A 71,184-nucleotide genomic window follows, 5' to 3' on the forward strand; every position below is an offset into this window, starting at 1 on the left:
CCCCCACCAGAGTGGTACATATGTTACAATTGATGGACCTACATTGGCACATCATTATCACCCAAAGTCTATGGTTTACACTGGAGTTCACTCTTGGTGTACACCCTATGAAGACCCCCCTTTTTACAGGTTTGTTGTGAGAATTGGACTCTCTATCTGAAATTCCCTGGACTTAATTTGTGGCAGTTGTTAAACAATGCTCACTCCCCTCCCGGTGTTCCTTGGAATCTCCCAATAGCAACCTAATTGAATAGGAAGTTTGATCCCATTAAAGAATTGACTCAGCTTAGGGCTGGCATTGTCCAACTTGTGTCACTACTCTGAGAAATGGCCTTGTCTCCAGACCAGAACTCACCATAATGTGATCCTGAGGTGGGTCAGTCCATCCCCCATCCTTTGTCTCCTGTTTCAGTCTAAACAATGGAGAAGAAGCCCTGCTGTCTGCCCAGGGAACTCATGATAATTGGTGTACTATACCTAAGTGTTTGCCACATGGTTGCAAACACCACTGTTTCTTCAGGTGGAACACTGTTCTATAAGTTACAGCACTGAGGGATTCCACCAGTGTGGTTGGCAAGGGCTGGGCTTTAGTTTGAAGTTCATGGTGCCTCCTCTGTTATGCAAAGAACTTGGCCAGGGTCCTGAAGTGGGAAACAAGAAGGCCACAGGTCCAGGAGTTTTCTTTTTTGAGACGGAGTCTCGCTGTGTCACCCAGGCTGGAGTGCAGTGGTGTGATCTCCGCTCACTGCAACCTCCGCCTCCCGGGTTCAAGTGATTCTCTTGCCTCAGCCTCCTGAGTAACTGGGATTACAGGCATGTGCCACCATGCCCAGCTAATTTTTGTATTTTTAGTAGAGACGGGGTTTCATCATGTTGGTCAGGCTGGTCTCGAACTCCTGACCTCGTGATCCACCCGCCTTGGCCTCCCAAAGTGCTGGGATTACAGGTATGAACCCCTGCCCCCAGCCAGGTCCAAGAGTGTTCTAATCATCAGGAGACCAAATGGGGCAGACACTGCCAGCTGTGCACCAAAACCCATTTCATCCTTCTCCCATAGCAGGGCTACAATTCCCAGCCTTCCTGTGGAGAGCTGTGGCCATATGACCAAGTCCTAACCAACTGTATGGAAGGAAGTTGTGGGTGTCACTTCCAGGCATGGCTCAGGAGACATTGCTCAGTGCTTCTCCCTTGAGCTTCTTTCTCCTTTGGACTGACTGGAGCCAGGCCTTGATGGCCCATCTTTGACCATGCAGATGATGATAATGACCTGTATATGGCAAAACCATCTGCTATCATAGATGACTCTATGGAGTAGAGCCCACCTATCCATCTTGGACTGATTTGTGGGAGAGAAATAAACTCCCTTGTTTGAGTCCTTGCATTTTATAATGCTAACATTAATGAGATATCATTTACACATGGTGAAATACACAAATCTTAAGTGTACAGTTTGGTGGATTTTAGCAAAATTATACACCCCTATAACCACCAGCCTAAACACTACATAAAATACTCCCATCTTCCCTGTAAGTTCTCTCATTACCCTTTCTAGGCCATCCCTACCTCTGTCCCTACCCCCCAGGTAAACACTGTTCTGATTTCCCTCAACTTAGTTTTGCCTATTTTTGAACTTCATATAAATGGAACCATACAGTATGAACTCTTCTGTATCTGGCTTCTCTCATTCAACATAATGTTTTTGAGACTGATCCATGTTGTTAAATGTTGTCAGGAATTTTCTTGTTTATTGCTGAATAAAATTCCCATGTACGAATATACCAAAAATTGTTTATCCATTCTTTGATGGACATTTGGATTGTTTCTACTTCTTGGGTATTATGAATAAAGTGGCTACAAGCAGGCTTTAAACAATTCTTTTTGTAGACATTTTTTTTCTTTTTTTTTGAAAAGGAGTCTTGCTCTGTCACCCAGGCTGGAGTGCAGTGGTGTGATCTTGGCTCACTGCAACCTCCGCCTCCTGGGTTCAAGTGATTCTCCTGCCTTAGCCTCCCGAGTAGCTGGGACTACAGCGCCCGCCACCATGCCCAGCTAATTTTTGTATTTTCAGAAGAGACGGGGTTTCACCATATTGGCCGGGCTAGTCTTGAACTCCTGACCTTGTGATTCGCCCATCTTGGCCTCCCAAAGTGCCGGGATTACAGGCGTGAGCCACCGCGCCTAGTCTGACTTACCTTTTTTTTAAATCTCTCTTGGATAGATACCTGAGAGTAGAACTGTTGGGTCACAGCTGAGAAGCATATTAAGCTTAATTAGAAACTGTGATACAGTTTTCCAAACATTCCTGTCAGCATGTGCGGGTGTGTCATTTGCTCCACATCCTTGCTAACACAAATCCTTTTCAATTTTAGCCATTCAATGCAGTGGCAGAGAGCCATCGCATTTTGCATTTTTAGGACTTTTTTTTTTTTTTTTGAGACAGTGTCTCACTCTGTCAACCGGTGTGAAGTCCAGTGATCATGGCTCACTGTAATCTTGAACTTCTGGGCTCAAGAGATCCTCCTGTCTCAGCCTCCAGAGCTGCTAAGACTGCAGGCACATGCCACTGCACCCAGCTAACTTAATTTTTTTTTTTTTTTTTTTGTAGAGACGGAGTCTTGACATGTCACCCAGGCTGGTCTTGAGCTCCTGGCCTCAAGCAATTCTCTTGCCTTGACCTCCCGAAGTGCTGGGATTACAGGCATGATTCACCACACCTGGCCCATCTTTAGGACTTTGTTTTTAACAGCAGTTTCACTGTTATCCTAACACGTGCAAGGTAGACATGGGAAGAAGGAGGAATGGTATGTGCTTGAAGGTCAGTGGTCATGTTTGTTCCTATGCAGCCTGGCTGTGGGCCTCATGAGGAGGCCTTGGCAGGTAATACTGGTTAATTATCTAATAAAGCAGAGGCAGATGGGGTCAGACAGACCTCAGTATAAATTCCAGATCTCCCAAGCCACTACAGACCGTGACAAGTCACCTATCCCCCTGTGTTGGGTTCCCGCCATGTAAAAGGAAGATAATAATGAACGTGCCTCGTGGTGTTACTCCAAGGCTTTAGTAACATGCTGCACAGGGGCACTTGGCATGCTGGAGGCTGGGCGCCAGTCACAGCTCGGATTCTAGGGCAGGACTCCTGCTCCTGGAGGATGAGCAAGGGAGATGCAGAGCCCCAACCTCTGGACCCTCATTCTTGATCTTTTAGTGGGTTTGGATTAAGAGAATCCTGTCCACCAGCACAGCACTGCATCCTTGGGACTGACTTTTCATACAAAGCTGGTGGAAGTTCATGAGGTGAGTTGGAAGTTGACCCAACATGAGCTATGGCACCAGAAGTTCTGATACAAGTGAGGTTGGGAGTGACCAAAAGAAGTCCCCATTGAAGTTGGGCTGGTGGCAGGGAGCAAAGGGGATCACCCATGAAGGAGGCCCAGGAATCCAGGTAGGAGACAGCCAGTGGTTTACTTGGGTGGTCTGGTGATGTTGCTTTAGGGAACACCATGCTTTTTGGAGACATGGGAAGGATCTAGATGTCTAACACTAGGAATTTGCTTAAGTAAGTGATTTGTGTGTGGGTGTATTACTTTGAAGTCACGAAAATGACTTCAAATGAAGTTGGGTGTTAATGTATTGGGAAAGATAATCACCATTTTTTTTACACCATTAAGGGATAAAGATATATACTTTATATACCTTTATACCGTAGCAATTTGCTTTGTTCCTTGACAAGGGGTGGTCCTTTTTTAATTAAAACTCAGATACACACCACACACAAACACACACACACACACACACACACACACAAATGGCTGGAAGAATATATTCCAGGGCTCCTGTGGCTATCTCTGGGTAATAAGATAATATAAATGATCTTGCTTTTTCTTTCTTCGTGATTATCTGTATTTTCTCAATTCTAACATGCATGAATTTTGTAATTAGAAATTCGAGTTGGCATTTCACACTCCAGGGTATTTAGACCTGATCATGGCAAAGGAGGCAGTTTTTAAAGGAAAGGAAATGCAATAGTGAAATGGAATTATGCACCCAAATCATTTCTCTTCATTATTAGAGGTGAATGTGTTTGTCACTGCTAAGCTGTTAAAGATGACACTCACTTCAGACTGCGAAGAACATGGATGAATAACCTGGAAGTGATCCAGGCATCCCTCCTCACAGGACGGTGTGAGGTTGGAGCTCGGTAAGGCTTAGGCAGGCCCAGAGTAGACGTCAGGGCCTTACATGCCAGCTTCCACGTGATGGTGATGTCTGTGGGGTTCGTTGTCCATTTTCTCTTCATGTGAGGGTTCTGTGGCTGAAAGGATGGGGCCGATTCTCAGATAGCCCCAGAGCACAGGAGAGGCCGGAAGGCTCGCAGGCAGGCACAAAGGTGGTGCATGTAATGCCTTCCAGGATGCCTATGTACCCAGGAGCAGCTCCGGGGGAATATCAGAGCTGAAAATTGGGTCAATAAGTGCTTGCTTTTGTTTTAAATCAAGGCAAGTGGATTTTGTATACTCTGTGTACAAAGAGATTGCTTTTGGTAAAGAAATTAGAAAATGTTGATAAGTTACTGTTTTAGAGATGAAGAGTCATGGAACCTTTGCATTGAAAGGAACCTAGGAGAGCATCTAGCCCAACACTCCCGTTTCACAGAAGACTCACCCGAGGCTCAGAGATGTTAAGAGATTTCTCAAGGTCATGTGTAGTTGGTGGTAGATCAGGGCTAGAATCCAATTCCATCACTTCAAGTTTGTCATTCCTCCTGGCTTCCCCACTGGTATCAGCTAAGAAGTTTAAAACACAAACTATGTTAATGAGAAAAGTGACGTTCCTAGCCCAACTGAATGTCCACAGGACGGTGGCCCCTAAGTGTTGTAAGACGGCAGCTCAGCGAGACCACTGAGGTCCCGGGTTCGTTCACCCTCTCACTGTGCCTTAGTTTCATCCTCAGGCTAGTCCCCCGCATGGTCACACGTGCATCGCGGACTTCCTCTTCCGCCTCCATTTAGGTCACGTGCTTACCCCTAGACCAATAACGGCTACCAGGGAAGACCAAGCTCTGATGCACTTACCCTGACCAGCTCCCACCTCCTGAGCTGGGGCTGGGTCTGCAGGGGAGCAGATACCTGAACAAAATTGGAGTTTTGATAACAACAAAGAAAATACAATTTTACTTAAAGTGATCCGAGGGGACACTGAATCAGCCATTCATGAAGCTGAACATCATTTCAAGGGTCGCTGGCTCCGGTATCATGGTGAACGCCAAGGTGAAGAGCAGCCGCATGAGATCCCAAAGGAAAGCCCGGGAGTCACACAAGTGGAGAACAGCAGCAAACCCCCTCCACCGCCTGCCCTTGGCTTTGGTCTTGCCAGGGAACAGCTGATGCCGACTAGATGATGCAACCGGGAAATGAATATCCTGTCTGCTCCTTGTTCTGTGCTGTCTGTGTGTCCTAGCTTGCCACCCCAAATCCAGGCATCCCTTGGAAGCCCCTGGGTCCAAGCATCCAGATGCTCAGTGAACGCAGTGCTCTAACTGCATCTTCCACTTTGCATTAAGAAGTCAGTGACTCTAATTCAATACAACTCCATCTTCCACTAACCCCTAAAAGGAATTTACATTCTGCCCATTTCACTTCCCATTATATTGTATTAATTTTCCCATCATTAAACCTTTTAAACCCAATATTTTCAATGTTTCAATATATTCCATTGAGTTAATAATAGATCTCTACTCTTTCAAAAAGCATTTCTACATTTCAGGGCATTTATTTAGACTGTTTCCAAACTTTCCTTTTCATAAACAAATGCTGCGACTAATATTCTTATATCTAAATTTTTGTCCTATATCTCTGATATCATTGAGCTATATTTCTAGAAGTGTCTTTCTAGTATGAAGTATAGGAACATTTTCATAAATATTGTTAAATTTCTTTCCATATTTTGGAAGACCATCATTAGAAGGATACCTGTTACACTGCACACTTGTCAACATTGTAAACCATTGGTCTTTGATCATTGATGCTTTCATGGGTCCCAAATTCTTTTTTCCAAAATGCCATTTTAGTGAAAGCTCTTAGAATTGGCTTATGCCTTTTGTTTCGTTATTCCAAGTGATACATGATACTCTCAGAAGTCTCTCTCCTTTGATTTTCCAACACCATTTCCCTTCCTCTTGTAAACACACCCTGTTTAGGCTGCAAGTGGTGGAATCCCTGGAAGCCTACACTCAGAAATCAGCCCAGCACATTTCTAGGGAGCGAGTTTTTCTGACAACAGTAATTCCAGCAAGCTGAAACTTATTGAGCATCCTCCGCCTGAGGAAGACACAGTTATCCAGTTGAGTTGGTGTCCTGGGGCCCACACACCTGGGAGGCAGGTAGGTGCCCATGGCGGGACTGCAGGAGGCCAGGACAAGCAGTGCTGGGAGATGCTTAGTGTGATAGATGATTACAAAGACCAGGGAAGTGAAGGTCAAAGGCAGGAATATGGGCATGAATGAAGCCAGGAAGCTACTTCCCAGAACAATTAGGTTGTTGCTGAGAATGATAATAATAATGCAATAATTATGATTTACTGTTTACTATTTGCCAGGCATTTTATGTATGTTATTCTGCTTCTTTCCTACAGCAACTCCAGGGGATTTATACTATTTATGTCCCCGTTTTGCAGAGATGTGAAATAATGTTCCTAATGCCACCCAGCAAGTTAGGGGCAGAGGGAAGTTTGAGCCTTGGCAGCCTGGGCCTGTCGTTCCCACTGTGCGCCTCCCAAGGTGGGACCCCAGGCAGATGGCTGAATGAGCTGTGGTGAGTGGCAGACACAGAGGCCACCATCAGGGTTTCTCTGTGACAAGTGTGTGGGGCTGAGCCCTCCCACAGAATGCTTCAGGGTGGACCTGGACCATGTGGGGTTTACAAGGATCAAGTTCTGCTAATTAACATCTGTCATGTGAAGCTGCTGTACCCCACACCAGGCTGGGTGCAAAACATGGGCCTTGTCCTCTGCGGAGTTTACTATCTAATAGGGAAGAGGGGAAAGTCCACAGACACCTAGAGGCACCAAAAGACTCTTGGAGATTTGCGAAGAAAGTGTTAAGACGAGTCGGGCGCAGTGGCTCACGCCTGTAATCCCAGCACTTTGGGAGGCTGAGGTGGGTGGATCACGAGGTCAGGAGTTTGAGACCAGCCTGACCAGTACGGTGAAACCCCATCTCTACTAAAAATACAAAAATTAGCCAGGCGTGGTGGTGCATGCCTGTAATCCCAGCTACTCAGGAGGCTGAGGCAGGAGAATCGCTTGAACCCGGGAGGCGGAGGTTGCAGTGAGCCGAGATCACGCCACTGTACTCCAGCATTGGTGACAGAGTGAGACTCCATCTCAAAAAAAGAAAAGAAAAGTAAAGAAAGTGCTAAGACGGGCGTCACAGGGAGTCAGGGAGGTCCTGAAAGAAGGTGGCATTTGAGAAAGTGAAGAAGAGCTGGGGAGGTTTCGATGGGCAGAAAAGGTGGTGAAGACATGCCTATCAGCTTATCTGTGGCCTGGGAAGGCTACCAGGAAAGCCAGCAACCCTTAATTGCTCCAGGACTAAGTGCTGAAGGGGCCTTTTAAAGCCTGGATCTGAGAGATCACTCTTTGAGTCTCCAGCTGGGAACAGTGACTAGTTAAGCTATCAGTCAAGAAGCTGCCAGCACTTCACTTGGACTGAAAAGCAATTCCCAGTGGAGCCCTTGTGGGCCCAGGGAGATGGGCTTCACAAAATCTCTCCCACCTGTGGGTCACCAGGCTGGCTCTGTTCCCATGCAATAGGTTGTTGGGAAAATGGTCCTTGCCAGAGTGGCGGATGGCCCTTTTATCAGGACTAGTACTTCAGCTGCCAGACTGATTTCTTTTTAAGGTTTATTTTTATTAAAAGCTAAGTGAAGCAGTCTGAGGCAGCGCTGTGCAATAGAACTTTCTGTGATGGTGGAAATGTTCTATGCTGTGTTCAGTGTGGCAGTCACTAGTCACATGGAGCTATGCAGCAGCTGAAATGTGACATATGCCACCGAGATAATGAATTTTTCATTTCACTTAATTTCAATTCATGTATGCGAGTGGCTACTGTATTGGACAGTGTAGGGCTGAGGGATCTTTGGATGAAACGAAGAATCATACAAATTTGCCAACAAATTTGCAGAAACAGCTTCTCTAGTCACGTGTGACGTTTACAGGGTCCTGGTCATACAGAGTGGGAGAATCTTACACAATGTTTCGAAAGGGGACATGCAAACATGTATTCCCCTGTCTAATTAATAGGTGTGCTATTCTGTAGACCCTGTATGCTAGTAATCAGATGCAGGGGTGACCAGCCAACTTGGGTGTGCAAAGTATAGAACAGAAAAGAAAAGAAATGCTTTGAGATCTGTAACTAAAAATTTCAAGATGTTGCTTTTAATAATTGTGTTGTTGTTGTTACTGTCCTAAAGACAGCTATATTTTCCCCCTTTGATCACAGACCATCGAGTTTCATCTTTCTTCTTTGGGGGGCAGGGGAATAAAGAATTCCTTTTTTTCTTTTTTTCTTTTTTTTGGAATACAGGGTCTTGCTCTGTCACCCAGGCTGGACTGTGGTGGTGTGATCTTGGCTCACTGCAACCTCTGCCTTCTGGATTCAAGAGATTCTCCTGTCTCAGCCTCTCAAGTAGCTGGGATTACAGGTGCATGCTACCACACTTGGCTAATTTTTGTATTTTTAGTAGAGATGGGGTTTTGCCTGTTGGTCATGCTGGTCTCGAACTCCTGACCTCAGGTAATCCACCCACCTCAGCGTCCCAAAGTGCTGGGATTACAGGCATGAGCCACTGTGCCCAGCCAAGAATTCCTTTCTTAGTGGGCATAATAATAGCTAGTCTTCACTGAGTGCCTACTGTGTGCCACGTGCCCTACATATGTTATCTTTTATACTCACATAAACACCCCACGATGGGTATTACTGAGACCATTTGCATTTGAGAAAACTGAAGCCAAGAGGAGGTAAGCAATCATGAGTGCTAAAGTTCCAAATAATGTATTCTTTATGTTGAGTCCATCTTTTAGAGCACAAGAAAGTAACCCCCCTGTAAGCCAGAGGTGGTAAAATCCTTGGCAGCCTGCACTCAGAAATCAGCCCAGCTTATTTCTAGGGAGCTAGTTTTTCTGAGAATTCCAGCCAGCCAATTCTGGAATCTCCGACACCTTAAATTTCCAAATACAAAAAGTAGCTTGACCTGCACTTCACATAGTAATCACAGGACTGTAAATGATCAGAGCAGGATGGGAACTTGGAGATCTTCTTGTCAAAATACTTATTTTACAGATGAGACTCTGAAGCCAGTGTTTACTATTTGCAAGGCCCTGACTAGCACCACTGACCAGCAAGTTAGCCTCAGGGGAAGGGGACGGGGCGGGCCAGTTACTTGTAATAACTTATGTTGAATCTACTATTTGGTTGAGTTCCAGAGTGGAGTCACAGTTAACTGTGCAACCCAAAGTAGTTTCAAAACTCTTGGGAAAACTCCCCCATTACCTCCAAATCTTCCTAATTCTATTCTTATTCTCTTTCTCCCTCATTCCACAAGATTTTTATTATATACATTGACATAATTTCTTCCCTAATTCCCCCATCTCTCTAATTTGTTCCTTTTTGCCCTTTACAAAAAACCAAGAAAACCATATTGTCTGGGCAGATTCTTTCTTTGAAGAGCTTGGGGTCAGGAGAAGGGGAGAGAATGAAAACTCTGGCTGGCAAAGCTAGAGTCCTCTGGATCACTCAGGGTGTGGGCCCAGGCTGAGAACATTCACATGAGCAATTTCCATCCCATCTCAGTATAAAACAAAAATGTGACATGACTAGGGAAGACCAAGAAGTCAGCTATACCTTGCTGTGGTCAGCAGTTAGCGGCCAACCCAAGAAGCCATTCCTTCACACCTTTTTCTTGCTAATAAAACCCTGATTTGATTTGAGTAACAGTGACAGATTCAGATGATGAAACATTACTAGTCTAAGCTAATCATGACTAGCTTGCTCCCTTTCACCAGCTAGTTGATTTACCAGGCTCCCTTGCAGCTGGTGGTGGCAATGAGGTCTGGTTTGGCCCAGGACACTGGCAGACAAAATAATGGCATCCCCGGGATGTCTGCATCCTCATCTTCAGAACCTAAGACTATGTTAGTTACATAGCAAGGAGGAATTAAGGTTGTAGATGGAATTAAGTTTGCTAATCAGCCGAAAGGAAAATAGGGAGATTATCCTGGTGGGCCCAGTATAATCACAAAGGTCCTGAAATATTGAAGACAGAGGCCGAAGAGATGGTGTCAGAGAGATGCAGCATGGGAAAGGCTCAACCAGCCATTGATGGCTTCGGAGATGGAAGGGGTCATGAGCCAAGGAATGCAGGAAGCCTCTAAAAGCTAGAAAAGGAGGCTGGGCCTGGTGGCTCACACCTTGTAATCCTAGCACTTTGGGAGGCTGAGGCAGGCGGATCACAAGGTCAGAAGTTCAAGACCAGCCTGGCCAATATGGTGAAACCCCGTCTCTACTAAAAATACAAAAAAATTAGCTGGGTGTGGTGGCACGCACCTGTAATCCCAGCTACTCAGAAGGCTGAGGCAGGAGAATTGCTTGAACCTGGGAGGCAGAGGTTGCAGTGAGCCGAGATCGCACCATTGCACTCCAGCCCAGGCGACAGTGACAGACTCCATCTCAAAAAAAAAAGCTGGAAAAGGCAAGCAAATGGATTCTCCTCCCTAGAGCCTCTAGAAGGAACATCATCAGCTGACACCTTGATATTAGCCCTGTAAAACCCGTTTGGGATGTTGTCCTCCAGAACTAGAAGATAATACATTTGGGTTGTTTTGAGCCAATAAGTTTGTCACAATTTGTTACAGCAGCAGTAAGAAACTAAGACAAATAAGGGAAATTCTGCAGGAGGCCTCTCTAAGCCTTGCTTTTCTGTTAAAAGGAGAAAACGTGGCTGGTGCCTCCCTTTCCTTTATTCTTCCTGACTTGAAAATGGACGTGATGACAGGGGCTGTGGCAGCCCTCTTGCAACTACTAAGCCACAAGCATGAGGATGAAAAACTGCATATCAAGGATAGTTGAGAGGAAAGAAAGAAAAAACCTGAGAACTTCATTACACTGTTGAGTTACTAAAATCATCCTAGAACTGTGGACTTCCAGGCTCCTTGTTATGTTAGAACAGTAAGTCCTGCGAGTTTAAGTCCTGTGAATTGGATCTTATGTTACTCGCACAGTTTATCAGGGTTCTTACTGTATAGAAAATGGGCATGAGCCAAAAAAAGAAAAAGAAGGAAATTGTGTGGCTTAACTTGCAGGGCACAAAAGGGGGTGGGGGCCATGGGACCATAAACGGCTCGCATTCCTAAGGCCTTAGGCAAATCTAGACTGACTCGAGTTCTCAGCCCCTCCTCGAAAAGCCTAATTTCTTCATCTGGGGTCTGCAGAGGAAGTGGGGCTTCCAGCAACTCTCATACCTGAGGAGGCAGCCAGACTTCCCCGGGCAGGTCCTGAAAGGTGGACTCCTGCCACCTGACCACAACTTGAGGCTGGAGACTGAGTTATAAGGGATCCTCTAATCCCCCCTGAAAATTCAGAGCAACAGGACTAGCACGTCTCCCTGCAGCTTCTCCAAAGGCTGCAGTGCAGGGAGGGAAGGCAGTGTCTTCCTCTCTCCAGTCGGGGCAGGGAGCTGCCAGCATATTCTCTGAGACAGTGAAGCCCAAGATCCTGTTGTTGAACAAGATAAGTTTCTTTACCTTGCGCCAGGCAACGCTCTGCATCCCAGACACTGATGACCTTTGCAATGCTCTTCATCCCAGACACTGATGACCTTCCTCTGCAGAGGAGTGTGCAGTGAAGGGAGCTGGGGGGTGGTGAGGTCTGTGGGGAATGGCAGCATTAAGGGGCCTTGAGGGGAGCCCCAAGAACCGGCTTCAGATGTTTCTCAGAATTTTATTTACCTCTCTCAGCCCTGGGACCCTCAGATCCTGCTGGAACTCCAGATAAAGAGGAGCTGGTGCTCAAGCCAGGGATCTGAAATAACAACAGCTGAGGAAGATCCATGCTGAGTGCCCGATGGAGGGTCTCTAGTCAGTTTCCCCACCCTCAGCCACTGCATATAACCTAGGGTGCAGAGGAAGGTGGCAGAGGACCTGAATTTGATGTCCTGAGTTCCTCCCTCCTGTCTGGGTGGCCTTAACCCACAGAGCTCATTCTTCATCTGTACTCCTCATCCAGGACGTGCCATTCTTGTAGCAAAAGCAAAGGAGCAATGACTGAACCACGTGCCGGTAACTGTGAGCTTCTGTGATTTCTTCACTCTGGATGAGCCGAAGCAAAGCGCATAGCCAGATCTGATGTCCACAGTGAGGGACGTGTACGTCTCCCACAGAGTGGGGCCCTGAATAGTTGGGAACAATATCATTTCCCATAGAAACTAATACATTTTTAAAATATGATGATCCAATAAAATGCATCTGTGGACTCAGTCAGACCTGCAGGAAGCCACCAGGTACTGCTGGTATGGAAGTTAGGACTTGGAGTCAGAACTACACTCAAATCCCAGCTCTGCTGCCCACTAGCTTCGTGAACCAGGGTGGCCTCACAAACTTCCTGGACCTCAGTCTCCCCTCTCTTTTTATTTTTTTGAGACAGAGTCTCACTCTGTCACCCAGGCTAGAGTGCAGTTGCATGATCTGGCTCACTGCAACCTCCACCTCCTGGGTTCAAGCGATTCTCCTGCCTCAGCCTCCTGAGTAGCTGATATTACAGGTGCCTGTCACCACACCCAGCTAATTTTTGTATTTTTAGTAGAGACAGCGTTTCACCATGTTGGCCAGACTGGTCTTGAACTCAAGAACCTCAAATGATCTCCCTGCCTCAGCCTCCCAAAGTGCTGGGATTATAGGCATGAGCCACCACACCTGTTCTCCTCTCTCTTTTAAAGGGGCTGTGAGAATACTTACCCCCTGGATGATGGGCACAGAGCACCAGGCACAGCACCAGCCCTGTGTAGAGTCTCAAGACAAGGAAGTTCCTCTTGATGTGGACATGGGCTCAGGGGCTGGAGCAGGATCCTTAAATTCACAGAATGCAAAGAGCAGACCCATGTAGAAAACAGATGGTGATTTCTCAAAAAGTTACACCTGGAGTTACTGTGTGATCCAGCAGTTCCATCTGGTTATACACCCAAAATAATGAAAGCAAGATCTCCAACAGATATTTGGACGTCCATGTTCATGGCAGTATTATCCACAATAGCCAAAAGGTGGAAGCAATCCAAATGGCTATCAATGGATGAATGGATAAACAAAATGTGGTATATCCATATCATGGAATATTATTCATTCTTAAAAAGGGAAGAAATTCTGACACATGCTCACCAAGGATGAACCCTAAGGACATTATGCTAAGTGAAATAGGCCAGTCACAGAAGGACAAATACTGTATGTTTTACTCATATGAGGCACCTAGAGTAGTTAAGTTCATACAGACAGAAAGTGGAATGTGGTTATGAGCAGGTGGGGGAAAAGGAAGGTGGAGTTATTGTTTAATGGGTATGGTTTTAGTTTGGGAAGATGAAAAAGTTTTGGAGATGGATGGTGGTGATGGTTGCACATTAGTGTGAATGTACTTAATGCCACTGAACTGTACACTTAAAAATTGTTAAAATGGTAAATTTATGTTATGTATATGTTACCACAATTTTTTTAAAACACAGAACCGCACGTTTTAGGTACACGCCAGTCTCCGGATGGAAGCTGCCCAGTGCTGTCCAGTGCCTCCAGGCTTATGGGAGTTCGTGGCCACATCTCTCCCGTGGGATCCTGTGGGCTCCTGCAGGAAGCTACCTCTGGCAAATGTGGAAAACAGAGGTATAGAGGAGAGGTACTGGATGCAGAATTATGATGCCAAATGTGTCCTCCAACTTCCTCCAACTTGCTATGTTGCAATTCAGCAGCAAGCTTCTTTCCCGGCACTTCTCTCACACTTGTCCATTCATTCATTTATAAACAAATATTTACTGAGAGTGTACTAAAATGCCATACTCTGTTCTAGGCTTTATAGTCAATTTAAAAAAAAAAAACCGAAAGGAAAATAATTCCTCCCCTCATTGAGTTTACATTGTAGTGGAAGAGAGAAACAAGAAACATAAAAGAATAGTTTGTTAAAAAGTAAGTGGCATAGCTTATGTTAGTGTTATTGGGAAGAAATAGTGCAGTCACACTGGACTGAGAAGGCTGGGTGAGGAAGGCGCTTGCCATCTAAATAGAGTGGTGAGGGCAAATCCAACAAGATGGCTTTTGCAGGGTGGGTGGGGGATGTAATAGTTTTATTGGGATATAATTCACATATGTGATGATTAATTTTATATGTCAACTTGACTGGGCAAAGGGTATCTGGACGGCTGTTAAAGCATTATTTCTGGTGTGTCAGTGAGGGTGTTTCTGAAAGAGATTAGCATTTGAATAGGTAGATCCAGTAAAGAAGATCACCCTTACCGATCCCAGTGGGCATCATCCCATCTTTTGAAGGCCTGGAAAGAACAAAAAGGTGGAGAAAAGGAACACTTTCTTCCGGTTTGAGCTGAGACATCATATTCTCTGGCCCTGAGACATCAGAGATCTTGCTTCTCAGGTTTTTGGACTCATGCCAGGACTCATACACATTATTAGCTCCCTAATTCACAGCCCTTCAGATTTAGACTGAATTACACCATCAGCGTTTCTGGGTCTTTCGCTATTAATAGCAGACAGCAGATCATGGGACTTCTTGGACTCCATAATTGAGTAGTCAATTCCTATAATAAATCTCTTCATATATGTATGCATATATATTCTATTGATTTTTGAGCCCTAGAGAACTCTGACTAATACTAAACTGTCTTAGTCCACTTTCTGCTGCTATCAGAGAGTACCATGGACTGGGTAATTTATAAAGAAAAGAGACTTATTTGACTTGTAGTTCTGGAGGCTGAAACATCCAAGAGCATGGTGCTGACCTCTGGTGAGAAGCTCCATGCAGCAGTATTCCATGCTGCAGTACCACATGGTGTGCACGTGTGCATGCAGGACAGAAAAAATGGGGGCTAAACCTATCCTTTTACCAGAAGCTGGCTCCTTGGAACCCTAACCCAGTCTTGCAATAACAGCATTAATTCATTCATGAAGGCGGGGCCCTCATGATCTAATCACCTCTCAAAGCTCCCACCCACCTCTTAATACCATCACAATGGCAATTACATTTTAAATTTCGAAATAAGTTTTGGAGGGGATATTTAAGCCATAGCATACACCATTCACCTGTTTAAAGTATACAACTAAATGTTTTTTAGTATACCCATAGATTTATGCAACCATTACCTCAATCAATTGTAGAACATTCTCATCACCCTGAAAAAAACTCTGTACCCATTAGCTGTCGCTCCCCATTCCTCCCTCCCTCCAACCCTAGGCAACCACTGATCCATTGTCTGTGTCTCTAGATCTGTCAATTCTGGACATTTTATTTAAATGGAATCCTGCAATATGTGGTCCTTTGTGTCTGGCTTCTGTAAGTTAACATAATGTTTTCAACGTTCATGCATGTTGTAGTATGCATCAGGATTTCATTCCTTTATATGGCCAGATAGCAATTCATCATATGGATAGACCACATTTTGTGTATCCATTCACCTGTTGATGGACACTTGAGTTGCTTCCACCTTTTGGCCCTTGTGAACAGTGCTGCTGTGAACATGCATTGTCAAGATTATGTGGAGAGGGTGATTTTCATGCAAAGATGTGAAGAAAGAGATGGAACCAACTATGTACTGAAGTGTAAGGAATCAAAGTCGGGAGCCTGTGTAGTGTGTTTGAGGAAAAGCGAGGAATCTTCTGCAGCCCCAGTGTTGAGAGTGAGGTGGAGGATGGAAGAGGACTGAGAGGAGTGGGTGACCAGGTCACAGAAGGCCCTGGGAGCCACTGGGAGGATTTGGGCTTTTACTGGGGTAACATGAGAGCCATTGAAGGGTTTTGAGCAGGGAAATGACATAATCTGACTCATGTCCCATCTTCTTTTTTTCTTTTTTGAGATGGAGTCTCACTCTGTCCCCTCCAGCTGGAGTGTAGTGGCATGATCTTGGCCCACTGCAACCTCTGCCTCCTGGGTTCAAGTGATCCTCCCACCTCAGCCTCCCAAGTAACTGGGATTGCAAGTGTGTACCACCACACCCAGCTAATTTTTGTATTTTTAGTAGAGACAGGGTTTCACCATGTTGGCCAGGCTGGTCTTGAACTCCTGACCTCAAGTGATCCACCTACCTTGGCCTCCCAAAGTGCTGGGATTACAGGTGTGAGCCACCACAACTGGCCCCAGTCTTCTATTTTACCTCAAACAGTTCTCAGAGGTGACAGGAAAGATGAGAAAACATTGCACAGGATGGAGAAAGGGGAGAAAAGTGCAGAAAGCCCCTAAGAGGCCAAGAGCACCCAAAGGGCAAAGGAGAGGGCAAGTTGAGGGGCCACACCACCTGAAGCCCGTGAGGCTCGGCATGGCGAGTGCTGGGAGGAGCAGAAGGCAAGACTGGGCAGGTGCGAGTGGGACAGGCTTCCACACACCTGTCCTCCTCCCGCAAACACTGGCTTGTATTTATCCAGAACTCCCCTGAGAAACACATCCTTGTGACACCCCAAGGAAGGCAGGTGTTGCTGTGCTCTCAGGAGCTCCACCACTCGTCATCTGCCCTCCATCCCTCCAACTCCCTCAGCTCACTGTCATTGGGCTTTCACCCCAGTAATGCTACTGAAACAGCTCTTTTGATTACCAAAGATGTTCTAAACTGCCTAAATGCCCCCCTCTTCAGCCTACATAATCTCCCTATTTATGCCCCCAAGGGCTTTGCTACTGAAATGAGGACCAGGCACCAGCAGCATCAGCCTCAACAAGGGATCAGCCCCAGCCTCAAGGAATCAATCTGCATCTTGGTGAGATGTCCCAGCTTCGCAGGTACAGTTTTATCTACCCAGCTTTAGGGGAATGGCTCCTTCCTCCACTTTGTCAAATTAAGGAGTAAGGGCCGCTGTCCTTTTACATGATCCCAGGCCTCAGTGACTGTCAAGCAATGTATGCTGTAGGCGTTCAGTCAGGATGGTGGAGAAAATTATAAAATAAAACACAGAAGTTTCTTGGAAGGCCAAAAGATTTTTGCATAGCTTTAGATAGTTTGGCTGAAGGCAGCCTAATCCTCTTTAAGCTATAGCAAGGGTAATTAACATAGGAATGTAGAGGAGTTTATCTAAATAGCCGGTTTACTCATGTGGTTCTAAAACTAACCTCTGATCATTTGCAGGCAGGATGGCACTCTTGGGGAGAAGGCAACCAGATTGATTACCCTCTGATGGTGTTTACTTGAGACGTTTGTCATCTAATGTGTGCTGAATAAATGCCAGGTGGGCCAGTGAGTCAGGGGCCACGACTGACAGCAGTCTCCTTAGAGTCTGTAAGTGGCTGGAACTCTCAGCCAGACTGACAAGCATAATATCTGTGTCACTGTACATTATTCATCTGTCACTGAGTCAGGGTCTGCAGGACAGACCCCCACAGCACACGATTGCTCGACCCTGAATTTTTCTCCTCTGGTCTTCAGGCTGCCGAGGCCAGGTCCTAATGGCTGGGGAAGTCAGGTGGAAGTGTGTCCCTAAGGCTGGTCTATCAGTCAGCATTTCTTGGTTGCATGCAGCCTTGTTATTTCCAGCCAAAGAGAATTTATTTGAAGGATGTCAGATTTTCAGAGAAATGATGGAAGTCTGAAGAGCCAAGCTTAGGAACAGGTGGGAATCCAGGACACTTTAAGGCCTAAGATGCAAGATAGATAAGAATAATCACATAGTGGAACAGTTTATGCAGACAGAATACTGAGAGGCAGGATGCTACCCTTCTGTCTTTGTCATTTCATTCTGTTCAAGATTCAAGTTGTAGAGACCCTGTTAGATTGGCCCAGCTGGAGGCACAAGCCTGATCCTTAGTTAGGGATGGGCCCCACCTGACTGCATCTCTCAGGGAAGAGTAAATGCCTCAAAAGGAAAACTGCATGCTGTTGAGAGGGGGACATCAACATTGGAAGGCTGCAAAACAAGTGCCACTTCAGCCATGATCACTATTCCACACTGGTTGAATTTCAAGCCAATAAATCCACTTGACATTGACATTGTTTTCACTCCCTTACAATCAAAGAGACCTGACTAATGCCTTGACCCTTCCTCAGTATCAGGAATAGAGCACTCGGTTTTTCCCTTCTCCTTTGTCAACCACAACTACTTTGCCTCCTTCCTTGATTCTTCTTTCCTTCCTGAGAACTTATGCTTGTGAATGTCTCATGGTTTTCTTTTCAAGCCCTTTTCTTCTTTTATTTTACACCCTCTCCTTTTAAATATCAGTTATTTCCATGACTTTGTTGCTCATCTCCAATCTACCTCCCTCTTTTGCTGGAGACTTGTGTTTCCAAATATCTAATGGATGCTGGCACACAGGTGACCTGACACATACCTCAATTTCAACATATTTACAACTGAATTCATCATTTTTTCTCATAAACATCCTCTTCTTTTCATATTTCCAATTTTGAGTCCTGTATTTTCTCTGTTTATATCACCATCTTCCTCAACACGAGCTTTTGCAATTTAAAATCTCCTTGGGCTTTTTCTTCACACCTAGTTCCCATTTTCAACCTATTACTAGGTATTATTGATTCTGCCTCCAGAATTTCTTTGAAATCTTTTATTCTGTACTACTCCTGCTCTTGTTAAGGTCTCTATTTCTTCTTGCCAAGAGGTCTTTTTCACCTGAGTTTCCCCACATTGTTGCCAGAATAATCAGCCATGTGAGATATTCTCAAAACCAGCCAACGGCTCCCCACTGCCTGCAGAATAAAGTACAGATTTCTGGGTGTGCATTAAGCGCTGGCCTTCCCTGACTTTCCATCCTTGCCTTTCATTTTAACCCCCACCCTCACCAAGTAAAATCACATCAGATATCGCAGCCTCCCTGATTCTGACAGTGGCCTCTACCATCCCACGCCGGGCCTGTCATCACACAGGGGCCTTCACTGGCATTTCACCCCCTACCTTCCCACCCATTATCTCCCATCTCCATCTTTGGAAGTCCTATTCACTGTCTGTGCTGAACCTGGTCCTTTAAGTCAGGAGGATCATTCCATGTGCCCTACACCAGGTGGCCCGTGAAACTGAGGAAAAAATGCAGGCCGTGGATCCATGGGTCAACCTAGAAGCTTTGGATGTTCCCGAGCTGTTTGTAGGTGGGCTCCACTCTCACATGGTCCAAGCTCTAGACTCAGGGACGCTGACTGCAATCTCTGGCCCCTGCTCTCCCGGCTGTTGATCTGCTTGTGCTTCTGCAGCACTTTCCTCCTGTGGCTTCTTTTGACTCACAGCTTCCTAGACCCAACTTCTTCCCATGATCTCAAATAGGAATCCTCTGCCCTGGCCTTGGCTCAGATGAGTCTGTCACCACCATTGGCATCTGTATAGGCCACTTGGGTCCTCTGATTTGAAGCCTTCCCTGGTTTCTCTAGTGTTGATTAATCTCTTCCGTACACACTTAGCAATTGGCATAAGCCTCTGCTTTGGCTCTTACCATGTGTTGCTTTTTGAGACCCTCTGCCTCATCCATTGCGCTCCAAGATCTTCCTGGGCAGGGCCTTTGCCTTTTAAAACCCTGACACTAAGCACCCATCAGTGTAGGAGCTCCACGGGTATTTGCACGGCATCCTAGTATCCCTGCTTTGACTCCAGCAGGTTCCTTGGAGTGGCCAGACTCCCCCTAAAAAGTGCCAGCTGTATTTCACAAGCTTCATTTGTCCCACCAAGAGACAGGCACAGTGGGAGGCCGAGGTCCTATGTTCCAGAGCCTGCTTCCACACAGCTAAATTTAAACAAGCACATTCTCTGGAAAATAGAAAATATTCCTTATTGCAAAACCTTGCCTGGTACCCTTCTAGAACATTCATTTGGAATAAGAAAACATCCTTCCATTTAGACTTTTTCAAAGCACTTTCATGTATGTCAGATCCCAACCACCTTCAAAGGAGGTGGAACAGATCATGTCTCATGTGAGAGCTGACATAACCAAAGTTCAGAGAGGTGTAGTGACTTCCCAAGGCCATACAGCTGTTCATGGCAGAGATAGAACTAGAGCCCTATCTATCTTCCATGTCTTATCTGTCTGGGAATCCTTACTAAGAATTGTTACTTAGGAATATTGCTTCCTCCCCTTTGGAGCTGACTTTCTCCAGATCCACACTGGGCACCCTGGATTCTGACACGAGCCCTTCAGCTCCTTGACAGTCAGACATCCAGAGCCAAGTGCAGCCTTTGGAGAGGCCACAGCTCCCTTTCCCAGCTCCCTCCCCGTGAAAGAAGGTAGGCTGGGCTGTAAATGCTGTATGGACTACTGAGTCCCTACTTGTTCTACTTCTGAGCATCTGGGAGGATGTTAGCATTGGCATCCACAAGCTCCAGAGAGTAGGGCTTGGGTCTCTCTGTGCCTAAATGACTCAGCCATGTGTAAGTACTACCATCTTGGGTGGCGGGGGGGTGACAGGGGGGTGGGGAGGGAGGGGGCGGGGAATGCAGCTGGATTACAAAGCACTACTCTTGGTGCTAGACTCAGCAGGATGCTGGAATCAGAACGCCTTCCCTCTAAGAAAGATGAAGGCACATCTCTGGTAGTGGTGAAATCTGGCCCAGAAGTCCAGGTGCTTGGAAATGACTGGGGCCTGCCTTGCTTGATGTGGCCCTGGCATTTCCAGTTTGCAGTTCTGGGGCTCGGGCCCAGCTCCCCTACTTCCCCACTGTCTTTGGCACTTAGTAAGCATGAGGGGCTCCACCCACTCCCTCCCCCACACACCCCTATGGGCTCTGGATCTTCTTTCCAAGCCAAGGTTGGCGGCTGTCATTTTCAAACTCTTCTTCCGGTCTTTCTTCTTCCTTTTGAGTTCAGGCTCTTCCCTTCTTGGGTTTCCCTTCCTCCCTGTCTGTCGGCTTGTGCTGGAGGGAGCAGCTGAAAGCAAGGATGAAGCCTGATTTTTCCAGGCTGACCTTCCTGGGTGAAGATGAGGCCAGGATTCAAGTGCTTTGAATCGTGTGTATGTGTGTGTGTGTGTGTGTGTGAGAGAGAGAGACACAGTGTGTGTGTGTGTGTGTGTGTGTGTGTGTGTGTGTGTGTGTTTATTCCACAAGGAACATCCCCTGAGCTGAACGGATAACTCTCTGCAGACAGGGTCATGGTCTCCTATGACTCCAACACCCACCCAGTATTCCAGGCACACACAGTAAGTATTCAACAACAATTTTCAAGGATTATGAAATACAGAATGATGGAAAGAGAACTGACCTGGGAAATTAAGACACTTGGGTTCTAACCCCAATTCCACTTGTAGCTTGTTTCACAAGTCCTTTAGCCTCCCGAGACATCCACTTTAAACAATTCCATCCTTACCTCCCATAGGACCAATTAGAGAATGGATTAGATATTTTCTTCTGAGGACCAGAGAGCAGAACGAGGTGGGTAGAAGTTACAAGTCTAAAGGAAAATTAAAAGATCTCAGGACTCCCATGCTCCTTGTGCAAAAAGAGGTTAAGCAGGCAGAACCCCCTTCCAAGTAGCTGTTACCAGCATCTTGCATTAGCCAGATCCCCACAGAAGGGTAAGGCCTCAGGCATCTACAAAGGACCACTCCCACAAATCATTCATAAGTAAATTATTTTTTTGCTGGCCTCCCATAAACAAGGACATGTCAAATGTAACTTTAGGTCTACAATCTAAGTCTAGCTCCTAAAACGAAAGTCTGTTTCATTCCAGGCTGATAATGTCAATTACAAGCATACATTCCCAGGTGCAGAACCAAGAGAGCAGTCATTCCTCCCCTACCCAGAGATGTCTGTATAATTGATTCTTCTTTTACTCATTTTTTTCTCTGGAAGCATTCCCCTTATCTTATGTAAAATGTAGATTTTCTAGGCATTAACTAAAGGCTCACAAGAATGTAACCATTCCCTTTACCACCAACCTGGCTGTCTTCCTGCATGCCTACCCCCTTGAAGGAAATGTATAAATACTAAACCTCCTGAAAACCTGTTCAGAAAAATAACCATAGGTGTGTATGCAACTCACGTTTTTCCCAGACACACGCCAAATCTGGCTTAGTAAACTTGATTGATTGAGACTTTTGCTCAGTCACTCATTTCGATTATCACAAGGAAGCAGATTTCAGATCAAAATCAGGAAGACATTTGACACAGTTTGGATATTTGTCTCCACCCAAATCTCATGTTAAAATGTAATCACTATTGCTGGAGGTGGGGCCAGGTCGGGGGTGTTTGGCCCATGGGGACGAATCCCTGTGGCTTGGTGCTGTCTTCACCAGAGTGAGTGAGCTCTTACTAGAGCTGATTATTTAAAAGTGTGTGGCACCTCCCACCCCAGTCACGTGTGCTCCTGCTTTCGCCATGTGACATACCAGCTCCCCCTTTGCCTTCTGCCATGATTGTAAGCTTCCTGAGGCCTTAATAGAAGCTGAGCAGATGCCAGCACCATGCTTCTTGTACAGCCTGCAGTACTGTGAGTGAATTGTTCATTTTCTTTATAAATTCCCCAGTCTCAGGTATTTATTTATAGCGATATAAGAACGGCCTAATACAACATTCCTACTAACCAAAGTCCATTCTACAGACTTCCTAATCAAGCAGAGAGCCTTCTGTTCTGAAAACTACTCCAACCAGACTGATTGATCATCTGACAAGTAGTCTTGCATGAGAGGGAGTGCCTTCTAGACCATGAGACAGGAGTCTACATTTTGGTGTACGTAGAGGTCCCTAGGGAGATCTGTATGAGGCTGTAAGTAGGCTGGCCTTTCTGTACATTTTCCAGAAGCCTGTTCAGGCCCAGGGGCAGGAGATGGGTACTGAAATCTAGGGGAAAGCAAACTGACAACCTGGGCTCTGGCATCACAGAATGGCCTTGCCATCTCCAGCAGCACCTTGAGTCAAGAGCTTCTGTGTCTTCCCAGTGGGCAGACTCCAATGGGAATGACGTCTCACAGTGTGAGAGGCTCTGGCTGTGCCCAGTGCTCCAAAGGGAAGAGGATGATGGACAGACTGGCCACTCACAAAGCTGCAAGTGCCTGGGCAGAGAGGACTACTGCCTTCAACCATGAAATCTGACCCTGCAAAGTCTGTGTAAGTGGAGCCTCCTCTCTACCTCCCCTGGGAGATGAGCCAGTTCTGCCTACCTGGTGATTCTTAGCTATGGACTCTGGTCAAGGGAAACATTTCCTTCCACATCTTTCAAAGACCCATCAGCTCTAAGACTAAGAATCAGAGCCTCCCCTTTCAGTCCCTGATGGCTCTACCCTGGTTACCGACCACAGGGTCTTAGGCTCCCACACAATAGAAATTAACATGAGGTCAAGCAAGTTTTCCAGACAAGGCTTTATTAAGACCTATGGCTAGAGAGATTGGACATAAGGGAGACAATGCAGGAGGAAGGGTTGTCTAGCTAGCTCCCCAAGGGGAGTGCATTACGCCATCTTAAGGATAGTCACGTGCGTAATTCACGAGGTGGGTGAGCATCATTCCATGTGCTGGGTGGAGTGCAAGATGCACAGATGCAGTAAGGAATCATGCTAACACATGCATCACATGATCAGAAAGTGGTGGATAAAAACCCCTTCCTGGGCAGAGATTTTAGAATTAGAAAGAGGCTAGGGATTAGAATCGGTCACTCTCCTGGCCTGTGCACATGTGGGTGATTGAGTTAACTCCCTTGAGTAAGATTTATGGTGGAATATTGCTTATCTTAGTTTCCTCAGACACTTTGCAAGCTCTGGTCAGCGGGTACAGTGCCGGTGGGGGTGGTGAACAAGGCCTGGTGGTCAGCAGGCATGTGTGGAAAAATACTTTAGTGGGGGTTGGCCGAGTCCCGTCCCTACTCTGTCTCACCCTCGCTCGTCCTTTGGTGGGATTCTGCTGCATCCCACAAGAATATACTAAGTGTGTCTGGGGACTTTTGTGCAGCAGCTGCTGCTGCCCCTGCATGGTCAATCCCCTGTTCTTCTGCCTGCTACCCACTCCCGTCAGTATCTGCTCTCCTGTCTCCATTCCTGGAAGTTCTTCTTCCGTAGCCTCAGGAAGATACAAGATTTTTGGTAGAGAAAAGACCAGAGGAGATGAAGAGGAGACCAGACATCTCCTTTTTTGGTTGGTCCTGTGAACTCGTTTAGAGTCCAATTTGGAGGTGGGAGGTAGGGAGGGAGGACAAGGGTCGAAGCTGAAGGAGGCTATTCAAGAAACTTTGAGCACAAGTATAGCTTCTTTGGGGCTCAAGAGAAGGTAGTGGCTCAGGGAAGACTCTCCCCTACCCCTCTACTTGGAAGCCACCTCCCCTCTGGTGCCCTGACAACTGGACATGTGGGGAACATGAGACAGATGTTGATGTGCCCATGGTGGACACCAGCAAGGATAAGAGGGAGGGGCTAGGACAAGGAGGAAGAGCTGAGATGCTAGGCATCCTGATGAGTGCAACTGACAGACAGGACACATGGGAGGCATGTCCTTAGACACCCCTGGAAATGGCCAGGCACGGTGGCTCACACTTGTAACCCCAGCACTTCGGGAGGCTGAGGCAGGAGGATCACTTGAAGCTGGCAGTTCAAGAACAGCCTAGGCAACATAGTGAGAATGCACCCCTACAAAAGAAACATAAAAATTAGCCTGGGAGTGGTGGCAGGATACAACTGTAGTCTCAGCTACTCTGGAGGGTGAGTTAGGAGGATCTCTTGAGGCTAGGAGTTCAAGACTGCATTGAGCTATGATTGCACCACTATACTCCAGCCTAGATAACAGAGCAAGATTCTATCTCTAAAAAAATACAGAGAGAGAGACCCTGGAAACAGCTGGGGACGCAGTGAGAGCTGAAATCATAGTAATACATGGGTGGGAGCATTTAAGCCAGGAGATAATTGGGTTCCATCAGCAAATATTCATTCTGGGCTTGATATGTCAGATAAAAATTATTAAAACATTATCCTAGGCCTAGAAGAATAAGACGCACATAATAATAATAGCTAACACTCATTGTGCTGGGATAACTATGTATAGGGACTGTTCAGAGTGCTTCTACAGGCATGAAAACACTTAATTTTCACACCAAATCCATTATTCCCATAGTATTTGTTAGGGTTCTCCAGAGAAACATAACCAATAGGATGTATATATATATAGAGGAAGATATTTATTATAAGGAACTGGCTCACACGGTTACAGAAGCTGGCAAGTCCCGAGACCTGCTGAATGAGTCGACAAGCTGAGACCCAGGAGAGCTCATGGTTTAGTTCCAGTCCAAGTCCGAAGGCCTGAAAACCAGGAGAAAAAGTGATACAGTTCCAGTTTGGAGGCCGGCAAGCCTGAGACGCAGGAAGAGCCAATATTTCAGTTCAAGTCCAAAAGCAAGGAATAAAGCTAATGTCCAAGGTTGTCAGGCAGGAAGCATTCTTACTTGGGAGGTCACTCTTTTTGTTCTATTCAGGCCTTTGGCCAATTGAATGAGGCCCTCACACATTAGGGAGAGCAATCTGTTTTATTCAGTCTACTGGTTTAAGTGTTCATCTCATCCAGAAACATCCAGAATAATATTTGCCCAACTATCTGGGCACTCCATGGATCAGCCAAGTTGACACATTAAAATTAACCATCACAGGCCGGGTTCAGTGGCTCACACCTGTAATCCCAGCACTTTGGGAGGCTGAGATGGGTGGATATCTTGAGCTCAGGAGTTTGACCAGCCTGGGTAATATGGTGAAACTTCGTCTCTACCAAAAATACAAAAAATTAGCCAGGTGTGGTGGCACACGCCTGTAGTCCTAGCTGTTTGGGGGGTGCTGAGGTAAGAGGATTGCTTGAGCCAGGTGGTGGAAGTTGCAGTGAGCTCAGGTCAAGTCACTATACTCCAGCCTGGGTGACAGAGCAAGACCTTGCCTCAAAAATAAAATAAAATAACCATCACAAATTGGTTCTGGGGCAATTTCAGAGCCCAGGCAAAAAGAAGGGAGTGGTATCTTCTACCTTAGAGGTAGAGAGAGGTAAACCAGAGAACATCAAATAAAAACGTCATGCGGAAGTTGCCGTTTGAGCTGAGCATTTCGACAGATAGAGACAGGAGGAAAGGACAGGATAATTGGAGGGGACGGTGTGAACCAAGAAATCGAGGAAGGAAAGAATGCAGCAGGGGGATTCCTCAAGTGAGGCAAATAGGGTGATGTGGGTAGTGTCCTGGGCTGTGTCCTTGAGAAGTGGACTGTGATGGAGATGAATGTGCAGGGAGTCTGTTGAGTGCTCCCAGGGGTAACATCTGGGGAAGGGGAGCAAAGGAGAGGGGAAGAGAAGGGAAAGGGGCAGGACTGGGCAGGAGAAGTTGAGCTGGGATGCAGTGTCCACCAAGGCCTCAGCTGACCTCTGAGGAGCTTTGGAGTTGCAACTCCTCAGAGATTTCCTGAGTTAGGGCACGGGGCTCAAGAATTTACACTCCCACACTGATGCCACGGAATGCAGACTGCTCTGGGAAAGGGTGTGATGTTGGACAAAGTGAATCCCTTCAGCTGAGACTATTCCCAAAGAGGGCTGATAGCTCAGGGTGGTCTGCCAAGAGCACGCCCAGCAACGGGGGGAATAACTGCTGCAGAGGGATCTAGGGGGCCCCTCTCTGCATCCACTGCAGGTGGATGTTCAAGAGCCAAACCTAGCATATCCCGGGATCCAGCACTGGAGATCCCTGTGAGCCAGTGCTGGGGACAGAGGGTTTCCTGCTGAGGGAGACAGGGAACCACCAACAACTGTTGAAAAAGGGAATGACAACTCAGGACTCTTCATGCTTTATGAAGATTAATCGGGAAGACTCATGTAGTTCCTAGACATGGATGAGAAAGCCCAGGCGAATGTGTGATAAGAACCACAAGGACAGAGACCTGGGCACACATTGCAGGAACGGGTGGAGGAAGAGTGAGGGAAAGTGATGGAGAAGGAGCAGACAAGAGGTGGGGAAAGGAAAACTCTAGACTGAGGGTAAAGTCCACAATGCTGAAGGGAGGCCAAGCAGGATGGGCACTGAGGGGGATACCATGTAACAGGTCATTAGAAGGCTCTTGGCCAGGCGTAGTGGCTCATGCCTGTAATCCCAGCACTTTGGGAGGCTGAGGTGGGCAGATCACGAGGTCAGGAGATTGAGACCATCCTGGCCGACATGGTGAAACCCCATCTCTACTAAAAATACAAAAAAAAAAAAAAAAAATTAGCCGGGCATGGTGGCATGCACCTGTAGTCCCAGCTACTCAGGAGGCCGAGGCAGGAGAATTGCTTGAACCTGGGAGGCGGAGCTTGCAGTGAGCTGAGATCGCGCTACTGCACTCCAGCCTGGCGAGAGAGTGAGACTCCATCTTAAAAAAAAAAAAAAAAAAAAAGGCTCTTGGTGACCTTGCAGGAACAATTTCAAGAGAGCAACAGGGCAAAATTCAGACAGCATTGGATCGAAATAACTAAAGCAGCCGCTCCAATTACTCAACACCCACCATGTGCCACACACTGTGTTGGGAGTTTTGTGTGTGGAATTTCATTAAATTTTCCCAACTCTACAAAGAAAGTATGATTATTTTCATTTTATGGATGAATACACTGAGAGGCTCAGAGAGGTTAAGTCACTTGCCCAACCTTACACAGCAAGTTACAGAAAGAGATTGGGACCCATTGAGAGGTAAGAAAGGGGAGGCAAAAAGTGCAGGTTACTCTGACAAGAGGCGTTTCAGGTAGAGAAGGAGAGTCACCAGGGAGGAACGCGCATTTGATGTAGCTGGTTTTTTTCTTTTATGTGGGAGAGACATAAACATGTTTACAAGCTGAGGAGGAGGAACTTGTAGAAAGGAGGATGTTGACTAATTAGGAGAGGGGAGATAATTTATAGAGCAAAGACATGGCAGGGAGGGAAGAGATCAGGATGCAGGAAAAGAGGTTTTCCTTAAACAGGAGACAGGAAGGCAAGGTCAGGAAGAACAGTGAGGCCCATCCAGCGGCCCTTATTCCTCCTGTGAAATCTAAGGAGAAGGTAGAGAGAGAAGGTCCCTCACAGCCCCCTCTGTGGGGCTTGAGAAGCAAGGAAGGCTTGGGGTGGCTGCTAGGGACCTGGGGGTAATGCAGGGCAGATGAGCCCCTAAGTTGGGGCTTAACTCAGGAGGGTTCTTGGTTTCATCCAGGAAATAATTCTAGGGTGAGCCAGTGGTGTTAGACAGCAACTTTGATTGAAGCAGCAGTGTGCAGCAGCAGGAGAGCAGGGCTACCCCTAGGCAGGGCAGTGCACCCAGAATGGCAGCTCGGAGGCAGTTCTGCAGTCATGTGTATACCCACTTTTAATAATATGCAAATTAAGGGAAAGATTATGCAGAAATTTCTAGAAAAAGAGTGGTAACTTTTGGGTTGTCAGGTCATTGCCACGGAAGGGGTGGTAACTTCCTGGTGTAGCCATGGCAATGATAAACTGACATGGCATGCCGGTGGATGTGTCTTATGGAGAGGTGCTTTTGCCTCCTCCCTGTTTTAGCTAGTCCTCAATCTGGTCCAGTGTCTGAGCCGAGCCTCCAGAGTCAAGTCTTGCCTCCTACCTCAGGGAAACCTGGGGCCATAAAAATGTGCTAATACCACTGGGCCATGTTGTGAGCCTTGTCTGGGAATAGGGAGTGGGGACTTCTGGGGAAATTACCTGAGAATCATCAGGTGGGACTGATGAGTTTGGACATTCACTACCTCAGGAGGGCTGGTTTGAAAACCCAAGAGGCCCACCTCTGGCTCTGTTCCTGACCCTGCAATGATAGGATGTTAGGCAAACCTAAAAACTCTTGGGATTTCCACTATCTGACTGGTAGAGCCAGGGACACATTAGCCTGGATTAGGAGTTGATGAAGTTGGAGAAAGTTGGCTAGAGACTCCCTGTTGCTCATGGAAAAAGCAGTGTATGTTACTAATGGCACCACCCACTGCCTGTAAGAGCAGATATTCATGGTAAAGCAAATTCCCTAAGGTCCATACGATTGTTTCCATGGGGTGCAGTGTCCAGTGGGAAATGATGAGGCTCTGTGTCCAGGATACCAGGAGCCCAGCCTGACGCTGCCTCTAAAAGCCTCTGTGGGGCTTTGGCTAGGTCATTGCATCTTCTGGCCTCAGTTTCCTCTTCTTGGTTTATGACAAAACAGACACTTCTCAGGGGGTCAATTTCTGGCCAGTTGGAATAGAGGACAGCTTCACATTGTCTAGTGAGAGAGCTGCTCTTTTCCAAATAGGAGGGAGAAGAGAATCAAGAGTGAGTCTCTTGGCCAGGCACGGTGGCTCAAGTCTGTAATCCCAGCACTTTGAGAGGCCAAGGTGGGTGAATCACTTGAGATCAGGAGTTCAAGACCAGCCTGGCCAACATGGTGAAATCCCATCTCTACCAAAAAATGCAAAAATTAGCCAAATGTGGTGTCCCGCGCCTATAGTCCCAGCTACTTAGGAAGCTGAGGCATGAGAATAGCTTGAACCAAGGAAGCAGAGGTTGCAATGAGTCAAGATCGCACCAATGCACTCCAGCCTGGGTGACAGAGTGAGACCCTGTCTTAAAAAAAAAGAGTTGAGTTTCTCATCTCTTCTCCCCAACCCAACAGTAAGCACAAATATCACACAGATTTTCAGAGAGGGATCTGTGTGAACTTGTCAGCCTAGTGCCTAAGGCTTAGCTTGGGGTCCTGCAGCTGTGCATGGGCACCCATCATCAGACACAGCCTTCTGATCACTTGATATGGTTTGGCTGTGTCCCCACCCAAATCTCATCTTTAGCTCCCATAATTCCCACATTTTGTAGGAGGGACCCAGTGAGAGATAAATGAATCATGGGCGTGGTTTCCCCCATACTGTTCTCTTGGTAGTGAATAAGTCTCACGAGATCTGATGGTTTTATAAGGGGAAACCCCTTTCACTTGGTTCTCATTCTCACTTTGCCTGCCACCATGTAATACCTGCCTTTGTTCTTCCCTTGCCTTCCGCCATGATTGTGAGGCCTCCCCAGCCATGTGGAACTATGAGTCCATTAAACCTCTTTTTCTTTATAAATTACCCAGTCTCGAGGATGTCTTATCAGCAGCATGAAAATGGACTAATACATCACCTCTTGTCACATGCTCCAGCCTCTGCACAAGGCTCTATTGTTTCTGTTCTCAATCCCAGTCCCCAGTTAGCCCTGAAGCTAAGAGCTGGACACAGGCTGTTGCAGTGACTGAACCAGAACAGAACCAGAGCTGCTGGCTCACTGGCTGCAGGTAGCTTGTTCTCTGCCCTCTACAAGGATCTGGGATTTATTTAGCCTGTTTCCCTGGCAGCGCTGGTTACAGTGGCAGCATCTGCTTCCCCATGAGGCTGAGTGAGTCACAGCCACCTACGCTAACCCTTGGCACAGCACAACTCTGTTCTGCTGGGGACCACTGATAATAAGCCAGCAAGAAGATGCTGGAACACAGGCTCGATACAGACAGTGCACTGGGCATGGGGTCCTGGGAAGGGCTTACCTACCTCCTGGTGCAAAAGAGGTTAAGGCTGGAGGCTGAGTTAACCCTGGCACTCTCTCCCTACAAGAGCTGTTAAGTCTGCTTAACAACTTAACAAAGTGGCTCACCTTGGCTGCTGCCAGCAGCTACAAGGTCTCATGGGAGAGACCTGCAGGATTTTGGACTCCAAGTCCAGGCCCTCTTTTCAATATGCAAGGATAAGCCCTCAAACTTGTCTTTCCACGGCCACCTCTGCACCCATATTGGCCCCCGGTTCCTTCTGGCTCTCAACCCCAGGGCCTTCTTTTAAGACATCGTCAGTCCTTCCTCTGGGCAGCAGTCCTCAAAACTGTATTCTTTCCCAGGCCCACCCCTTCCTGAAACTTTTCTTTCCTCCATCTTCTCTCCCCTTCTCTGGGTAATCTGAAAAAAATTAGTTGATCCCATGTTGTTAATGACTAATAACAGGTTACAGCGCTAGTCTCACAGGTGTTGCATTTACTCTTGACTTTGAAAGGCAGAGAGAGCATCAGTCTTAGGCAATGGTTTCTCAAAATACAGTCCCTGGGTTTGTAGCATCAGCTTCATCGGGGAGTTTATTAGAAATGCACATTCCCAGTCCCCACTCCAAACAAATTACATCACAGATTCTGGGGTGGGCACTGACAATCTGTTTGAATGAGCTCTCCAGGGCACTCAGATGCAAGCCAGGGTCTGAGGACCCCTGGTCTAAGGAAAGAGATCTATAGTAGTATATTCCCCACCCTGTGGGGAATGGAGAATTTTTGTCCGTACTTGTCTGGACTCACACCACAGCTGCAAATATCTCTGTTTCGTGCAAGTCACACTGAAGAGGCTTGAGTAGGCAAAGGCCCCATTTGCTCCAACTCTGGGGGTTTTCGTATGTCCTTCCTCCAGATTGTTTGAGTCGCATGGAAAGAAACTGGTGTTTTTTTCATGTGTGGAAAAGGGCAGCATTGCCTCACCTGCCACAGAGAGAGCTTTAGGGGTAAAAGGAAACCCACCCATTGGAAATGAACAATCTAGCCATCCTGTTTCCTAAGAGCTGAGGAATTCAAGCAGAGAGAAAAGAGACTGATAATATTTATTAATCAATGTGAATTACTCTTTCTTCTATCAATTCTTTTTGAACATTTACAGATTGCTCCTATGCTGAGCCCCATGGCCCCACCCTCAAAGAGCTTACAGGAGAGTGAGACCATCAGTCAGAATGGGTTGGGCTATGCCATGGTAACAAACAACCCCACAGTCTTGGGGCCTTAACATAACAAAGGCTCATCTTGCAAATGCTTCATACCCAGTGAGGGTCTGCTCCGCTCCACAAAATCACTCAGGGGCTCAGGGAATCCACTATCTTGCAGCTGCCCTAGTCATTGCAGCAGGGGAAGAAACAGCTGGAGGTGGTCAGGTGCTCATCCAGAAGTAAATTCCAACACTTCTGCTTATATCTCACTGGGCAGAATCAGTCACATGGCTTTACTAACTCCAAGGAGCCAGCAGGTGTATGCCAAAAGAGAGAAACATGGATATAGTTGGATATTAAAAGACTTTACCACACTAAGACCACTCATTTATTCATTCACTTATTCTTGAATAAATATTTACAGAATGCTTACCGCATATCAAGCATTGGGCCAGACCCTGGGGATGTAGCATCCCCAGAGCTGCTGCCTTTGCACATTAGAGAGAGCCATTAATATTACATTCATGCAAATAGTGTCCCCTGCAGGTGTGCAACACAGGAGCCCTGCTTTTACTTTTCCTGTTTATGTTATGTTTTATCATTACTATCTATCTTCTCCACCAGAAAGCAAAGTCAGAGAGCTGAGATTTTGTCTGAGTTGCTCGCTGCTATATTTCTGGAATTTAACACAGTGCCTAGAGACCTCAATAAATATTTAAGTAAATGACTGAAAATGAAAAATTATTGACTATGTTCCCCATCAGTCCCTGCCTTCATGGAGCTTATAATCTGCTGAGTCGGAAGTTGTGTAAACAATTAGCTGAAGTATTGAGAAAAATCACACACTAGACAGAGTGAAATACAGGTCAAGTAAAAACCTGGGCCACGTGCCTTAGGAGCATGAAAAAGCCGGGGATCATTTTTGACCATGGGTAGGATCAGGGAGATTAACCTTGTTTTACAGGTGAAAAATGAAGATCCAGAGAGACTCCCAGTGGGCCTGCCCACCAAGGGGTGAGCAGCAAGGCAGGCAGAAGAATCCTGCCCTACCTCTTGTTTTGGTATTTTTTCTTCTCCCTACACTAATAACTAACAAAGCTTTGTATAGTCAGCCTTCCCTACCTGCTGGTTCCGCATCCATGGACTCAACCAATTGCAGAGCGAAAATATTAAAAAACAACAACAACAACAAAAATAATACAGTTTTAAAAACCAATACAATGTAACGGCCATTTGTATAGCACTTACATTTTATTAGGTTTTAAAAGTAATCTAGAGATGATTTAAAGTATATGGGAGGATGTGTGTAGGTTACATGCAAATACTACACCATTTTATATTGCGGACTTGAGCATCCTTGGATTTTGGTGTCCTGGGGTGAGGGGATCCTGGAATCAATCCCCCTCAGATATCGAATAATGACTGTATTTGTACAGCACTTTACCATTTTCCAACAGCTTTCATATACTACATATCTATAACTACTCTTTAAGGACTAAAAGCCTTAAAAGTCTCTCTCTAGTCCCCACCCCACCATCCTACACCCAGCCTCAGAATTTGGTCTTCTTTTGATGTCTCTTTGCCTCTGGGAGGAGATGTGGGATGTGTTTCGTTGTGAGGATGGAATATCCAGTTCTCCCCGCTCTGCCCTACCTCCGAGCACTTGTCCCCATGCCTGCTCCCCAGCTACCCAGAAGCACCGCATAGAAGAGGCAGCTTTTCCGAAGGGCATCTGCAAAGCACATAGGAGGGCTCTGTCCCAGCCGTGGTGGACAGAGAAAGGTGGAGGATGTCTGAACCAAAACCTTCTTCCCCTGAAGGCAAGAAAAGGGCTCAGTATTTTCACTTGAGCTCGCAAGTAAAAACAATTACATAAGCTTCCCATCTGGCTTCCAAAGCACTTGTGAAACAATTCCATTGCAAGTCCTTTCATTTTATGGGGGCTCTAAAGACAGGGCACAGTTAGAGTTTATCATTGGGAATCTTTGTCCCAATGGTGGCCTTTGTCCCCTCCTGCTGCCTCACTCCTGTCTCTCTGTCCTTTCCTCTCTCACATGTCTTCCTTCCCTTTCCGCAAATCTCTCCTCCATGAGAGTTCAGCCAAGACTCTATTCAGTCTAACAAGCACTTCCTTAGAGCCCACTCTCCACCAGGCCCCTGCTTGGTGCTGGAGATTCCAGGATGGGCAGGACAAAGCCAGAGGCTCACGGAGCTTAAAAGGGGTGAGGCCCATTCATGACACCCTCCGGAGATGCCTGCTTTCATCCTATTCCACCTTCTACACTCGCCCTTTCACTCGCCCTTTCACAAAACATCTGTCTTCCTGAGATTCTACCATGAGTCAAGTAGTGAGCTAACGGTTGACATGCATTCTTTTTTTTTTTTTTTTTTTTTTTAGACAGTCTCACTCTGTCGCCTAGGCTGGAGTGCAATGGCACAATCTTGGCTCACTGCAACTGCCACCGCAGTTCAAGAATTCAATTCAAGAATTGAATTGGAGCATTCAAGCAATTCTCCTGCATCAGCCTCCGAGTAGCTGGGACTACAGGTAGGTGCCACCACACCTGGCTAATTTTTGTATTTTTAGTAGAGACATGGTTTCACCATGTTGGCCAGGCTGGCCTCGAACTCCTGGCCTCAGGTGATCCACCTGCCTCGGCCTCCCAAAGTGCTGGGATTACAGGCGCGAGCCACTGTGCCCAGCCAACATGCATTCTTTCATTTCATTTTTCACAACAGTTATTCTTATTCTCTTATTATGCCCATTTTTAGATAAAGAGACTATGGCTCAAGAGGTTATGTAAGTTGCCCAAGGTCACACAGCTAGGAAAGGGCCCAGCCAGCATCCCCGCTACACAGCCTGCCTACCGGCCCCATCCTCCTCCTGGGCCACGCTGCCTCAACCAAAATGCTCAGAATAAAAAGAACAAAGAACAAAGAACTGGACAGAGCATTAACACCATCTCTACCACTCCTCTCTTTTGAGAGTTGGCTTTTTCTTCTTTAAATTGGCAAGTAAAGATTGTATATATTTATGGTATAAAACATGATGTTTATATATATATACACACACACACATTGTAGAATGGCTAAATCAAGCTATTTAACATATGCATTACCTCACACACTTATTTTTTGTAGTGAGAACACTTAAGATCTACTCTCTTAGCAATTTTCAAATATACAACATATTGTTATCAACTATGAGAGTTTGCTTTAAAAAAAAAGTCTAGTGATTCTTTCTAAAAACCAAGGACTTGTGTACCTTAGAGATCATTGTCTCCTCATGTCCCTGAAGTTTTAAAAACCAGATGTTTTGATCACTCCTTTTTTTTTGTTTTTCTGTTTTGTTTTGTTTTTGTTTTTTGAGACAAGGTCTTCCTTTGTCACCCAGACTGGCGTGCGGTGGCTCAGTGGAGCAATCGCAGCTCACTGCAGCCTCCACCTCCCTGGCTCAAGCAATTCTCCCATCTCAGCCTCCAGAGTAGCTGGGACTACAGGTGTGCACCACCATGCCGGCCTAATTTTTGTATTTTTTGTAGAGATGGGTGTCCCACTGTGTTGCCCAGGCTGATCTCAAACTCCTGGGCTCAGGGGATTTTGTATTTTTTGTAGAGATGGGGATCCCACTGTGTTGCCCAGGCTTATCTCAAACTCCTGGGCTCAGGGGATCTGCCTGCCTCAGCCTCCCAATGTGTTGAGTTACAGGTGTGAGCCATTGCACCCAGTCTTGATGACTTCTTTACTCCCTAGAGAGCAGAGAAACCTTTCCTGCCTAGCCTGTGGCCTCGGTCTTAGAAGTCATCTCTTGAGTCCAGCAAGCCTCACAGATGCTGGGCTAGCTTTTCACATCCTTTGAAGTGGTTTTGATGATCTAAGTAAGAAGAGGCACACACTGCCAGTTTACTGCCAAGCTTCACTCTTAGCCCTCCTTTACCCTACAATGCTCTGGGGAGGGGAGGAGATGGCAAAGACCCTCCCCAGGGAGATTTCTGAAGGGTCACATCCAGCACTGGAAAGCGCTGGAGGGCGATGTGTTGGACTGAGTGTAACCTGCATTTGCGTGTGGGTTTCAAGCATCCTCCTAAACAAGCCAAATGTCCAGTAATGGATAGAACCCACAGTAAGATTTTGTGATTTTGGTGTCTAAAGCTGTCTTCCTTTTTTCTTTATTCTACCTCGTCCACCCACTCCAGCCAGCTGAAATTCCCTGTGCCAAAAGTATGGAGAGAAGATGTCAGGAACGTGTGAGAACTCCCCCAGATGGTCTTTTGGAGTCACCCTGCCCTCCCAGACAATTTTGGTGCTGGCTGCCTCCAGGAACCTGACTCTCTCAGTCTCTTACTGTTTCGCTCCGTGGGTCAAGTCTCTGCAAAGCCTTCACGCTGAGCCTTGCCTTGCAGGCAGCCTTTGTGACGCAGTCATCGTGGCTCAGCTAACTGCAGCAGGAAGAGGCAGATATGGAGCTAAAAGCACAGCAGCCGGGATTCCAGGAAAGCGGGAAGTTCTGCAGTTAGCATCAGGTTAGTCTACCAGCGAGAGTGGAGCTGGGTCATAGGCCCAGGTTGAGGGTAAGGACCCTGAGATGGTTTCGCTGTGTCCCCACCTGAATCTCATTTTGAATTGTAGCTCTCATAAGCCCCACGTGTTGTGGGAGGGACCTGGTGAGAGACCATTGAATCGTGCGGGCGATTTCCCCCATACTGTTCTTATGCTGGTGAATGAGTCTCATGAGATCTGATGGTTTTATAAGGAGTTTCCCCTTTTGCTTGGCTCTCATTCTCTCTTGCCTGCTGCCAGGTAAGATGTGCGTTTCGCCTTTGATTGTGAGGCCTCCTCAGCCGTGTGGAACTGTGAGTTCATTAAACCTATTTTTCTTTATAAGTTACCCAGTCTCAGGTATGTGTTTATCAGCAGCATTAGAACAGACTCATACAAACCGCCATCTCTGAGAAGTCCAGTCCTAGAAGGACCGAGTTACTGGGGCAAGACTCATATGGCGCAGGGTGAAGAACAATACCTTGCTGCAACAATCCAGGTGGGCATTTGATTGTCTCATCCATGGTGTTTTTTTTTTTTTTTTTAGAACTGGGACTTCATGTCAGAGTTGTAGAAGCAACAAGAGTAACTCAATGCCAAATACTGGAAAATTAAAGCTGAGCTACAGAAATGTCTCTAGCTAAAGTCAGGCATACTGGACACCGTTTTTCTAGGACTAACTCCCCAGTTAGAACACACCCCTCACAGTTACTTTCCCCACATGTTCCCACCCCAGTAGCTCCCATGGCTACTACAGAACCATCAGCTATTTTGGGACCAAGGTGATTGGCCCAAGGGTGACTTGCGAAGAAAGATAGGCCAAACCAGGGCCCTTTCCAGAGATGTTTAGACTTGGGGCTCAAGTCTTTGAGACAGCTTCTCCCTGGTGACTGTAGCAGACCCTGTCAATGTCCAACACCTGTCCTCTCATCATTGCTGACTCAATGTGACATCCATCTGTTCTGATGTCACATGATACAGTCCCTTTAATGGATTCTCTGCACACTCTATGGACCAACACGTTCTTCAAATAGTTAATGTGCCATTAATAATCTGATATTCCTGCTTCCTTTCCACTTACATTTTGCTCTGTTAAATGCCAAAAGATCAAGAATAATTTAGTCATTTTTTTTCCACTGGGTTTCACACAGCTTCTTTCAGAGCAGTCAAAAAATTCTTACTTAATTTTGAAGCAAAAGAATCCCTGAAACTCTATAGCCCCTCCCCAGTATCTAGAACCTTTCCTGGGATTTGGAGCTTCTGAGTGGCCCTTTTTAGTACCAGACACCTGAGCCAAACCTTAGTTAGTTTCAGTAAAAGCTCCTCAAGCTTGAAGTTAGGTGAACTTCAAATAAGCTGTCTTCCTAAAGAAACAGATTTAGCTATTTTTGTGCTACGCACTTGCTTCATCTAGTAGATTATAAACTTTTGGAGGAGAAGAAATGAGTGTTAGCTATCTTTGTATTCCTTGGCTCAGTACCTTACACTGAGTAAATATTTAATAAGTACAACTTTGCTACATAAATGAATCATTCAATCACATTCCCTATGTTAAGTATAAAATTAATGACTTAAGCATCATGCATCAAATAGATAACCCCACTAGGATATATCTTAAGTTGTGCTGTTATAGACCTAATGGGTGGTTTTATAATGGACCCCCAATATTAATAAAATTCAGCAAAACTAATTGGCACTTTACTTTTGCATATAGCACACCCAACTGCTAACAGCCAAATTTCCAAGTATGTATCCTACATAGGGAAAACCTTTTGCCTTCCCCATCAAAGAGTGTTTAACTCATTGTTGGGTGAATAGGGAAGTCTCTCCGGCTAAGCAGAAATGGAACCTGCCCAAGGGCATGGAGGAGACACTTTGAATGATCAGGAAGTATTTGGTTAGTCTGGCATAGGCCAGTGTTCAATTAGAAACAAGAGAGAGCCCTTCCTACCGCCTCAATCCAGAAAGCAGGGGTCATGGCACCCCTGAAAGATGCTCTGGGGAGAACCCATAGGAAGTGGATACAGAGAGGTCCTGCTGGGTGGCAGATCCAACAGGACATGAGTAGAGACGGAATAACCCCATGAGCCCATGGAGAGAAGCAACAGCTCTAGGGACAATGTGGGTTTCCAAAGGCCTGGGACCCAGGGTTACTCCAGCTTCCCACTTCCTGCTGCACGCAGACTCCCACCCACAGCAGGCCAGGCCCCCCATGTGAAGTCTTCATCCAGCCCTCAGATTTTTGTGAAGGGAGAGAAGGCAGTCCACTCTCAGAGGAACACAGGGACAGGGGTACAGAAATTCCCACCCCTTGTGGGCCAAGAGAGGAAATTAGAGGGCCTGAGGCAGAGAAACACTGTGCTATGCACCTCCATGTTGACTCTACTTCCAGGTGGGCAACCTGGGTGAGAGGTACACACACACATAGATGAACATGCAGGATGCTGGGGTGGCTCAGTGGAAGCACAGAGCTGGGGAGAAGCCTCTGCTCCCCTTGGCCTCTCTGGGCTTCAAGGCTTCCCAGCTCTATCTGGTACTGGGATAGGTCCCGCTGCTGGAGGCCATCCATGGTTCCCCCAGTGTCCACTCCACCATCCAATGGTAACGGCAACCTGGTTTTCCTCTGGGGACCCAGCTTTCCTCCACGCTCAGTCCTCGTGACCTCGTCTTCCTGCTCTAGAAATAGACACACATGCCCTGTGCTGGCCAAACGGTAGGTTCCATCTCCCTGGCCACTGCACTGATTTAAGGGGAGGACATGTGACCAAAACTCAAATGGTCAGCCCAGGGTTCATGGCTGGAATGGAGGAAAGAGGCACCCTTTTTCCATGGGGTGAGGCCAGAGATTTGGGTTGGGGGTGGGGAAGTGAAGGGCATTGTGTGGGGAGTGGGTGCCCGAGAATGAAACCAAACAGAGAGGTCAAGGGAAACAGCACAGCCTTGGCTCAATCCACTACGTCAGCCAAGAAACCTGCTGTGCTTTAACCAGATTGGGTTTTTAGTGCTTACAACTAAATAAGCTCTTCATTTGCATACAACTGCTAATGGTCCTCCCATTAGAAAAGAGAACAAAAGGGGCCAGGTGCTGTGGCTCACGCCTGTAATCCCAGCACTTTAGGAGGCCAAGGCGGGTGGATCACGAAGTCCGGAGATCGAGACTATCCTGGCTAACATGGTGAAACCCTGTCTCTAATAAAAATAGAAAAAATTAGCCGGGCGTGGTGGCAGGCGCCTGTAGTCCCTGCTACTCGAGAGGCTGAGGCAGGAGAATGGTGTGAACCCAGGAGGCAGAGCTTCCAGTGAGCCGAGATCGTGCCACTGCACTCCAGCCTGGGCGACAGAACGAGACTCCAAGACTCCGTCTCAAAAAAAAAAAAAAAAAAAAAAAGGAGAACAAAAGGGAGGAAAAAGCCCTGTGCCACTGAGTGACATTACCATGGTGGCAACTTTGAAGGGTCCCTGTTTCATGCCTTTCTCTTTTCTCCTCCAAGAGCATTCGCCACCCAGGCAATACTCCTTTGAGAGGCAGCTTGTGAATTCCAACAACCAGGGAGCATGCCACTTTCTTCCCCACCCGCCCCCTTGCATCACGAAGTCCGATGGTGGAGCAGAGGGCTTTCTGTGAGTTTTAGACTTTTCGTTCCATAGACCAGAAAATTGCTGAAATTAGTAGACATTTGAAGTGGCTCTTCTTCAAGCCCAGAAAAGATTTCTGCTGTTGCTATGTTTAAAAGCCCAGCAGCAAGTTGTTTTGGCTTATGTCTTATTGTTATATAATAAACATGATAAGCTCTGTAAGCTCTGAACATTGGTTGCAAGGATGAAAATAGAGGCCTCACAATAATATGAGCCCTGGAGATGCTTTGTAGAGGGCGGGGGGAAGACAATAGTTTTCTGTGAGTGTTCAAATAGCAATGTGTGTAGTAGATTCTAAATTGCTATGTAAATTCCCAAAGGAAACAATAGGGGAAAAAAGAAGAAGGTTATAGATTAAAAGGAACAGGTTATATATTAATGTGAGGGAAAAATGTAACCAACAATCACATGAGAGCTATTTTTAATAAGACAGGGGACCCAGGAGAGGTGGACTGATCTATTGTAGAAAGGAGATAAGCTTTCTACGCTATGTAACAAATTACTATAAACCTAGCGGCTTAATGAAACACAAATTTGTGATCACCTAGGAGCTCAGAGCAGTCCCCAGTAACAGCCAGCAAGAAAGTGAGGCAGAAGTGCAGGTGTGGTGTGGCTGCGTTCTCCGCATAGGGTCTCATAAGGTTGGCATCAAGAATTTAGTTGCTTGTGGTTGTAGGACTGAGTTGCCCACCTACTGCTGGCTGTTACTGGGGACTGCTCTGAGCTCCTGGAGGCCTCTCCTATTTTCTCATCCTGTAGCCCTCTTACAATGTTGCTATTGGCTCCTTCAAGAAAAATTCCTCTCATGCTTCTGATCTCTCTGACTTCTTTGATCTCTAACCTCTACACCCTCTTTTAAAGAGTTCACCTGATTAGGCCAGGCCCACCCACTCAAGGGATGGGATTACAGAGGTTGTGCACACTGGATGAGGGAATCTTGGGGGCCACTTTAGAATTCTATTACAGTGATCAAACTTTTGTGCCAAAGCAGGGACCCACAATGTGTAATTTTAATGCACTACATTATGGACTGAGTGTTTGTGCCTTGCCTCACCCCAATTCATTTGTTGAAGTCCTAACTCCCAATGTGATGGTATTTGGAGGTGGGCCCTTTGGGAAGTAATTTGGTTTTGATGAGGTCATGAGGGTGGGCCCCCATGATGGGATTAGTGTCTTATAAGAAAAGGAACAGAGACCACCTACTCTTTCTCTCTGCCATGTGAGGAACACAGTGAGAAGGCAATCATCTGTAAAGCAGGAAAAGAGCCTTCCCCAGGAGCTGAATCTGCCAGCATCTTGATCTTGGACTTCCCAGCCTCCAGAACTACCAGAGAGAAATGCCTGTTGTCTGAGCCACCTTATGATACCCTGTTACAGCAGCCTGAGCTAAGATGATACTGGAGGCCCAGTTAATCTACCTCAACATGACCCTTTTGTAACACAGGCTAGACAAAGGCTGTGAAAACACTCAGTATCTAGAGTTTTCTGATGTGTGTGTCCTTCCCTATACACTTCATTTGCTTATCCCCTTATTCATTCAACAAAGGAGTTCCTTTACTTTTCTTGTCCTTCCTTCTTTCTTTCTTTCTTCCTTCCTTCCTTCCTTTCTTTCTTTCTTCTTTCTTTTTTTTGACAGGGTTTCACCATGTTGGCCAGGCTGAGCTTGAACTCCTGACCTCAAGCGATCCACCTGCCAAGGCCTCCCAAAGTGCTGGGATTACAGGTGTGAGCCACTGTGCCTGGCCAAGGAGCTCTTATTGTCCTCTCTGCACTGTGCTTGACCCCAGAACCAGGACTAGGCTGGGGCCAATGAGGCATTGAGCAGACAAAGTTTAAGGAGAAACTCATTTGCACAACCCTGAGAGTGAGTGCCACCTGGCATTGTCTGCCCTCCGCCTCCTCCTGGCCCTTCCAGGCACAAAGGAAACAAAGATTTTTTTTTAAGCCACTTTCTTCCTCAAGACACCCACAGGTTAAGAGGTCAGAAACAGGGCATACCACACTGCCCTTTGGCACCTCAATTGCTCACTTCACAAGAGCACAAAATGTCCCCTAAGAAGAGCAGCTGAATATAATGGAAAAAGTTAAGTGATGATTAACTTCTGACCTTTGATGATTCAAAATTTTAGAGTCATTTTTAACACTATTCAAAGAAAATGTGACACTCATATAAACTTGATGCTATATGTCATTGAATCACAGCTCTAAAGAAACCTACAGGCCGGGTGCGGTGGCTCACACCTGTAATCCCTGCACTTTGGGAGGCCAAGGCGGGTGGATCACGAGGTCAAAAGATCGAGACCATCCTGGCCAACATGGTGAAACTCCCTCTCTACTAAAAATATAAAAAATTAGCTGGGCATGGTGGTGGGCGCCTGTAGTCCCAGCTACTTGGGACACTGAGGCAGGAGAATCACTTGAACCCGGGAGGCAGAGGTTGCAGTGAGCCAAAACTGTGTCACTGCACTCCAGCCTGGGTGACAGAGCAAGACTCTGTCTCAAAAAAAAAAAAAAAAAGAAACCTTCACCACCTGTTGCTCTATTTAACTGTTTGTATAGTTTTCTCACATTCCATGAAACATTCCATGTTTCCCAGGCACAAGGTAACTGCCTCTTTCACCCATTTTTTTTCCCTCTCTGTTTTTGGTTTGTTTTTTTTTGTTGTTGTTGTTGTTTGTTTTTTTGAGACAAGATCTCACTCTGTCACCCAGGCTGGAGTGCAATAGTGCAGTCTCAGCTCACTGTAGCCTCAGCCTCCTGGGGTCAATGCATTCTCCCACCTCAGCCTCCCAAGTAGCCGGGACAACAGGCACACACAACCATGCCCAGCTAACTTTGTTATTGGAAAGGGGTCCCAATCCAGAACCCAAGAGAGGGTTCCTGGATCTCATACAAGAAAGAATTCAAGGCAAATCCATAGAGGAAAGTGAAAGCCAGTTTACTAAGGGAGTAAAAGAATGGCTACTCCATAGGCAGAAAAGCCCCGAGAGCGGCTGGCTGCCCATTTTTATGGTTATTTCTTGATGATATGCTAAACAAGGGGTGGATTATTCATGCCTCCCCTTTTAAGACCATATAGGGTAACTTCCTGATGTTGCCATGGCATTTGTAACTGTCATGGTGCTGGTGGGAGTGTAGCAGTGAGGACAACCAGAGGTCACTCTCATCACCATCTTGGTTTTGGTGGGTTTTAGCTGGCTTCTTTACTGCAAACTGTTTTATCGGCAAGGTCTTTGTGACCTGTATCTTGTTCTGACCTCTTTCTCATCCTGTGATTTAGAAGGTCTAACTGTCTGGGAATGCAGCCCAGTAGGTCTCGCCTTATTTTACACAGCCCCGTTCAAGATGGAGTTGCTCTAGTTCAACCGCCTCTGACAATTTTATTTTTTGTAGATACAAGGTCTCACTATGTTGCCCAGGCTGGTCTCGAACTCCTAGACTCAAGTGATTCTCCTGCCTTGGCCTCCCAAAGTGCTGGGATTACAGGCATGAGTCACCACACTCAGCCTCTCTCTGTCTTTATTTACCATTTTAGTCAGCTGGGGCTCTTGTTAAAAGACTCTTATAAATCTCTTTTTCCTCTGACTTCCATTCATAATACAGAGCTGAGCCACTCACCATCCCATACATTGTCCAGAATGTCTCTTATCTGGCTTCCACTGCCTCTGTTGAGTGTCCATGGGGTCCTGTGGATCCTGTGGTGCAAAGGCTGAGACCTCAGCCCTAAAGCAGAGCCCAGAACAGGAGACCACCACCAAGGCCTCTTGCTTGGATTTTTGGTTTCTTTTGGTGAAAACTTCACTCACTGTTCTCACTCACCCTGCCAGTGGGAAAATGAGCCCATATGAAAATGGTCTTGGGGACTGGGAGCCCTGCTAAACCCTTGTTCAGGTTAAACTCCCTTAAGTAACAGAGAACAGACCTGACTGAGCTTGATCTCCTAGGATATTTCTCTGTGCTGAGAGCCTAACCAGGAAAAATGTTAAACAGATCACTCAGCTGATGGCAAACATATGTGACCAATTCTCAGCCTCAGCCACAGAAGGGACTTGATGGGTGGGACCTTGGCACCATCCCTTCCCCCACTGCCCCCACTGCCTTGGTCTAAATCTGCATCTTGTAGAATTCTTTGCACAACAGCAGACCTATTGTGAGGACTTTCCTTCTCCCTAACCCCATCCCCCTATCAAGTAAGATGTTTACTTCCCGTACTAGAAGGGGGCGGGCATGCAGGCAGAAATAGAAGGAATTCTAACCATAGCTAACCAAAGTCAGATTTCCAGGCCGCTCCACTCACCGGGGTCTGCTTTAACCTCTGGGAACAAAGTAAACAAAAAGCTGGATTGTTGCATCCTGCTCTGAAGGTTAAAATTTTGATTCAAGGTTAAAGTTTTGATTTCTTCTGTGTCTCACAGCCTTTTGTTTCACTCTGATGCTATTATTTACTCATCCTTTTGCACAGGAGGTCACTTAGTATGGACGAGAAGAACTTGAGGCTGAGCCTGCACCTATGGTCTGTCGGAACGTAAGGAAGCCAGTTCATTTCTCCCAATCTCAATGTCCTCATCTGTAAAAGTAGGGAAATTATACTGGGCTTGCTGGGTTGGTTTGTGTGTGTATGTGTGAACTATAAATGCTTGAAAACTACTACCCCTTTCAGAAAGGGTTACTACTGCTATTACTGTTATCTGTGCCTTTATGTATGTATTACTGATCTGTCTCCTCTACTAGGCTATGCATTTGAGAGCAAGAATTGTGTCTGTATTGCTAACAGCAATTCCAGTGCCTGACAAAGAGGAGGTGCTGTGGAAGCCAAAGCAACTCCATCTTGGATGCTAATCCATCACTTTAACTTCTGATTAACCCTTGTTCTAGGAGGTCCTCTAAGATTTCCAGTTTATTTGATGTTCCTTGTGTGAGAGTAGGTACTTACTGTAAATCCTGCCCTGAGGTCAAAACAACCTTGATGTTATAGGACTTCAATTGTTCTACACATCCATTCTGAATCACATATACCCTTTCCCGATAGCATATAAGCCCTGGTCATGAGAATAGATGGTGCAGGATCCACCATCTTGCCTCACCGCTGCCTGAGACACAGACATGGCTTCTGTTTGTGAGTCCTATTAAGTGTTTATTTCTGAGGAACTGGACATGTCAGCCTCTTTCTTCAGCCTCTCAGCTTCCTTGGACTTTTGGGGGTAGATTTGCATAGGTCTGGCCCCCATGGAACAGGTGCTCCATCAAGGAGTAGGTGCTGAGCATTTAGATTTAGGCGAGGGGCAGCAGCCACCAGGAAGGAAGAGTCTATGCATAATTACCTGCCCTACTTCCTGAGTCAGGGGTTCTCAAATTCTTTGTGTTCAGGACACATTTGAAGAGCAGGCACATTCAGACAACAGTGACTCAGCAATTATTGCAACTTAATCCCTACTACTGAAGAACGACATCTCATAATGTCTACACAAGCAACCACTATGATCCCACCATTTACTGGGATGCGCTTCAGCACTGTGGTTAGAAGGTGGAACGCTGACTGCCTGAATGTCCTTCCTCTAATATACACAAGAAGAATTCTCACCTGTCTAGTTAACCACTATATTTCTTGGTCCCTGGCTTGACAACATACCTCTTACCTCCTCACAGCACTACATAGTGTGCTGGTGTGCAGTCATGTTTCAGGCAGGCACTTCAAATTTGCCCTTGGAATTCCAGGATTTTGCTTTTGCAGTTTCTAATTGTCAACAATCCTGAAGGCCCTTGACATGTGGTCATTTGTAATTTTGCTGAGATGTCTTTTTTTTTTTTTTTTTTTGAGAGAGAGTCTCGCTCTGTCGTCCAGGCTGGAGTGCGGTGGCGTGATCTCAGCTCACTGCAATCTCTGCCTCCTGGGTTCAAGCAATTCTCCTGCCTCAGCCTCCTGAGTAGCTGAGATTACAGGCACGTGCCACCACACCCAGCTAATTTTTGTATTTTTGGTAGAGATGGGGTTTCACCATGTTGGTAAGGCTGATCTCGAACTCCTGACGTCATGATCCACCCATCTTGGCCTCCCAAAGTGCTGGGATTACAGGCATGAACCACTGCGCCCGGCCTGAGATGTCATTTTTTAAAAATTAGTTTATAAGTAATACATAAGTATATGTGTATTCCAAAATGTCTATACAATAAAAAAAATATGGAAGAAAACCTGTAGAAGTTTTCCTTTATTGGTACCAGTCACAGTAGGCCATGTTATACTACAGTAATAAATGTCTCCAAACCTCAGTGACTTTATTCATTTATTTATTTATTTGTCCCGTATTGCCCAGGCTGGTCTTAAACTTCTGGCCTTAAGCAATCCTCCTACCTCAGCCTCCCAAAGTGCTGGGATTACAGGTGTGAGGTTTTTTTCTTGTTCACACTACATGTTTTTCTATTTTTATTTTTCTTTTTAAAAATTATTTATTTATTTATTTATTTTGAGACAGAGTCTGGCTCTTTCCCCCAAGCTGGAGTGCAGTGGAGCGATCTTGGCTTACTGGAAACTCTGCCTCCTGGGTTCAAGTGATTCTCCTGCCTCAGCCTCCCGAGTAGCTGGGATTACAGGTGTGCACCACCACACCCAGCAAATTTTTGTATTTTAGTAGAGACAGGGTTTCACTATGTTGGCAGGGCTGGTCTCAAACTCCTGACCTCAGGTGACCTGCCTACCTCTGCTTCCCAAAGTGCTGGGATTACAGGCATTAGCCACTGCGCCCAGCCTTTATTAATTTTTTATTTTTTATTTGAGACGGAGTCTTGTTCTGTTGCTCAGGCTGGAGTGCAGTGGCACAATCTCAGCTCACTGCAATCTCCACCTCCTGGGTTCAAGCGATCCTCCCACCTCAGCCTCACAAGTAGCTGGGGTTACAGGCACGTGCCACCATACCTAGCTAATTTTTGTGCTTTTAGTACATGCAGGGTTTCACCATGTTGGCCAGGCTGATCTCAAACTCCTGACCTCAAGTGATCTGCCCACCTTGGCCTCCCACAGTGCTGGGATTACAGGCCTGAGCTACGGCGCCCGGCCATGCATGTTTTTCATGAGTCCACTACAGCTCTGCTTTTTACCATCTTGACTCCAGAACCAAAACTGATGGAAGAACCTAACCTCTATCTGAAATATCACCGATCTCGTGGCAGAAGGAAAAAGACAAGGCAAAAGGTGCCCTGACTTCTAAAACTTTGCACAAAAATGACCAACATTAGTTATTGGCCAGAGCAAGTAATATGGTCATTCCTGAGGTCAATAGTGTGGGAAAATAGCCTCCTGCAGAGAGGGGCACTGCAGGGCAAGAAACTGGAATGTTTGGTAATGGAGAATACCATCGTCCAGGACCTCCTCCAACAACTACTTCTCTCCCAGAAGCAACTGTTCCTGACAGTTCAGTGTGCATCCTTTCAGTCTCCTTTCCTATGTATTTGCTGACATATCTCTACAGGCATACACATAAATATCGAATTTTGCATGTATTTTTCTGCAACTTGCTCTGTTCACTTGATATGCTTTGGAGACCTTTCATCTCAGTATGTATAAGTCTACCCGACTCTCTCTAACAATAGCATGGTGTTTCATACCATAATATATTTAAATTCTTGGTATACATTTTGGATCTTTTCAATATGTTTTGATATTACAAATAATGCTGCAATATGTATTCATATAGATGCATATATCTTTGTGAATATATGTATTTCGGAATGATAGGTTTCTAGAAATAAGTTGTTAAAGTATGTATGCATTGCAGTTTTTAATAGATACTAGCAATTTGCCTTGAAAAATGCCTTCATCAATGTTCACAGCCACTAGAAACATGAAAGTGCCTGATTTCCCAAATCTTCAACAACTCAATATTATCAATTTTTTTCTCTTCTGTAAATCTGATGGATTTTAAAAGGGTAATTCATTGTTTGAATATACTTAATATATCACTTCTCGGCCTTTTGGCTAAGATCAGGTGAATACACTTAATGTATTTTTTTGCTTACAGTGAGGTTGAGTACTGTTCATATTTATTGGCTAATTTCACAATTTCACAATTTTTTTTCTCTTGTGAATTGTCTGTTTCCATTCTTTACCCATTTCCTAGTGATTTTAAATCTTTTTGTTTCATCTTTTTCTTTTAGATTTGAACAAACCATTTTATGTATTTTCTCAATACTAATCTGTCTATATTACCATTTGTGAATACAAACATGTCTCCATTATATCAGAAATCCATCCCTAAACACCAGAAACTGAATGAAAATACTAATGAGGATTCCATTTCCTATCAATATAACACTGCCAGTCAATTTCCTAAAACACCAGAATATGTCAATGTATTTAACAAATTATTTAGTACATAAGATGCATACAACATTGCTTCCTTTAAATCTTTTTAGAGAAGGGATCTTACTCTGATGCCCAGGCTGGAGTACAGTGGCATGATCATATTTCACTGCAGCCTGTAAATCCTGAGCTCAAGCAATCCTCCCACCTCAGCCTCCTGAGTAGCTGGGACTACAGGTGAGTGCCACCACACCTGGCTAAGTTTCTAATTTTTGGTAGAAAGAGTCTTGCTATATTGACCAGGCTGCTCTCAAACTTCTGGCCTCAAGCAGTCCTCCTGCCTTGACCTTCCTAAGTGCTGGGATTAGGCGTGAGCCACCCCACCTCACAAAACATTGTTTCCTGATCACCAAACAGTTCATGTGACTTTTAACAGACATTTGCTTGTGTGTAGCCATCAACATCCTACTCACATCCCTCTGTTAACACTTGGTACTTTTCAAAACATCTGCATGTGATTCTGACATCCTTCCAATTATAATTGGAAAGTAACTGGAAAATTCTTCCCCTTTCCCTCCCACACATCCTACTTTGTTTAAAAATATTATCTTGAGTTTGGGGAATGTACAAATAAAATGTTCTACATAAACATTGGTTCAAAAATATTCTATTGGAGAGATATGTACATTTTATGAGGTCTGAGTGTTGAAGATAAGAGGAATTCTACTGAAAAAAGATTACCTGGGGAGGCTGCTTGTCAGGTATACTCAAAAAGGTTTACTTTCAGCCTAGCCGTTTTGGATTTTTGTTTGTTTGTTTTTTGAGACAGTCTCACTCTGTTGCCCAGGGTGTAGTGCAGTGGCACAAACTCAGCTCACTGCAACCTCCGCCTCCCAGGTTCAAATGATTCTCCTGCCTCAGCCTCCCGAGTAGATGGGATTACAGGTGCCTGCTACCATGCCCAGCTAATCTTTGTATTTTTAGTAGAGATGGGGTTTCTCCATGTTGGTCAGGCTGGTCTTGAACTCCTGACCTCAGGTGATCCGTCCACCGCAGCCTCCCAAAGTGCTGGGATTATAGGCATGAGCCACTGCACCACACCCATTTTGTTTTCAATTTTGTTCATGGTATCTTTTTAGATGCAAAATTTGCCACTTTATGTAAACAAACTGTCAGTTATTTTGTTTAAGGTTTCTGGATTTAAATCTTGTTTTAGGAGATTTTCCCCATCTCAGGATTTTTTTTCGAATTCTGCTAAATATATTTTAAAGTTGTTAGTTTTGTTTTATGCTCAGCTCTTTGGTCATAAGGAATTAATTGTTAAGTAAGGTATGAGGTGGAGTGGGGCAATCTAACTTTTCTCTGTCCCCAAACAAGTGGCATATCAATCCAATGCTATGTACTGAATATTTTATTCTGTCTCCAGTTGGTTTGAAATGCCACTATCTTAGCCCATTTGTGCTGCTATCGCAGAATTCCTGAGATTGGGTGATTTATAATAAACAGAAATTCATTGGCTCACAGTTCTGGAGGCTGAGAAGTCCAGGATCAAGGCACTGGCAGCTGGTGAGGGCCTTCTTGCTTGTCATTGTATGGCAGAAGTGGAAGGGCAAGAGCGCAAGAGAGCGAACCCACTCCCACCAGCCCTTAAAGGCATGAATATGTTCATGAGGATGGATTCCTCATGACCTAAACACTTCCCATTAGCCCCGATCTCCCAACACTGTCACATTGGGAATTAAGTTTCCAAAATATGAATTCTGGGAGACACATTCAAACTGTAGCATTGTGTAACTTACATTCTTGAGATTTAAAAAAATGTATTCAGTATAATAAAGCATCAAATTTCATAGTGAAGCTAGGATACAAAAATGGAGTCTTAGGGAGAACGAGATTAATTATCAGCATTCATGTATCAACACCAACATTCTCTGCTCGTTGTGGTTGTCATAAAGGTAAAACTTCTTGTATGTGACAAACTAATCTGATAGGAAGACAACCGCTAATGACGCATGTCAAGGGATCTAAGAAAGTGAGATGCTATTACAAATAACTGGAGTCTTGTAGGAATAGAATTATTATTATTATTATTATTATTATTATTTATTATTATTTTGAGACAGAGTCTTGCACTGTCGCCGAGGCTGGGAGTGCAGTGGTGTGATCTCAGCTCACTGCAACCTCCACCTCCTCAGTTAAAGCGATTCTCATGTCTCAGCCTCTGGAGTAGCTGGGATTACAAGCACAGTCCAACACGCCTGGCTAATTTTTGTTATTTTTTTTAGAGATGGTGTTTCACCATGTTGGCCAGGCTGGTCTCAAACTCCTAGCCTCAAGTGATGTGTCCACCTTGGCCTCCCAAAGTGCTGGGATTACAGGTGTAAGCCACTGCACCCAGCCAGAATAGAATTATTAAAGATTCAAAGAGATCATTTTATTTTTCAGTTATTCTTGACTATGTTTTACTTTGGGCTTTTGTAGGTTTGATGATGTTCAAGAATTCTATGATTCAAGGCCAGGCATGGTGGCTCATGCCAGCACTTTGGGAGGCCAAGGTAGGAGGATTGCTTGAGGATAAAAGTTCAAGACCAGCCTGGGCAACATAGCAAGACCCCATCTCTACAAAAAATTTTTAAAATTTTAAAAATAAGAAACAAAAAAATTCTAGGATTTAGTAGTTCTGGGTAAGTCCCCCAAAACATTCAGGTTCTGTTGTTTTATGAGCTTTCCTGGTCCCAGAAATTCACCTGCAACTGATACCACCTTGGCCCACACACTTTGTGAAAGGGAAGACTGCCCTCTCTACTTCCATTTTCTTCTCTTCCCCTCAGTCATTCCTCAACCCACGGCAGTGACTGCTAGGGACTGCTTCCATCTGACAGCTTCTTCCCCACGCCTCAGAAATGCCTCATCCAGGAAAGTCTAGTAAGAGAAGTTTGAAGATGCTGGACTGGAGCTAGACGGTTGGGGAAGGGGTGGCTGACATTATTTGGTGATGTCTTTGAGCCCACTATGTCCCAAGGAGATGGACTGAAAATCAGGTAAATTAGCAGATGAATTGACAATTGCCCCCAAGAGAGAGATAAACAGAGTTGAACAGAGTGCAGCAGGAAAGGATAGTGGCCCAGATGTCTTTCTCCTCTCATCTTCTCTCTCTCTGTGTGTGCGTGCACACACACATGCACAGACTCCTTTGTGTCTCAAGAAAACAGCTTCATCTGCACCCTGAGGGAAGACTGGACGGCAGCATAAAACGAGAGGGGCAGCCGGGGCTGAGGAGGCAACAGTGCCAGCTGTGTGAGCAATTTGGAGAATGGCGTGGCCAGGAAAGGGTATTGATGGCTGCCAATCTGGGCTGTGGACCTCCTGGACATGGGCTGCCCTCCAGCCATCCAGCAGGTTCCTTCTCATTGTTTTAGGGGACTTTTACATCTGGAGGGCTCCACCTCCAAAGCCCAAACCCTCTATGTCCCTGCCAGAGCTTCTCAAACTCTTCCTCCTGAGCCACTCCCAGCAACCAGAAGCCTCAACTCCTAACTTTGGAAAGGACAAGGCCCCATCAGTCCCACCCTAGGTAAATGTGATGTTTCTCTGCTGTCTTCAGCTTTACCTTTAAAACTGAAGCACAGTTGGTGTTCTATGTCATGTTTCTGTACTTGTTTTGATATTTTTCAAAATGTGTTTTCAATGTCATGCCTAGCTCTTCCTCTCCCTCCCCATTAGATCCTATTATAAAACCCAGCACTGCTCTGTGCTTCATGGTGCTCATTTCAACTGTAATTAATTCCTGTTTGCCAGTTGTTTACATGCTGTCTTTCCCACTAGAGTGTAAGCTTCAGGAAGCCAGTGGCCATGCCTGTCTGGGTCGTCACCTCTGCATTCCCAGTGCCTTGCCAGAGCCTGGCCCCAGCTATAGCTTTTGGCTTTTGTGGTTACAGCCCTCTTGTAAGAAGGCTGATGTGAGAATTTCAGGCCTCATGAAGGTCATATGACTGTGCCTCCTTTCATAAGCAGAAAGGCCTAGGTCCACAGCCTGACAAATGGGCTATTGTTCATGAAGAGTTCAGGTGAGAGGTGCAATCCATCACAGCTCCAGGCCAGCCCTATCGCAACTCCTTGCACCCTCCCAGTGACCCGGTGACCGGGGAGACAATGACATCACCTCAGAATACATAAACAAAGGACACCCTGTTCTTCAAGGAGAATTACACTTTTTAGCCCATTCTTGCCGTAATATAGTGCATAAATATCATCTCTGAGTTTCCTAGATTCAGTTCAAGGGCATAGATGATTTGGTAGGTATTTGACTTACAGAAGTTTTCTGAAGTCAGAGAATAAATTGAAGCACGTTTCGCTGAGGGTAGGAAAACAACTCAATTTGGAAGAAGAGCTGATTTCTCAGGTAAGTAATTGTAAGTTATATCAACCTCTCTCACCTTTGGGTCTAGTTTTCTCATCTCCTACACAAACCTTTGGTGACAACTTTCATCCTTATCATTCTTTTTTTTTTTTTTTGAGACAGGGTCTTGCTGTGTTGCCCAGGCTGGTCTTGAACTCCTGGGCTCAAACCATCCTCCTGCCTCAGCCTCCCAAAGTGCTCAGTTACAAGTGTAAGCCACCATGCCTGGCCTCATCCTATCATTCTTAATATCCACAGAACACTATTCAGAAAATTCATTGGTTAAAAAAATGTCAGTTCCTCAAAACAGCAAAGTACTATCTCCAAGTTCCATGTAAAGTGTGTGATTAAACACTTTAGTCAGAGCATTTAAAGACAGTGCTAAAGAAAGGTAGTAAGCAACCTGAATTGTGGAATAGTTATTATCCTAACTGCTTGCATTTATTGAGTGTTTATTATGTGCAAGATATTAGGCTGAGTTATTTGCATGGTTTAGCTCATTTAATCCTCATAGCACACATGGAGGTATTGTATTAGTCTATTCTCATGCTGCTAATAAAGACATATTACTGGGTAATTTATAAAGGAGAGAGGTTTAACTAGCTCACAGTTCCACATGGCTGGGGAGGCCTCAAAATCATGGCGGAAGACAAAGGAAGAGCATGGCGGCAGGCAAAAGAGCTTGCGTAGGGGAACTCTCCTTTATAAAACCAACAGATCTCATGAGACTTATTCACTGTCACAAGAACAGCGTGGGAAAGACCCGAACCCATGATTCAATCACCTCCCACCGGGTCCCTCCCACAATGTGGGAATTATGGGAGCTACAACTCAAGATGAGATTTGGGTGGGGCCAAATCTTATATTAGGGAGAATTATTATTCCCATTTCATAGATGAGGAAATGGATACTTGGAGAGCACATGTAACTTACTCTAGATCCTGTGCCTTATGGGGAACAGAGCCAGAGCTCTGATGCTGATTTACATTATTCTGTGGTCCAGGCTCTTAACCACTGGCCATGAAAAAGCAACGAATGAATATTTGTATTTGAGAAAGAAAGAAACTTCTGTCACTCCAAGTACAAGTGCTGGTTAGCTTGTGTTGCCCAGTTCAGGGCCTAACAGTCTTCTTTCAACTAACAAATTTATAAAAATCCTTTGTAAATGGCCTATTTATTTATTTATTTTGAGACAGGGTCTCACTGTGTCACCCAGTCTGGAGGGCAGTGGTTCGATGATGGCTCACTGCAGTTTCCACCTCTTGGGCTCAAACCATTCTCCTGCCTCAGCCTCCCAAGTAGCTGGGACTACAGGTGCACCACTATATCCACCTATTTTTTGATTTTTTTGTAAAGACAGGATATCACTATGTTGCCCAGGCTGGTCTCAAACTTCTGAGCTCAAGGATCCCCCCACCTTGGCCTCCTAAAGTGCTAGGATTATAGGCATTACCCACCATGCCCAGACTATTGATTCATTTTTTTTTGGGTGAGTGAAAATATGTTGTTCTCTTAAAAATGTTAAACTGATGGCAGTAGCGGGCCATCTGGAGCATCTGCTGCCATCGCGTCGGCCGTGGCAGCAGGGACGCAGGCAGTGGCAGCAGGAACGGCAATGGCAGCAGTGGGACCCCTGTGCCCCACGTCCCTGAGGCAGCCAACTGCATCGTCCCACTCTGGCGTGGCTAGGTGAGACCCACTTCCAGGCCCAGAGCCTCTACCGCTCCGGACCCTGGCCCCGTGTGGCTGCTCTCACTCGCAGCCACAGCAAGGAGGGCACAAGAAGGAAGTGGACAGTCCTCAGAGCCTGCTCCTGGGAGCCTCCTGGAGCCAACCGCCTGAGAGGCCACTATGATGGAGCGGGCTGAGCTGCCCACTGGTGGGGGAGCAGTGCAGTCGGGCATGGAGGAGCAGGCAGAGACTGGCCCAGTGAGGACCTGGAGGCCCCGGCCCAGGCTGCAAGGAGGCGTGGCTGGGGCTGCATACTCCACAGACCGAGTGGGAGCCGGGGACAAGCAGGAGCCCCACCCCTTCCGAGTTGGTGGGGTGGAAGCTCCCCGGGTGCAGCCTGCAGCCACCCTGCCATGGCTACAGACCCAGGCATCTGTGCACTCTTGGGGGCCCAGGAAGGCCCCCTGCTACCCGCCCCCATCTCACCCCCATCAGAAATGCCTGCTTGCGCTGCCTGGCTTCTTTCCACTGTTGGTGCCCGCTCTGATCTCGGAGCAAAGTCGAGGCCAAGCCCTAGGCTGTCACAGCCCAGATGAGTGTGCACACACTGGGGGCAGTGCTGAATGCCTGACATGCCAGCCCCCTGGCACCTCGGCCCCCTCTGGACTTTGGGTACCAACAAGCACTGGAAGGAGGCTGAGGGGGGCTGAGGACAGTCTGTCACTGGTCTGCAGGCGCTGCCTGGCATGAACAGCTTGGGCGCCATGAATAGTGGTAGAAGGCAGACAGACTCCTGGGCAGAAGGGGGCTGGTCCCCAGTGAGTGAAGCCCCACCTTCAAACTGGGGAGGGCCTGAAGCCTGGGGGCTATGCCACCAGTCCCCGCAGACTGCAGGGGGAACTTATGGAGCTTTTCCCTGGGCCTGCCCATGGCCACCCATGAACCAATCAGCACACACTTCTTCCCCGGTAAGGCCCATGCAAGCCTCAGATTCAGATTCAGCCAGACTCCAGCAGAGGACAGAAAAGATGATGGGGAGATGACAGGCCGACCAGCTGCAGAAAGGAACTACCCTCTCTGCTGACAGCTGGACACTTATCAGGAGACCTGCCTGCAGAGAGGAACTACCCTCTCTGCTGAGAGCTGAAGAGACGATGGGCCAACCAGCTGCAGAGAGGAGCTAGCTTCTCTACCAAACACTGAACACTCCTTGGGACGACCTGCCCAGCAGAGAGGCGCTACCCTCCCTGCTGAGAGCTGAACACTCATCGGGACACCCTGGCTATGCAGAGGAGCTGCATACCCCAGGTCTACTGTGAGCTGTTCTATTGTTCAGTAAAGCTCCTCTTCGTCTTGCTCACGCTCCACTTGTCTGTGTACCTCATTCCTCCTGGACACAGGACGATAATCTGGGACCTGCCAAATGGCGGGGCTAAAAGAGCTGTAATACAGACAGGGCTGAAACACGCCCCTTGCTCGCCATGTTGTGAGTGACAAGGAGGAGAGAAGTGAGAAGGAGAGAAAGAGAGGAGCTGCAGCTCTTTGGGGAGCCTAGACCTGGGAGCTCCCCAAGCCAGGGCTGTGACTACCCGTATGGGGCTCTGAGGTTCCTGGAGTCTCCAAGCTTCTGGGCACCACCGTGTTCCCTGGTGCCAGCTGTGGAAGCTGCTTGTGGTGCAGCTGGCCCAGCCACAGCCTCGCAGAGAGCCGACGCCTGTTCAAGCACCTGGAGCTGCCCGCCCCATGGCAGCAGTCAGTGTATCTGACTGTGCACAGTGGCTGGACCCCACACTTGCTCACACACCCCTCACTGCTCCACACCTGACTCGCAGTCTCCCTCGAGGCGTGGGATCCAGGCTGGTAGCATGAGCCCAGCACAGCCTGCCAGGCTGAGTGGGTGGAATGAGCCCACCCACTGTTTGCTCAGCAGACCCGAGCAAAACTCACGCAGAGGCACCACTGGCCACAGAGTTTTCTGGCCAGAAAAGCGACACCCCAAAGTTCCCATAACAAAATATTGCCTCTCCCATCCAACCCAATTGGAATTTGCTAGTCTGAATATTTGGGTCATCCCAAATTATACGTTGAAATCCTAACCCCCAAGGTAAGGGCATCAGGAGGTGGGGCTCTGGCAGGTGAAGAAGTCCTGAGGCAAAGCTCTCATAAATGGGATTAGTGCCCTCATAAAAGAGACCTCAGAGCCTTCTCACCCTTTCTGCCATGCAAGGATACAGAGAGAGGACAGCCATCTATGAACGGAAAGCGGGTGCTCCCTAGATATCAAATGTGCCTGCACCTTGATCTTGGACTTCCTAGCCTCTGAACTGTGAGAAATAAATTTTTATTGTTTATAAGCCACCCAATCTATGGTATTTTGTTATAGTAGATGTACTAAGACAGAATCTAAGACAAAAATTTCACATGTGAGTCTGGCCCATTTCTAAATTCCAGCAAAATCCAAATGTCTGCTTGACCAGGCATTAAACAAAAAGTTCTGACTAGCAGTGCTCTTTTGGACGCTGGTGCTGACATTCAAGTTCAAATTCTTTCTCTTACAGCAGAAGCCCTGGAGTTTCTTTTAGTCACCTAAGTTGGTTGGAGTTTTGTGGTTGTTTCATTCTGTATTTATGGGTACTCATTGCAAGCCTATCATCTTAGAACAGAGACTCACCTGGTGCAACCCTCATCCTGCAGCCGTTGGCCTTCCTGGTCTAACCTGGTCCACAACCATCTCTACTTCGAAATGCATTTTTAGTTCCCTTTAGTTCAGCACAAGAGGGATAGGTTGTGCACTGTCCAGTTGGACTACCTGTCCAGTGTTGTGAGACTCTAAATGGCATGGGGAGAGACTATATAGAAATATGAATAACAGGACGGGGTGGTGGCTCACGCCTGTAATCCCGGCACTTTGAGAAGCCAAGGCAGGTGGATCACTGGAGGTCAGGAGTTCGAGACCAGCCTGGCCAACATGGCAAAACCCCATCTCTACTAAAAATATAAAAATTAGCCTGATGTGGTGGACGTGCTTGTAATCCCAGCTACTCAGGAGGCTGAGACAGGAGAATCGATTGAACCCAGAAGGCGGAGGTTGCAGTGAGCTGAGATTGTGCCACTGTACTCCAGCCTGGGCAAAAGAGCAAGACTCCATCTCAAAAAAAAAAAAAATAGAAATATGAGTAAGAGCTGACATTCACCGCTTCTAGCCAGGCACTGTGCTGGGTGTTCTGCATGCATTATCTCAGAGGAGGAAACTGAGGCTTAAAGTGGATTAATAACTTGCCTTCAGTCACATAGCTAGTAGATTGAGATCTGGGTTGACTGCAGGTCTGACTGACTTCACTGTTTGAGCTTTTATGCCTATTCTTTACTGCCCTTTCAGTGAGTGCCAGGAAGTCTGGAGATAAGGGTTGTAGTAGCCCAGGAGGTTTCGGTGGAGGAAGGAGAAGTGGAATTGGATGTCGAGGATTGTGTTAGAAAGACAACTTGGATTGTACCAGGGAGGGGGTAGGACAGAAAAACAAGCAGAGCAGGCTCCCTTGCTTTTGTTGTCTCCATAGAACAGTAGAAAAGGTGAATTAGACCATTTTGTGGTTGACATTACCAATTAATTTTAAATTCAATGCCTGCTTTGTCGTTGAGCTTAATCTTAATTATAGCAGATCTCTTCGCATTTCTTTTCTTTGTGCAGATTTCACAGGCAGGGGTTTTAAGTGTATCAAAGAGCATCTGCACTGAGAGAAATTATTTATGTGGCATTAAAATAATTGGCCTAATTCTCTGAACCAACAAGTAAAATCTAATTCCTGTCTTAAAGGTAAAGAGTAATGTAATATGGGAAGAAAAACGTTCACTTAACTACCTCTCTTTTATTACTAGTACATGGTATAAAGTCCAGGAAACAGCTAAGATCAGCATATGTAGCTTGAACTTTGCATAGAGGTAGTGTCCTTGACTCATGGCTTAAGGCATATAAGTGTGCAAGATATTTCAATAACATGGAGGTAACAGTCTGAGAAACACATTTGAACTTAAATATTCTGCACATGACATCAGGATATACCACTGTCTTTTTTTATTCCGCTTTGTGCCTTTGTACCATCTCACTACGAAAGTGCTTCTTATAAAATATTATTTCTGGCCAGGCACAGTGGCTCACACCTGTAATCCTAGCACTCTGGGAGGCCGAGGCGGGTGGATCACTTGAGGCCAGGAGTTCGAAACCAGCCTGGCCAACATGGTGAAACCCCGTCTCTACTAAAAATACAAAAAAAAATAGCCGAGCATTGTGGTGGACATCTGTAATCCCAGCTACTAGGGACACTGAGGCAGGAGAATCGTTTGAGCCTGGGAGGCAGAGGCTGCAGTGAGCCGAGATCATGCCACTGTGCTCCAGCCTGGGCGACACAGCAAGACTCCATCTTAAAATATATATATGTATATATATATAAAATATATAAAAATATATAATATATGATATATAATATATAAAATATATATTAATATAAAATATATAAAAGTATACATTATATATAAAATTATATATTATAGTATATTATATATAATAATGTATATAGAATATTATGTATTACATATATATATAATTTCTGAAAGAGCTGGACTTTGTTTCCAAGTCATTTAGTTTCTCCCAGTTTGTGGAATCTGTGTCCTTGGCTTTAAATCACATTCACAGTTTCAATCCTCTTGTCTTTTTTGCAGAAAGTAATTTTTCCAGAGACATATTTTAATCCATGTAAGGGTGAAATTACTTCACTTTTTTTTTTTTAGCATCTTCAAAAGAACTTTTTCTATTTCAGAAAAAAACTGAAGTCAAGTGACTTCCTCCTCTGTATATCTGGGCAACCCAGTCTCTCTGTCCCTTTATAAAAATAGGCATCATTTCTGGCAGTCATGTAGTTTGTGTGGGACCAGGCCAACTTCAGCTCCAGCAGGCAGCCCTGATTGGTCAAGGCCACAATTGGGTAATCGAACCCACATGTCCACAGGATTTGGTTCAGGGATGAGCCAATCAGCACAAAGCTTTGAGCTGCTGTTGGCTGATTGTGGGAAACATACTTCCCTGTTGCATGGGAACAATGAAGCGTGTAAGCCTGATTGCAGTCAGCTCTTCTACAATCACCAGGAAATTAGCCCTAGAAGGCAAATAACATTTGTATAAAAGAGAAGAGAGGCGGAAAGAAATTGAGTCCTCACGTCATTGTAGCAATCAGTGTAGTCCACCGTACCAATGGACTCCCGGTTAGCTGTTAAATCCCTTATTGTTGATGAGTTTAAATTGGGTGTTCTGTTACTTACAGCCAAAAGCATTTTACCTGATGCACCCCACTACTGGGAAGTTGAGCTAAACACACAATACTACACTTCAAAATACAGTTTATCCAGTCTGAATGTCTAATAATAGAGTATTAGGTAATTTAAATTGCATATATTGATGGTATATTAGGATGGACTAGGCTGTTGTAATAATAGAAACTTAACTTTCATTCACATAATAATCTGAAGCAAGCGATCCTGATCGGCAGATGGCTCTGTTCCATATGATTCCATTGGTTTTTCAGAAACCCAGGCTTCTTCCGCCTTTTGGCTCCCACATCCCCTGAGGCCTTGTTATCACCCTCATTAAGCTGGCAGAAAGGGAAGAGGCAGGAAGGGGCACACCCCTGCTTCTTAAAAACCTTGGCCCAGAAATGGTACAAACCATATCCACTCTACCTTGGCTAAAACTCAGCCACACAGCCGCATCTAACTGAAAAGATCCCAGGAGGAAAAAGTGGACTTTGGATAATTAACTGCAGACAGGATGCTTTAGAAGCTTATTAAATCACAGGGGGAAACGCTAACAGAACAGTGTCTACAGTACCCTCCCAGCATTTTTTTTTCTTTTTGATACGGAGTCTTGCTCTGCCACCCAGGCTGGAGTGCAGTGGCATGATCTCGGCTCACTGCAGCCTCCGCCTCCCAGGTTCAAGCAATTCTCCTGCCTCAGCCTCCCAACCAGTTGAGATTACAGGCGTGAGCCACCACGCCCAGCTAATTTTTGTATTTTTAGCAGAGATGGGGTTTCACCATGTTGGCCAGGCTGGTCTCGAACTCCCGACTTCAGGTGATCTGCCCACCTTGGCCTCCCAAAGTGCTGGGATTACAGGCATGAGCCACCCTGCCTGGTCCCTCCCAAGCATTTTTTTTGTTTTGTTTTGTTTTGTGTGTGTATGTGTGAGAGTCTCTCTCTGTCACCCAGGCTGGAGTGCAGTGGTGCAATATCTCGGCTCACTGCAACCTCTGTGTCCTGGGTTCAAGTGACTCTCCTGTCTCAGCCTCCTGAGTAGCTGGGATGACAGGCTCCTGCCACCATGCCTGACTAATTTTTGTATTTTGGGCAGAAATGGGATTTCACCATGTTGGCCAGGCTGGTCTCAAACTCCTGACCTCAAGTGACCCGCCCGCCTCGGCCTCCCAAAGTGCTAGGATTACAGGCATGAGCCACCGCGCCCGGCCCCCCTCCCAAGCTTTCTAAAGGCCCGTATCTATAAGCACATGAGCTCTTACCTCTTTCTGCTTCAGCCCTGAGACGAGCCTTTGTTTTGTTCTTCATCCTTGTCCGTCTTCTGGCACCTTCCTGATGTTCCTAGCAAGCAAATGTACTTTGCCATGCACTGGTAAACAATAAAGATTTTACTGGAGGTCTGGTGTGATGACAGAAATGTAATCGAGGTCTTCCATGGATATCTGTTCTTTCCTCCAAAGCTCTCTTCCTTTGCCAGCAACCTCACCTCACCTGTTTACTTTTCTCTGGTTGAATGCTTTCCTTCCAGCATGAACAGCCCTAAAAGTCTCATCGCCTTAGCAATTCGACTCTTACTCTTTGTTTCATGCCTGCTCAGCCAAAAAAACAAAAAAAAAAACAGAAACAACAAAAAAACCCAGTATTAAATAAAAAACTAACGACATATCTTTTTCCTCCAGCATACCCCTCAGGGAACTTAGCATATAACTCACTGAACAAAAAGTTTTCTTCTGGGGGCAGAGTTGGGTGGGGGCTTCTTGCTAAGAAAATTAATTCTTGCCAGAAAAATTCATTTACATGGGAAAAAAGACTGAAAAGATATCCTAAAATGTTAACAGTATTTACCTCTAGGTAATTAAAGTTTTCTTTCTCTTGTATGTTCCTATACTTTAATTTTTGTTTCTGTGTTTTCCAAATGTTCTACAGTATATGATATATTTCTTTAATAATCTAAAAAATATTTAGTAAAGAAATTTATCTTTTGTTCAACATCACTAATCATTAGGGAAATGCAAATCAATATCACAACGAGATACCACTTCACACCCGTTAGGATGGATATTAAAAAAAAAAAAAGAGGACGGGTGTGGTGGCTCATGCCTGTAATCCCAGCACTTTAGGAGGCCACGGTGGGTGGATCACAAGGTCAGGAGTTCGAAACCAGCCTAGACAACATGGTGAAACCCTGTCTCTACTAAAAATACAAAAAAATTAGCCGGGCGTAGTGGCAGGCACCTGTAATCCCAGCTATTTGGGAGGCTGTGGCAGGAGAATCGCTTGAACCAGGAGGCGGAGGTTGCAGTGAGCCAAGACACTGCACTCCAGCCTAAGCAACAGAGCAAGACTCCATTTCAAAAAAAAAAGAACAAGTGTTGGTGAGGGTATGGGGAAATTAGAATGTTTGTGCATTGTTGGTGGGTCTCTAAAATGGTACGGCCACCATGGGAAATGGTATGGTGATTCCTCAAAAAATTAAAGAGAGAATTACCAGAAATTCTACCTCCGGCTATGTACTCAAAATAATTGAAAGCAGAAATTTGAACAGATATTTTTATGCTCATATTCATAGCAGCAATAGCCAAAAGGTGGAAGCAATCCAGTGTCTGTTGACAGATGAATGGCTAAGTCAGATGTGGTATACATATACAAGGAATATGATTAAACCTTAAACAGGAAAGAAATTCTGACACATGCTACAACATGGATGAACCTTGTAGACATTACGCTAAGTGAAACAAGCCCATTGCAAAAGGGCAAATACGATTCCACTTATATGAGGTACTTAGAGTAGTCACATTCATAGAGACAGAAAGTAGAATCGTGGCTGCCAGAGACTGGGTGGGAGGGAGGAAATAAAGAGTTATTGTTTAACGGATACTGAGTTTCAGTTGGGAAAGATAAAAACATTCTGGAGAGGGATGGTGGTGATGGTTGCACAACAATGTGAATGTACTTAATGCCACAGAATTGTACACATAAAAATAGTTAAAATGGTAAATTTTATGTTAACATATATTTTACTACAATTTTTCTAAAACACAAAATTTCTCTTTCCACAGGCAATTTTACCAGAAATTTTGACGTGGATAGCTTATGATCTCTTGGAAACCAGATATTTCCCTAGTTTGGGCTTTCCACCTACACAGTATTTCTTTTTAAATGAATTTGTAAATGACATAAGGAAAAATACTTATTACACTTATATTTACACAAGGCTCAGGGAATTAGTAAAAGATGGCTTTTTTTTCTCCAAGGATTTTTTAAGTGAGAAAGAGGCCAGGCATGGTGGCTCATGCCTTAATCCCAGCACTTTAAGAGGCCAAGGCGGGTGGATCATCTGAGGTCAGGAGTTCGAGACCAGCCTGGCCAACATGGTGAAACCCCATCTCTACTAAAAATACAAAAATTAGCCAGGTGTGGTGGTGGGCCCCTGTAATCCCAGCTAGTTGGGAGGCTGAGGCAGGAGACTTGCTTGAGCCTGGGAGGTGGAGGTTGCAGCAAGCCAAGATCGCCATTGCCTTCCAGCTTGGGTGACAAGAGCGAAACTCCATCTCAAAAAAAAAAAAAAAAGAAAGAAAAGAAAGGAAGATAGGTAAGCAATTAACTATAATCTACAATGAAATAAAATCACGGACCAAGGGTAGAGGTAGAAGCAGTGAGTTCTGCCTGGGGTTTTGGGAAGGATCCCAGAGAAGGGTGTTTAAGGTCGACCTTAAAGAAGTCTTGGGAGTTTACTAATGGAGAAGAGAGGGTGAACATTAGAAAGTGGGATAAGGAGAGGTGAAGGGGACAGCATTGGGACATGAGGAAGCCAACTGACACCCACACATCTCATCCCCTGAGACCGCTGACCAGTCATAGGGCATCGAGGGACTTTGAGCATGACCAGCTGAGCACCTGCCTTGATGAGGCAGTGCTGTCTTTACTGGGGAGATGACCCAGGAAATGAGCTGAACTCAGAAAGCAAAGTCAAAGCCAGCCATGTGTCAGGGCCAGAGTCGAGACCTTGGCTGGCTCAGTGGTGTGACTCTAGAGCAATACAGAGTATGCAGGAGCTTCCTGTGCAAACAAGGAAATGGCCCCCTGCATGTTGGTGCCTGATGATGTGCAGCTGTGGGCTTCACATTCTGACAGTGAAAGGAATAGAAGCTTTTAAAGTTAAATAGAAGCTTTTGTAATGTTTCTTGTCAGCACCTTGGACCTGGCCAATCTGCAACCCATGTCTTCCCCCAGTATCCACACTCACGGACTTATCACTAGATGGTGGCACTCAGATGGTGCACAGCTGTACAACTATCACCCCAGCACAGGTAGGAAGGAGAACAGAGCATGCTTGTGATCTGGAAGTTCATGGGTGCTGCGTCAGTCATTCTGCATCGTGATCAGCTTGCAAAGAAGAGACAGAGGCCATGTAGAATTATAAGTCTTGGACCTGGCGGATCATCAAGGTTAACTCATTCAGCAGCTTATTGTCCATCAGTTGGGTCATTTTTATCATGTGGCTGTTTCTTCTCTTTGAAGTCTCTGTCATGTGTTGACATGACACATGTGTTGGAATGATTAAGTGGCTCAATGGAAGCACTTTTCTCTGTTCACTAAAGGAAGGTCCCTGCCTCTGTTGGGTATTTCTGCTCCAGGCAACCACAAAGATGGCCTTTGAGGCTCCTCTCCACATCCCCAGGCACCCTAAGAGAACACTTAATCCTGCTCCCAAAGCCACAATGTCTAAGATCAGTGAACATTCACACCCATCCCTTATCTGGCTGGGTCACAAAGTTTAGGGGACAGGCTATCTGAAGAATCCCACAAACCTACCCTTTCTTGTTTTCCAAGTTCTCAGGATCCAATCACCTCCTCAGGGTCAGGCCCTGGCATGCTCTTACTCACAAAGAACAAAAACTTCTATACCTTACCCTTTCCTTTCTTGGAAGCCTCCTTAATTCCCCCAGGTGGGCCTGATTCACAAATAGCTGGAAATTCCCTGCCTGGGGTCAAGGCACCCAGGTCTGGGAACACAAAGCCCTGGCTGCCTTTCCTGGAAGGGAAAGGGGAAAATTATCTTTCCATTGTTTTTGCTGACAGGTCACAGTAGCAAAAGAGATAAGCTACAATGAATTTCTCAGCATTTCACCTTGTGGTGCATTGAGAGGTTCTCACTGGCTGATGCCTGGAGACAGGTGCACTGACCATATTCATCTGATACCATGATGTCAGGTGGAGCCTTTCAATCCACTCATGGGTCTTCCTTTGCTCCCTAGGGTGTAACTCTTGGACATTTTGGGGTGGAACCTGGATCGCTGCTTAATTTCCTTAAATGGATATCCAATGCTACTCCCAGCTCCACCTCACCCTACGTCTGTTTCCTGTCTACTCCCAGTTATTCTCCCGCATCCCCAGGCACAAAGCCCCAAAGGGTCTGATGTGATTTTTGGGTAGAGTCATATTGATGCAGCAGGACCTAACCCTGGCAAAGCAGGGCTTGAGGTTTAGAAATTTGAGCTATGAACCCTCCTTACTTTCCTGCGGTTCTAAAACTACTTTGGAACTAGTAATCCTGGCATGTCAGACCCGGAGGAGCACTGTCATTTGTGAACAAGCCAGCTGTCCCCAGGCCCAGGTCAAGAAAGCCTGTGATCTGATGGCCTAGCCTCAGCTATAGAGATAAGGCCCTTTTCTTCTGTGCTTTGGAATGATTAAGTGGCTCAATGGGAGCACTTTTCTCTGTTCACTAAAGGAAGGGCAGTGTTGGTTGGTTTTTTCTAGAGTGTTCTTTAAGGAGGCTCTCCACCTACCAGAGTCTGTAAATTCTATTTTCCATCTTGACAGAGTTCCTAGTGAAGCTGAAGCCTGTCTTCTCTCTCATGTCCAGATTCAGGGACTATACATTGGCCCAAGTTCTTTACATTAGAAGATTTTGGGACCTCTCTTTATGCTTCCTTGTCCAGCCTCTCCCTGCAGTCTTAGAGGCTGAATCCAGTCTCATGTCTGGTGTCTGTGCTGAATGTCAGTGGTTTTAAGGCCTCTTCTGCATATCAGCTCTGGCCCTCCTCACCCAGCTTTCCTTGGTCTGTAAGTCATATCCTTTAACCTCCACCTGGGTGTAGCCCCCAGAGTTGGAGGGCATTTTGCCATGGCTGCTGCAGCCTGTGTGCAGGAACAGATACAGCATCTGATGATCTGATTTATGTTTTCCAGATTTATCGCCTCACTCGCATACTCAGGCCAGTTGATATTTTAGGCACGTGAATCACAGTGTCTGGCATGGCTTCCTCTATAGCACAGCTCCGGCAGCACACATAATGAAGTTGGGAGGGGGGAGAGTTCAACTTATCAGGGAGGAAAATTTGTGTCAGTAACAAGTCTGCCTGGCAACGGCACTAAAAGAGAGATAGCAGGTCCCAACATCAGAGCCAAAATCTTCACACTAGTAGAGTAGCATCACCCTGAGCAATTTTCCTACTTGGGTTGCTGCCTTCTCTCGCTTTTCCCACCCCCAAAAAAGGAAAATAAGCATGTCATACATGCATTCTCCAAAGGATATCCCCTAACCTGCCACTGAACAGGGAGAGGGTGATGAGCCGAAATGTCACCAGGCTGTGGCTATCCATTGATGTGTTATGAATGAATAATAAGAATTAAGCTTCTGCAGTGGAATTATGGGCACTGAAAGAAGTTGCAATGGGCAGAGCTAATTGACCCTCTGCCATTCAGTGTAGGATTCTGCTGGGGGAATGGGTCTCAAGACTAGGAGATAGGAAGATATTCCTTTATTTTTTCTGGCTCCCCTAAGCATGCTCTACTATTATTATTATTATTATTATTTTGGACCTCGGCTCACTGCAACCTTTGTCTCCTGGGTTCAAGTGATTCTCCTGCCTCAGCCTACTGAGTAGCTGGGACTACAGGCGTGCACCACCACGCCCAGTAAATTTTTGTATTTTTAGTAGAGATGAGGTTTCACCATGTTGGCCAGGATGGTCTTGATCTCTTGACCTCATGATCTGCTCGCCTCAAGGGACTATAGGTGTGAGCCACCATGCCTGACCAATTATTAAATAAAATATAGCGTTTCCTATTTCTCAATAAATCTATTCAGAATTGAGAAAGAAAGCAGAAGAAGAACTGATCTGGACATCTGAACACTTTGGGGGTGACCTCAAGAGCAGTCATTGTGTCTTTACGTCTGGATCTCAATGTCCAGGGCAGTCACAGGCACAAAGTAGAAACTGAATGCAAGTGTGCTGAACTGACCTGGCCTCAGCTCCATCCTTTGGATGGTCTCTTTACTCCTCCAGGCACCCTTTCACCATCTGAAGAATGAACCAATGATCTCTTCGAGATCTTCCCAGATCTGACATTCTAGGCTTTCAAAGTCAAAACTAGTTTTAAAATCCTAAGAAAACAGAATTTTAAAAAATTTCCCATAAATGTTTCTATCTCAAATGCTTGATCGTTGGGCTCTGCTTTATCATCAAAATGTGTGCATACAAGTCTTCAGGCTTAAATGTTCCCATGAATACATCAGTCAGTGGTATCTGGGATACATTTACATTTTTAGCATTGGTGTAATTCTATTTGGTTTTATGCCACAGGAAGTTCAAGCCTGATTCAATTAAGGAGTTTCATAAAATGAGTTTTTAGAAGGAAAAGACAATGCATTGCACATGTTATACCACTGTACTTTGCATTGTTATCCAATCAGGTGTGTTAAGGGTGACTTTTGCTTCAGTCCAAGAATCTGTTAGCAATCCACAAAGTGGAATATTTTACTCTCTTATTTGGAAGCACGGAATTTAAGAGCTGGAAGGTAGGCAGGCATCTCCTACTAAAACAAGGGCAGGGAGACTTTTTGTACATTTTTGCATACCTCTCAGCTCCTAATGTAGTTCTCATATAAATACCAAAATACCTAAAATATCTAATACCAAACAGAAGGAAGCCTGGTTTCTAAGCCTGGGGATGAGAAGGTGGTCAGCAGCATAAAACAGAGTGTGTCCTTTGAGAGTGTGTCTCTTTGCATCAAAAATATCCAGAGCAAGATTTAAATTTCTGTCTGTCAGAGAAGGGGCAGAGACAACTGTGCAGAACTCCGCAGAGGGAGAAACTCTTCCTAGGTAACAGCTGCTGCTGGCTTTTTTCATAAAGTGCACACGCAAGAGGAGCAACCCTCTTGGGAAGCAGAGTTGATGACAACTCAGCACTTAAGGGAGGGAACTTAGAGCCAGTGCAGACAGAGTCCCAGCAACTCCAGCAACTGGATAAAACCTCTGGACTGAGCAAGCAGATGTGCTAGCAGTATAGCCCAGAAGAGGAACCCCAGCAAAAAAGGATTAGAAGCAAAGATCCTGAGATGACCCAGAAAGGAATCAAGGGGATAATACGGAGGTAGGAAATGGGAGGGAAAATCCTAGGGACATTACCGAAATCATGGGAAGGCAGTAGAATCTTCAGTCCCTGGGTCTTAACCAATGGGAAGTTAAAGCCGAAATAGAAAAGGCAGGACTCAAAGTCAAACCCGAGGAAGAGAGAGAGTTGAATACTGGGTAATGGAGAAAACGTTTAAAGCTGGGAGAATTGAGAATAGAGAACACTAAAGGCAGCAAATTCAGAAGACAGTGAGTCCTAAATTTCTAGAGTTTTTATTATATGATACTTCACCATACCTGGCTGGGGTGACTGTTTAAAGGAAATACATAGTAGTTTAGAAAAGACAACAAAATAAGAAGACCCAAAAATGATCAGGACAGAACTATCTCCCTTACACAATGTCCTTGGATATTAGAAGTGAATATAAGAACCACAGCCTGAAGGCCCAGCAGAAAAGAGTTTGAACCATAGGAGTTTGAATACATTATCCATACATTGTAGGAACATTTACTATTTCATAAAAGCAGAAGTTAGGTGAAAGAGGGCAATTCCAGGGTTATTTAAATAAGGGGCCAATGCCGACAACAAGGACCTGGATTCTTCACATCTATCCCCTTTCCTATCCATAGAGTGGTGTCCTCTTAGGATGGCTCTCCTCATGGCTTCTGTGGGAAACAGAGAAATCCCTTCACTTGTGTAACTTCTTAAGAGTAAGGAATCCCTTCCCGGAGAGCCTCTTGCAAGTTTCCCTTACATCTTTTCAGCCAGAAGTGCCTTACTCTCCCATGCAAAGCAGTCCCTTGGAAAGGGAAACGAGGTCAACAGGTATGAGGGACTGATAAAGGTCTCTTCTGGGGGGGTTCTTCCACCAAAGCACACAGCCATTCAGATGGGGGTGAACAGAATCAAGATTCACCTTGCAAAGAAGAAGGAATGAAGACTCAACTGCACATGGAATTGCTCTGGTTAATGGCGACTGGATGTGGGTGGGAAGCATCCCTGAGTCAGGGTGGTCTCAACCTCCCCTTTGGCTCTCTGCCCTCCTTCTGTTGGGGAGGACTAACTGAGGTCAAGAGAAGTGAGGTAACATACCCACTTGTTGTCTCAGACAGCAAGAGACAGCCCTCAAACCTCACCACCCTCATTCAGTTCAATGCACTTTCCACCACAACATCCTGTTTTCTCCTGGTAACATTTTAAATCACCTTTGTTGAGGCTCAAGGCAGGGCAAACATTTGATATGATATTAGAAGACGTATCCACCATGGCCATAATGAGGTGCAGCCACTTTGGTGGAAACAACAGGGAGTTCAGAATCAGCTCTGGTTTGACTGTTGACTCCCTTTTCTAGCTGAGGGGCACGGGGCAGCTACTTGCTTTCTCTAGGCCCATCTCCGCCACCCTTCCTTTGGCATGTGAGTTCATTCAAAGGAGGCAGTGCTGTGAGGGATGCTAATATGGTTTGGTTCTGTGTCCCCGCCCAAATCTCAAGTTGAATTGTAATTTCCAGTGTTGGAGGAGGGGCCTGGCGGGAGGTGACTAGATCATGGACGAACTTCCCCCTTGCTGTTCTTGTGATAGTGAGTGAGTTCTCACGAGACCTGGTTGTTTAAAAGTGTGTAGCTCCTCCCCATTCACTCTCTTCTTCCTGCTCCAGCCCTGTAAGATGTGCCTGCTTCCCTTTCACCTTCTGCCAGGATTGTGAGTTTCCTGAGGCCTCCCCAGCCATGCTTCCTGTACAGCCTGCAGAACCATGAGCCAATTAAACCTCTTTTCTTTATAAGTTACCCAGTCTCAGGTATTTCTTTATAGCAGTGCACGAATGGACTAACACAGATATCATGGCAATAAATGGGGCATTCTGTAAGTCCATGAAAAATGGTTCTGGCCTAGGGGCTATGGACATGGAGATGTGGAAAACAAATACCCCTATTTTTCTGTCCTGTCATTCTCTGACCTCCATTACTGTCTCCCATCCTTGGCCAAACCCAACAGGAAGCTGAAGAGAAAGATAAGGGCAGGGAGTGGGTGAGGGGAGGGTTAGTATGGGCAAAAGAAAATAAGCAAAAGGGTTGTTGTGTGTTCCTGGTATATACTAGATGTATGACTATACATGGCTATTATTTTTGTTGTTTTTCATTTGTTTTGTTTTTTAAATAGAGATGGGGTCTCACTATGTTGCCCAGGCTGGTCTCAAACTCTTGGGCTCAAGCGATTCTCCTGCCTTGGCCTCCCAAAATGCTGGGATTACAGGAGGGAGCCACCATGCCAGGACTTTTTGTTGTTTTCTTTTTATTTTTAGAATCCTGAAGTCAAGTTCTGGACAAAAGAAAAGTCAAAGTTTGCAGAGATAAGAAACAAGGTTGGCACACTAGACTGTGTATTGGGGACCACGGCTCCCAGTCCTCCTGCTCCTCGGCTCTCTCACTGTCCTGCCTGTGTCAGTGCCTCATGGGCCCCAGTCTCTTCATCCCCAATGAGTCTCTCCACTCTAACTAAACTGGCCTGTCAGGGCAAGTCTGATAAGAGCTGTGGTAATGACAGCATAGAAGACTATGTGTCTCCTGCTATGATGACAACATCCTTAGAGCGTGGCTCTTCAGTCATTTTTCCTGATGTGATGGTGATTCCAGCTGACCAGTCACTATAGCCATGCCCTCTTTCCTGTACTCATCAATGACCAGCAAGAGCTCAAGGCACCATTCCACTCTAAACACAAGAGCCAAACTTCTGCAGTCCATACAAGCATCTCCTAGCTCAGAGATGAGTCAGTGTGCAGCAAGAGTAAATGAGTTACAGATAGGATCTAAGTGTGGACCCCTCTCCCATCTCTCATATCTCTCATTCCTACTCATGTCTTACTTCTGTTTCCCCCACTGCCCCAGATATTCACTGTATTAGTTCATTCTTGCACTGCTATAAAGAAATACCTGAGACAGGGTAATTTACAAAGAAAAGAGTTTTAATTGGCTCATCGTTCTGCAGGCTGTACAGGAAGTATGATGCTGGCATCTGCTTGGCTTCTGGGGAGGCCTCAGGAAACTTGCAATCATGGTGGAAGGTGAAGGAGGAGCAGGAACTTCACATGGCCAGAGCAGGAGGAAGAGAAGAAAGGGAGGTGTC

At 45.8% G+C, this 71,184-nt stretch overlaps 1 protein-coding gene across 1 annotated transcript; it reads right to left on the reverse strand.

Moving 5' to 3' along the window:
* Positions 1–32,283: 32,283 nt before the first annotated feature.
* On the reverse strand, positions 32,284–54,625 carry LOC129012358 (uncharacterized). The gene is given in 4 exon segments (XM_063651287.1): positions 32,284–32,342; positions 39,769–40,009; positions 40,011–40,331; positions 54,422–54,625. Coding segments are annotated over 4 exon segments (825 nt in total).
* Between the last annotated feature and the right edge of the window lie 16,559 nt (positions 54,626–71,184).

This window comes from Pongo pygmaeus, chromosome 15 (assembly GCF_028885625.2).
Source record: "Pongo pygmaeus isolate AG05252 chromosome 15, NHGRI_mPonPyg2-v2.0_pri, whole genome shotgun sequence".
In the NCBI taxonomy this organism is placed as follows: Eukaryota; Metazoa; Chordata; class Mammalia; order Primates; family Hominidae; genus Pongo; species Pongo pygmaeus.